Raw genomic sequence first — 67,820 nt, 5'->3', positions numbered from 1 at the left:
ACTGTGTGGTCATACATACTTCAGTTTATCATACCAAGGTGTGTTCGAAAAGGAGAAGTGTGTGGACAATTCTCTAGAAGTCATCTTGATGTGTGTAGACAAGCCCCTGGTTGATGCTGCCTCTTCTGATTGGAACAGCAGCTCTTCCTCTCCTGTCTGGCACTGGTCTTTTCCCAGAGAAAGGGTGACTGTATCTGTAATTTCAAAAAATTTGACTCCTATCTAGAACTTTGTGACTTTCAGATGCACTTGCTCTTCTGTTGACTGTAGTCTCATTTTGGATAGTGTGATAATAGAATCATGGAATCGTAGAGTTGGAAGAGACCATCCAGTCCAAATCCCTGCCATGTAGTAACTCTCAGTCAAAGCATACCTGACAGATGGCCATCCAGCATTTTGTTTAAAGACCTCCAAGGAAGGTGTTACTTTCTGGTATTGTGGGAGAAGATATAGTTGGGTGACCTCATAATGATATTTCCCTCAGTTATTGATTGGTCCCACCCAGATGGAGAAAAATGAAGAAAACAGCCAATATCAATCTTTTCAATATCACACAGTGACCAGACACTGGAAGCAGTTATCACTATTGCTGTGATCATTTTCTTTTCCACTTGGTTCATTGCATTTTTGATGTTCCTGCTGGGACCAAGTTAAAATATGACCATCGTAAGTGGACTATGAGCATCTCCTGCTGCTTAGCTCCCATAACTCTACTAGAAGTGGAATCGAGGGGATAGTGAAAACTATGTTTCACATCAAAACTTTTGCACTGGTTGTTCTCCAAGTATTATTGAACTCTAGTTCGCATCAGCCCTAGCCTATCTGGCTAATGGTGAGGCATGTTGGGAGCAGAGGTTCAACAATATATAGATGACTGAAGGTTCCTTAACCCTCTTTTAAATTTTATTTTAAATTTTAAAATTGCAAGGATTTGTGTATCAAAATTCAAATGCTGTTGCAATGATACAAATCCCTTTTAACTGAATAACTTTGCTGAAAAGCTTCATTGATATAATGGTTTTGTAAGCCACTTAACTAGCTAAGATTTTGCTCTTTAAGCCAGCTGTAACTTGCCCTGAGCATTGTATGAATTCTTCAGCAGAATAGATGCCTTTTTAAATGTGGGTGAAAGTGGTGTTTAGTAGTTTTATCAATGGAGAAAACATGTTACAACACAGTCATGACTGTACTCCTGTCTTCAAGGAAATAATCCTTCTGTTTTACCATATTAAGAAAGTAATACAGCTACATTGAACATTGCCAAACTCTGGTGCATTACAGACCGCCCGTTTCGGGCAGTCTGCCAGCACCGTCATTTGCGGCGCCGAGGAGCCCAAGCAGGCAAACCACATGGCTCCTCAGCACTGCAAAAAAGAAGCCTCAAAATGGCGCTTCTTCTTACGGTGCGCTAATAACGCCGCAAGGTGCCAATGGCACACTCGCAGCATCATTAGCGCCGCGCGATGTGCGGATTCTAGGCGTCCGCGATGTCAAAATGGCAGCACCCATGTAGAGCGGGTGCCACCATTTTGTACGTCCCCAGGATGTACTAGGGTTAGGGGCGTTCGTAAAGGACGCCCTTTCCTAACCCCAGTACGTCCTGGGGACGTACTTTACGCCCGTGTGGAACAGGCCTCTGTTTGGCAATTTGTAGCTCTCAAACCCACATTTAAATAGAACTCCAATAGCTTTTGACACTTCCTAAACAAGAAAGTTTCGAGATTGTGCCTCTGGATAGGACTTTTATGAACAGTGGAATATAAAGCCATCAGGGTAAGTGATATTTGGGCTGTGTGAAAGCCCACGGATGGGTTATAACTCTAGTTTCCTTTCAGTCTAGCTATATATTTAGATTTTAACAGAGGCTAGAGGTAGAACTAAATATTAAATATATAATAATAAGCTGCCACCAAAATGGAGATCCCCTTATCAGTTTCTCCTCTATGCTATGTGTGGTGAGGCTTATCACCCTATCTTGAAGGGATGTTCAGAACAATTGTTGTTAACTGCCCTCGAGTCAAATTCATGGCAAGTCCCTGAAAAAGACACCTCCAAGACACCCTATCTTCTACTGCTCTGGTCAAGTCCTGCATGTCCAGGGCCATGGCCTCCTTGATTGTGTCTATCCATCCAGTATGTAGTCTTCCTAATTTTTTTTAACTGTCCTCCACCTTTCCTAGTCTTTTCTAATGAGTCATGCCTTCTTATGATGTCGCCAAAGTATGATAGCTTCCATTCTTGGCTTCAGTTGAGAGTTCCAGCCTGATCAAAGACCCATTTGTTTGTCTTTTTGCCTGCCTCAGCACTCTTCTCCAGCACCCCATTTTAAATGAGCAGATTCTCCTTTTATCAGCCTTCTTCGCTGTCCATTTCTCACATCCATACATGGTGATGGGAAATACCATTGCTTGGACAACTCTAACTTTCGTGTTCAATTGTCTATCCTTGCACTTTAGGATCCTGTCTAGTTCCTTCATAGCTGCCCTTCAAAGTCCTGATCTTCTGATTTCTTGGCTGCAGTCTTTGTTGTGATCAGTGATTGATCCGAGGTATGGGAAATCTTAAACTATTTCAGTTTCTTTTTTGTCTAACTTGAATTTGTGTAAATGCTTTGTGGTCATTATTCCCCTCCCCCCAATGCTCAACAGTAAGCCTGCCTTTGTACTTTCTTCTTTAATTTTCTTTCATAATTGTTCCAAGTCTTTGCCATTTTCTACTAGTAGTATGGTGTCATCTGGCTATCATAGATGGTTGATATTCCTTCCTTCAATTTTTACATCATCCTCTGAGTCTAAATCTGTTCTATGTTTGGTATTTTCTACATAAACGTTGAATAAATAGGGTGATAGAATGCAGCCTTGCTTAACCCCTTTTCTGACTGGGAACCACAGTGCGTCCTCGCCTTACGCGGGGATCCGTTCCGGATCCCTCCGCGTAAGGTGAATTCCGCCTATGCTCGAGCCCCATTGGAAACAATGGGGCTTGTGCGCGGCGGCGCGGGGCGCACGCGCCCATTCAATTGAATGGGATGCGCCGCCCCTTCCGCCGCGCACGCGCGGCGGCTTAAGCGCATATGCTCAAGGCCGCGTATGGCGCGGGCGCACTGCATTATGTTTTTCCATATTCAGAACAATATCCCTCCATAATTTGCTAAGGCCTCAGTTGGAGGGGGATCACATATGCCAGCCTTACCACATTACCTCATGTGATATGGGGGGAAAGACAGCTGTCCACAAATGGCCAATCTGGACCCATCCCCTGTACAAAATAATTCTTAGCAAATACACTGATATATAACAGAGGGTCTTTTCACATGTATGCCAAATGAAGGGCTCCAATAGCATATGTAGCCACACCGCCTCTTTCTCTGTCCCTTGTTTGTTTAATGCATAGGGGTTGTTCACTGTTTTTGGTAGTTCAGTTTTTCTTGTATCACATTTCTGGCATACAAGGGAGATATTATGAAGGAGTAGAAGAAATGGATAAGGAAGTATGTATTTCAGGATTCCATGGGATATTACCACAGCAGTTAAAGTGGAATGATGATGTGGTTAATGTGAACGGACCCATGTTGTGTTCCACAGAACTACTATTGACCATCAGTTTTACAAAGGGAAAAGCAAAACAAAGCATGCTACTGAACACATTCTAGTTTAATAACAGAACTTTATTTTAAAGGCAGGGAAGCAGCCATAGAGCATGTGTTTGGCTGTGTGTGTATATGTGTGTATTAACTCTTTCCACGTGAATGTTTCTCAATACAGATTAGTTACCATGATCCTGGAACTGCTATAAACAATGAGGAAAGATACAATAACCAATTAATTTTGCAAGTGCAGATAGATCTTTGTTACATCAGCACTGTTCTTCTTATATTAACCTTAACAAACTGGTTTCCAAAATTATTTTTTATATTCCACTTTTCCTCAAAACAAGTCCATAGTGGCTGAAATTGTTATATAATAATCACCATGTTTCTATTGTGAAAGGGTTATTTTATATCATTTTATGCACTCCATATTGGAACAACAAAACTCTAACAAATAAAGCAGTATTTCAGATGGTTTAAGTATAAAATAGTGCAAAATTTTGTCCACAGACTACTTTGGGAAGTGCCTCCCCCAATATGTATGCACTGCAGGTGAAAGCAATTGTTTGCTAGATTAATCCTCTACAATTATATATTGGATTACCATGCTTTTTTAGTAGTAAAATGGCTGAACTACTGATAACCAATTCACATCCAGCTAAAGTAGTTTTCTGTTTTGTATTTTCTGCCTTGCTATAGAACTAATACATTGACTTCACCACAGTACAAGGAGAACATAGCTTTTTCTAATGCTATTGTTAGGGGTTCTTGTATAAATGGCATGATATTCATTAATGAGACCCTTTGAAGTTACCTCTAAAGGTGTCCTGGGGAGTCAATTTTCAAGGAATTCCTAATAGAAACTGCAGATATCTGAGAATGAGGCCCACATCACCTTAACAAGGCCTGCATGAATCATTTAGAGGAGGAGGTGACATGACACATTGCAGTGTTTTTCCTTGTTAAAGCTATTGGCACCATGCGACAGGCACCTACGTGGGGCAACAATAGAAGCAATCTGGTCTGCCACAGTCAGCCTGTGACATCAGATTTCTTAAGACATTCCCTGCTGATATTGGTTAGTTTAATCCCTAAAGATTTAGAGAAGTGTCTCAGAGACATAGAAAATGGGAGGTGACAGCAGGCTGAAGCAATCCATTTGCCTTGACATATGTCTGACAGCCAGCCCTTGGTTGCTAACCCATCTGCTAAACTTTTAAACATTTGCTGCTGTTGTTGCATGAAATCATAGTACAGTGGACCCTTGTTATACGCTGGGGTTTGGTTCCAAGATCCTCCATGGATAACAAAATCCATGGATGCTCAAGTTCCATCAAATATAATGACATAGAAAAATGGTGTCCCTTATAAAAATGGAAAATCAAGGTTTGATATTTGAAATGTATCCTTTTCTTTGTACATTTTCAAACCTTGGATGCTTGAATCCGTGTATAAAAAATCTGTATATAAGAAGGGCCGACTGTAGTCCAGGGCAGATTCCTCTCCACAACATACATACACTTAGCAAAACAATGCTTAAGCATACAGAGGTGAGCATGTGTGCCCAGAAAATGGTTTCAAAACCAACTTCCATAACATCAGTAACTACTGGTCTTTACAGAGCCAGACAAGAACTAGAAGGTACTCAAAGGGGCATGCCTTCTTCTCAAATGATCAAATGGCATCTCTTAAATGTCTGGTAGTTTCAAAGCCATTCGAGCATGGAAGAAAATTAGGAGCTCCTTGGTGAGTATTTCTACAGTGCTAGACTTGCTCCTTCTGTTCTTTTAGTAGATTGGAAAAGCAAATAAGACGAAGGAAAAAAAATCAGAAATCAGGAAAAGGAGGAAAGCTGAAACTTAATTTGGAGGGTTAAGAGGGAGGCTTTAGGGATTAAACTAACACTGAATAAGCTAAGAGAGAAAGCAAAAGTTATAGAGAAAATAAAAATGGAACCATAGAGATTAAGAAAAGGGGAAGTTTGATGGGGATGCAGCCATATATCCAAATGGAGTCTGCCATTCTACTTGTACCTATAGAAAACTACTTTCAAAAATATCCCATGAGTATTATTAATGTTTCGAACAGATTTGGGAGGGGGGAGGAATCAGACAGCTTGAACTACTGGAACAAGCATAAACCTGAGAAGGACATAGAAAGTAACAGCAAGATGTAAGATGTTTAAATCCAAATGTTATTCCCAACTAGAGTACATCCACTGAATGAATGGGGTTTATGTATGTACTACCCTAATGTACAACAGTTGGTTAAAGGATTTACTAAAGCTGGAGCTACCAAATGGATGTTGGGCAACTGTCCCACTGATTAAGGATGAGTAAATGTACGAATTTTAGTTTTGACCTCTATTTGTACCAATTTGAGAATGCAGCAAAACCCCCCTTTTAAACATGCATGAAAACTTGTATATATTTTTGTTATCTAGAGTGGGCACTTGTATACATTTTTGTTATCTTGAGTGGACACTTAAAAACTCTCCCAATACATTTTTGTATGTACAAATATAGGCATTTTTTTGTGTTCACTCTTCTTGATATTTATTTATTTATTCATTCATTCTATTTATTTGTATCCCACCCTTTTCCCAGGACTGGGACTCAGAGCAGCTTCACAGCATTAAAAACAGAACAATTGAAAACATTTTAAAAAGTACATTAAAAGGAATAAAATTATTACGGTATTAAAACAGATAGTTATTAAAATAATAAAACATATTTTAAATATATATATATATTATCATTTGTTAAAAATGATCCAATATCCCAGCCTGTCTTTATAGCAATTCCTTAAATGCCTGTGAGAACAGGTAGGTCTTCACCTGCCGGCGGAAGGCCATCAAGGAGGGAGCAATTCTGATCTCCCTGGGCAGGGAGTTCCAGAATCTATGGGCAGCCACCTAGAAGGCCCTCTCTCGTGTCCCCACCAACCATGTTTGTGATAGTGTTGGGATGGAGAGCAGGGCCTGTCTAGAGGATCTCAGAGACCAAGCCAGTTCATACGAGGAGAACTGGTCTGCCAAATAGTGTGGACCTGAGCCATGTAGGGCTTTATAGGTAATAACCAGTACCTTGAATTGTGCCCGGAAACAAACTGGCAGCTAATGAAGTTGTTTCAGGGACATTGTATGGTCTTTGTAATATGCCCCTGTTAATATGCCTGGCAGCAGGTCTTTGAACACTTTTCAAAGGCAGCCCCATGTAGAGCCCATTACAATAGTCCAAATGGCATGTAACCAAGGCATGTACCACTGTGGCCAGATCTGGCTTCTAAAGGAACAGGCACAGCTGGAGCACAAGTTTTAAATGTGCGGAAGCACTTCTGGTCACAGGAGAGACCTGGGCCTCCAGGTTCAAAGCTGAGTCCAAGAGTACCTCCAAACTGCGAACCTGCGTCTTCAGGAGGAGTGTGACCCTATCTAACACAGGCTGGATCCCTATTCCCATATCTCCCTTCCGACTGACCAGGAACACCTCTGTCTTATCTGGATTGAGTGTCAACTTGTTTGCCCTTATCCAGTCCATTACTGAAGACAGACATGGGTTTAGGACTAGGACAGCCTCCTTGGATTGAAGTGGGAAGGAGTAGTAGAGTTGAGTGTCATCTGCATATTAATGACACCGCACCTTAAAACTCCAGACAACCTCTCCCAGTGGTTTCATGTATATGCTAATATAAACTTTAATAAAACTTTAATTTATATCCCGCTTTTTGTTACCACAATCAAAGTGGCGTACAACCTTTTAAAAAAATACAATATATACTGCTAATATAACTGTGGTTTGATATTAGTCCCGTCAGTGCTTCTGAAGAAATGGATTAAAAACCAATTAAAGTCCATGCTAAAATACATAAGTTAATTTGAAAGGTGCTGCCAAATTCCTCCTCCCTCCCCTTTTTTCTTACTCTTGTTTTAAAGGATTCACATAATCAGTTACTATTCTCTTCACCATCAGCATATTTCTTACAAAATTACTGCCTATGAACATTTTTGCCAGCTTACAGCAGAGAAGACAAGTGCATATGTTATATCTAAAGATCCTGGATTGGTTATACCACCCAGTAATATGACGGTGGCTATTGCAAATGACCATATATATATTTTTTAACAGTACAATCAACATATATAAGAAACTCTGACATAATGTTTAAAATCTTGCTGTCTTTCTAAAAATATTAGAAATAAAAACCACATGGTTGAAATACACAGTGGCAATTTATTTGTGCTTGGCATGCAACAATTATTGGGGGGAAAATCTAAAATTAAGATTACAATTTTTGATCAAATAAAAAGTGTTTAAGCCTACAACTGATTATTCATGCATTTAATCATTCTACACAGACAAGTGTCACAAGTTGTGACTTTCAATTTTTTTCTTTAAAAAAAGTACAAATGAGTCATTGAACAAAAACAAATGGACCCTCTTTTGTCCAAGACATAGTATACAACACTATAATCCATAGCATTTTTATCATAACAAATATACATGATCTGGAACCATCTATATAGTATATACAGACAAAAATCTGAAAGATTAAATGAGGGCCAATAACAATTCAGGCACAGGTACCTCACTAAACATAAATTCATCAGAAAACCTTACAAAAAAGTCAATGAATTAAAGTGCTATAGCTGTTGCATACTAAATACTGCCAGCAAATTTACTTTAGAATCATTGGGGATGTATAAAAGGGAATTTAGGAGTGCAACCCATGCTACTGCACAACTTCCTTATGTTCAGTCCTTAGAACATTTAGATTTTAATTTTTGTAGCAGAACTTACAACAGACCGTTTGATCTGGCAGTGCTGTGATCCTTCTTCATTTGCTTTGAGAGCAAAGATTTGAAACAGATCAACATACTTCAAAATGTACGTACCTTTTCATTTACTTCTACAACTGTTTGGGGGAGAAAAAGAGTTCAGCCTATAGAGAGAGCCTTTGTTTACATTACATTTCTAAAAGATAGTTGTAAATTTAATTTCAGTACAGCCAAACATATATTTTAAGACATATGCATTCACTCTTCTAAGAATCTAATCAAGCTAAGAGTTTGAGGTGGAATACAACTCATCATTAAAATGCTTAATTGAACATATGATCTTATTGATAACACCTACAAATACAAGAAAATATTTTCATAGCTGGGATAATATAACTAATACTTGATTTAGAATCACCCACAGTAGACAAGTTAGGTAAAATCTATGGATAGTTAAGTATAATTTATGGATCATGCTACATTATTTCATAAGTGATAATCAAATTCAACATAATACTTTTTAAATTCAGCAGCAAAAATGAACACAGTATTAAGCATTCTTATGATAATCTAGACCCACTGAATCAATGGCATTTACCTGAATGTTGACTTACCATTCAATATATGATTCGGGTCTACTCTATTTGGAACTAGCCAACAGGACTGAGGCCACACATCTTTTACTAGAAATGAATTTTGCATGTTTTATACAAAGTATTACCCATTTTTTTCATGTTTGCTGGTGTTTTTTCCAAACGAAACAGAGTAACTATGACTGCCAATAAATCCTTCATGCTACTTTTCCAACAAGTAAGATAGACAAAAATGTGTGATGTATGTACATTCCCCATAATGTCCACCTAAGAAATGAGGAATACATGGATTGGGAGAATGGCTCTGAAGCACCTAAATTTTCATAGCCAAAACAATGTAGCAGGCTAATTACAGAATATTCTTGGAGAGAAAACAATGAATATTGTGTAAGGTTTCAAAAGAATCACAGAATCTGAAGATATACTAATCCTGGAATGTCATCTCACCACTAAGGAACTACAGACACAACTACCTTGCTATCAGTGATTCTGTACTATACTATGTCAAGAAGTATTTTAAGACACTGATCAGAGAATATAGAGAATTTATTTTGAGCAATCACTTTTATACCCAAATTATGAAGCTTTTTGTTATTTGTAAACATTGCATTATGCCTATTTTAGTTATGATACCTTTTCTGACATACCTATTTTCTTCTTTGCATTTAAATACTGGAAATGAAAGAGTGCTTAAATTCACTTGCAGATCAAATAGAACATAGGACCAGAAAGCACATGAAAGTGCTTTATAAAATGCTCAGCTAAAGTTCTTATTAACTCTGTGGCATATGTCAAAAGTTTTACAGCCAAGCATTTTGATCTTTCACATTAAGATTCTAAAAGACGTAATTCAAAAAGTGGTAGATATTAAAAGTTCATAACAATATGAGCTTAGAATTCTGTGGTTTATGCTCTTCTGTTGTACTTGAGGAACATTCGTTGAAGATGAACGATGAACTCGTATACAATGGAAGTTCAAATTAAACATCAATGGCCCAGTAGTTTCCAATATCATGTGTGGAAGTCATTAACTGTGGTACTATGAAACATCTGAAAGTTTTATACAGGCAATACTTTTCAAAAACACATTTTTGTATAAACTATGAAGGTAAACATCTACTTCAAATGCAGTAGTTAACCTTAAAACAAAAGGAATAGCGTTGACTGTAAGCTATTCAGTCAAATAGATTAGACTGTTATCATTTGGCACTCAGATATGACGGAATACAATGAAAGCATGGCGACTTGAAGTATGTGTGTGTGGGTGTCTGTGTGAGGGGCAGTCCTTCGTGTTCTGAGACACAGTACCAGTTCTTAAATTACTAACATTTATTCATGTAATAGGGTCCACCAAACTACAGAGAAAATTGATGGAAACCCAATGAAACAAAATGCATCTCGACATATGGCCTATTATCCTGTATAATATGGCTGAGGGTTTTTAAGAATATGGTCATTCCTGCCCCACTATTGTTTAAAAACAGTTCTGCCCTATTGTATTATAATTATAAGAATTTTAATTAAGAACAATGTTCTTGGCATATTAAAAAAAATTATTTAATACCCTTATAACTGGAAGAAAAGGGGGAAATTGGCCTAAAACAGATGGGCAGAAAGCACTGGCTTCAGGCCGTGTTGGGGTGTAGCGTGCAGACAACGCACAACTCTGGATTGGACAGACACTGCTCTGGGGGTCACCTAAGGCAGCCCAAAGCCAACCACAAAAGAAGAGGCAAAAGGCTGCTCCTTGTTTGAGGCCCACCTAAGGGGCAAAAGAGAACGCTCTGAAGGAGCGGCTCTGTGCTGCCCCTTTGCTCGCTGGATTGCGACTGCGGCAACCACACGCTGTGGCCCCAGTCCGGTGTTTTTCTGCCTCCCCAAAAGGGGCAAAATGCTGCTACTTTTAGGAATGGAAAAAAGCCACCCTTGCCATGGCAGTGGCACTTTTTGGCACTCCTTTTGGCATGCAGTGTATAATGGCTGCCCACTGGCTGGTCGGCAGGACGGTGGCTTGGGGGTGGAGTCGAGACATGTGGCGGGTGGCCGCCATGTCCACACTCCACCCCTCCAGCCCTTTTAGTTGGTCTGTACTGCACCTAGGACTGCACCAGTGGCCGGGTTTGGGACTGCATTGTCTGGTTGCTGAGGTACCAGGCCGATTGGGGACTGGAGCCAACTGTTCAGTTTTACTCTTCAGAAAAGTTTCAATGTGCAAGCTTGGAAAAAAATGGCCATTAAATAGGAGACAAATGTATGAAAATCTGAACCTGCCCATTCTAAAGTAAAAAGCCCTGTTTAGCACCCCATCTAGCATGTTGAAACCTACTTTGCACCAAACATCCTGCTTATAGTCTTACATAAAACAAATTAAAACAACATTTTGATCACTCTTATAGTAAACAATATTTTCTTTATGGCAGTGTTTTCCATTGCATTTTGCCACTTTGAAATAGATGCACAACACTATACACAAATATTACCTCATTACAGTCATGCATAATCAATTATATCTGCCACTCTCAAATGAATGACAATATTTGAATTTGACACAGAATATAGGATTGAAAACCCTCAACAGCTCCCTAATTTAATTAAAAACAACAACACTCAATCATCTAGATAGGTAAAAGCACATTCACATTTCCATTTCCTGACTCAAACTGGCAAAAGCCAAGGAAATATGTATATGCCTGACATGCTAATTCTTCAGAATATTATGTCTCCTTCTGCCTCATCATCTCCTAATTTATATAGACTTTAGGTAAATGAGGTATTAACTCATCATTTTCTTCTGTTTACTTAAAGTATACTTCTATGCTTAAGCAAGTAGTATGCTATAACCCTATACAGTATATCCAGATACTTTCATATCCGTAACAATGGATACCAGTTCAAAAACCCGCATTTCTTAAAGAGCATAAAGGTAACTGTTCAAACACACTCCATTCTAGAACCAATACTGCCAACATCTTTATGTAAGAATATCATATGATGCTTCCACTTAATATGTATCTATTGGTGATTCCTAGTTATGGAATCTCAACAATAAAATCCTACATTATCCCATTTTCCTTCATGTTCATAACTGCAAAACACATCCTGCTTGTGCGCATCCACTCTGACAGCATGCCATAACATCAAAGAGATTGACTGAAGTACAAAATAAATATTCAAGTAAGAGTATGGGACTGTAGCTCTATAGTGTACAAAGTAACTACAATATTTTTTTTTAAAAAAAATCAGAACACATTTGCACGTAAATGTTTAAGTTATAGGGAGTGTTTCAAAGCAACTGGAACTAATATTTTACTTTTATACAGTTCATGTACAGATTGGCAGTTCTGGTAATACCAATTGATATCTGGAGTAAAATTTTCAAGAAGGAAAGAGAGAAAAAGAGAAATTGTGTCGAAACGCTGCAATAGTTGCTCTAACGAAAGAAACAACATGGAATATTGACATTACTTTAGCTTTTTGCAAATTTGCCAGCTCTTCGAGAAGGTTCATATGGCACTCGGAGAATACTGGGTGTTTCTTCCATTACTCGTACAAGAAGATTGTCAATATAGTCTTCAAGTTCACGAATATGAGTGTCCTTCTTCTTAAGTTGTTCTTTGTGTTTCACTAATTCCTGTAAGATTTCTTCATATGTAAGATTACGGTATCCTGAGGCTGCATCAAAAGGATTTCCTTCCTAGAAAATATATATAAAAAGTTATAGACCATTAATGGTACAGTACCAAGAAAACCAAGTATGAATCAGAAACCTAAAATATCAATTTTTTTACTCCACATCAACAGGTCATAATTGTAACATCATATAGAAATAAAGAGGTACAAAAGGGAAAATACTTGTGGTACTGACCTTGGACAAGTTGTTTATCTGTTTCAGATATTTTGTACCTACATGAGTCATTTAGTTAAATGTCTGTATACACATTGGAAATGTGTTCTGATTGTGCTGAAGAGTCATTGCTGGCTTAAAGTTATGATTATTTGTGTAACCTACTTCCTGGTCCCATCCCCATCCCAGTCATAGGACATCAGACAGAAATGCATCAGGCATTGCTCCTCCAACTATTATGCTCATAGGGCTCAAGGGCAACATTCAAATGGTTCACAAACTTTATGAACTAGTGAGCAGCTTTAGCAAAATTCCCAGTTCTTATCTCTTACTGATACAAAGGAATACTAAACAAGCATCAGAATGTAGTTCTACTGGCTCTTTACAATACAGCTCCATTACTAGAAATATTTTCCCAATATTGAAAATGCTTTTCTAGAGTAGTAATCGTAACATTTGAGAACTGCTCCCTATGTGGCACTCCCAATGCATGAAGATTTTCCATACAAGCTATGTGTAGTCCTTGTAACTAGCACTAGCATGTAAGGTACTTCCAAGTGTTTACCCAGTACAAACATACATGGTTTAAACAGACTGGACTGTGTTAAGCAGACAGCCTTGGACTAAACATCAGTTGTTTAAGCCACATGAAAACTTGGTTGAACCACTGGTAAAGATCTTTCCTTTTTCTAAAAACAACTTTACTATTTAACAAAGTCAACTATAAACAAAGATATTTCTATTATACATGGACCAATTGGCTCATAATGCAAGACAGAATTGTCTAGTATTAGAGAGCAGAAAGAACTTTGGCTTCTGCCCTCAGAGCCACCAAGAACCAACTGACTATAATTGAAATTAAGGTGAAAGGGCTCTGTGGCCTAATGAGAGCCACAAATTGCTACTCAAACAAAAGCATCAGCAAGTGAAATCAATGTGAGCTAAGCTAGATATAAATACTCACTTATAGCTCACCACTTCATTCTGACACTCAAGAATTAACCTCTCTCCTCTTCCTTTTCTTTTCACCTCCTGTGTTCTGTCTGTTTTTTAGATTGTATGCCTGATGTTAAGGGGCTCTCTTTGCTGTATAACCCTTTGGGAGACAATAATTGTCTGAAAGGTGGGATAAAAACATAGTAAGGTAATAAATTCATAAAGCAGTCATGGTCACAGGAGAATACTGCAACGATAAGGATGATTTTGCTGATTAATTCTGGCATAACTTCAGTAAGAAAGAAAAGAGAAGTTGCAACAAAATATAAATACTGAGGAATTTACAGTACACCAACTTTTCAAGCTCTCACTGTTGGTCTGCTGCAAAAGCAGGAGCAGATTGTAATTGAGATCTAAGGAAACAGGCCTCCATCTGGGACACACAGTGCAGTGTTATTAAGTGAACATTTCTCTGGAATACTTCCCACTTTCCTGGCAGAAGATGCTGCAAGGGAGCCAGTCTATATTTGAAAAGAATCCAAAACGATTAAAATGGATAATAGATGTGGTTCAAAAACATTTCTTGGTTGCTTCCCAAGAGTGAGATAATTCTTCTACACTCTTTTTTTTAAATGAATTTAGGTTCTATTTTGAGATTTGTCTGCTTCTATATTTAAATAGCATGTTGGGGCTAATTCATATAAGCACATACCACTCATTCATATCATTCAATAACCTGCAGATGTAGGAGTGAACTGGTTCTTCTGATAAGTATTATATTTGAGGTGAAATCTGGCAATATCGAAGCTCTGTTGGACTGTTCTATGATGCCCATTTCACACATCCAAGTGGTTTTATTTTGCAAGTCACTGAATGAATATACACTAGCAAGCTTTTGAAATTGTCATACTTGTAAAAATAATAACAAAAACTGTATGACATTAAAAATAAAAATAACCAGACTCATCAAGTGACTGGAAAACAAAACTGGACATTAGTTTTATAAGCATTTTCTGGAATTACTAGTTCCATCCCAAGTATTATGGCTACAGAATAATGAATGAACAACTGACAATCTGAAAAATCCTTGTGCAATTTGAAAAGATTGCAGGCTGTTCTGGCCCAAACCCCAATCCCAAACCAGTCTCTCTCTTTTTCAATCTTTTTAAATCTGACCCCCTCTCCCCCTGCCCTAAGCATATTCCTGGAGGGGAAAGGGAAAGAGAAAGAATGAGAATCCACATTTTTATTTCTGCATTATTTTGATAGCTCATCTCTACCACTTTAAATGCCAAGCTTTGTCTACCATGGGAATGTGGAGAGTGGAATTGTATAACCAAGGCATATCCAAAAACTACTGTTTGAACTCCTTCTCTTTCACAATTTAACCTTTAGGAATGCAGCCAAGGATTTATGTAGCTTCTAAAGCCTTGTTTGTCTAATTACCCATTCTAGTCCTCCCGTGGCTGTGATACAAAAATCAGAGCACTTGGATTTAAGCAGATTTCAATGGGACTAAATAGTCTATGGATCAGGATGCTTATGTTTTTTTTCCAGACGGCCTAATGTGCACTGCAACATCTAGAGTTTAAGCACAGTAAAAAATATGCTGTATTTGTAATGCACCACTTAGATGGTAATAAAGACTGACTTCTGGGGCTGCTGATATTGCATACAGAATTTTAAGCCAGTTCAAAAAGAGGGGGAAAATATCCTTTGAGGGATCACTGAGCAGTGATAGGTGAATTTAACTGATGCACAGTACGATCCTATATGTGCCTACTTAAACGTAAGTCCCACCAGGCTCAAGAGAATTTTCCCCTAGATAAATACACATAGGGTTTCAGCCAGGATTTAAATAAATAAATAAATAAATAAATAATGAGACTGGAAAAAAGTTTAGAATGAAAATAAATAAAATAAGTAAAAATATGTATAAAATGGTAGACATTTTTGTTATGTGTGAATAACAATCAGTTTGCTCTAATGTAGCAAGAACCAAATCAAGCCCCATCTCCCATGGCCAAACCTCCCAAACAACAATCCTCAAACTGAGGCACTGGCAGAAACAGGGAAACAGCCTATGCCAGAAGACCCATTAAAAATAAAACAACAGCCCCGCAAAAAAACCTTGGATCTTGAGGCAGTTAAGATATGAAATATTTGTCTACTTATCATCCAGCCTGTAAGTCAAACTTTAAACTGGGGTTAGGTGGCATACTGATGCTTTCTGTTTACATCTGAAGCCTATCATTAAGGAAGATAAACACTGATAATTTCAGAAGCATACCACATCAAATATGCAGTGATTCAGCTTCACTCCCTTTCACTTCAGCTATCTCTGTCTATACTTTGGCACCTATCACATCATTAAAATATGCAGGTGGCAAATTTGGAATAAGGCTAATTAGAAAGGGTGAGCTAGCAAGCCAGAATAAATGGTGCAAGTCAATCAACTGTTTAATTTTTTGAGCTCTTTAAACTAATTGTAAGCTGAAATATTTTTATCTAGTTTATTTTTCAGTTAACCTCTTTTTATCAATTACCTCCACTAAAAATGCCCATACCTGTTCACAGATGTATCTGATTAGGAATAATTTATAATACGATAGATTTCTGTATATAGAAATAGAATTCAGAACCAATTCAATTTTCTGTTCATTCAGATATAATTAATTTCCCCTTGCATTACAGAAGAAACCATTCTGATAACTAAAAATGATGTGTTTTCATATATACACAAGCTCTGCAAATAATAATAATAATAACAATAACAATAATAATAATAATTCTGTATTTGAGAAGTAAAAGAACTTGTCATATTTTTCAGCCTATTCAAGATTAGCTTGCAGAAGTTACAACATTTTAATTATATATTATACTCTGGTTGGTTCAGTGATATAGATTTTTAAGATGTTAATTTATAATCAAACCATATGCATAATTTCAAGTAAAATGGCCATGTTTAAGTAAATGTTGCAGTCTATTGAAAATAGTCTGCTTTTAGTGCTTAAAATAATTGGAAGGATTTGTCCCAACAACTGTAGACAAATCTAAGTTTAAAACAAATATTGTACTTCAACTTTCTTATGACTATAATACCCCAGGAATGAGCAACAAAAAAGGTAACTTTATGTAAGCATATACAGAAAATCTTTAAACTAAGTATTATTTGGGTACTGTACAAACTGATAGTCACAACTACGGGATGAAGGGAAAGATAAATGGCAACCTGGCATTCTTTGATCATCTGTTTATTGTTCTAATGAGGATCTTTGCTTTGAGAATACCATCCAAGCCACTTTCACATCTCTTGTTCGTCCTTTATCTCCTTTTCCGTTCTTAATTAGGCTTTAAAGAGTTCTTGCTGCTCTTTCAAACTGGCTACTGCTCCTCCTTAAGCACTGTTCATTCAGAGACAGGTGTTGGCACTACCAGAGCATAAGGCATGTAAACTTAATTACCAAACACTACTTCCAAGGGAATAAAAGAAATAATTTATTGGAGGTACATAATTTAAATTACTTCACTACTTATAGATAATCCAGTAACATTCCAATTTGTACAATTGTTTTATTTCAAGTTTACTATATAAAATTAATGCCTTTGACACTACAGTTGTATTTTAGATTAAATGAACTTCAAATTTCCAACTACAGTAACATAACAGGACAGTTTGTTCCAATTAAATACAACAGGACAGTTTATTCCAAGAGGAAAATAAAGGCAAAAATTGATTATTTTATCAATTTTAATTTCTACAACAAATGAGTACATTTAAAATCTAGCCTAACTTTTACTACCAAATGTTATATAATTCTGGATATTATTTAATTTTAAAATTCATAGGGGCCAATTAAATGTATATCAAACAAACTTCAGAAACTAGTGAAAGACATGATCAAAGAAGGAACAGTAAATACACATTTACTGGGAATGGACACTACTGGCCACAACAGCAGATGATTCCAAATAAATGTACATAGCACTAGACTGCATTACCAATTACACTTAATGTACTACATGTACAGCTAAATGTCAGATCTGAACTTAGGTCATGACTAAATTTCATCAGAACACACCCTAAATCAGGCAAAGCATTTTCAAATATATTAATTATTTTCTGAAAGCGGGGGTGGAGGTTGAATCTATTTGTTGAATTTCTTTATTAATAAAATTGTGAATTAAGTAAAAAAAAAACACACACACACACACACACAATCCTGCTCACTTTTCCAATTAGTTTGGGAGCAATCCTGCAGTAAAACTCGTCAAATCTTTATGCCAGTGGGAAGAATAATGTGGGTTTACACATAAGTAGCATGACTAAGTGCAATAGGATTTACTCAAAAGTTAATTGTCAGCAGGACTGCAGCCTATGCACAGATCTGGAGCAAAAATATATTTTAAAATGAATGGTTATATATTTAAATGCCTATTATTATAGAACAGGCTCCAACACCACCATATTTCTAATTGAATGAGGATTTGGAAAGGAATGTTTTTAAAGTTCTCATCACAAAGGTTATTCGTCTGTCCTTGGAGAGGCATCAGATGAATATTCCAAAAGAAAATAGATCCAGCATTTGAAAGTAGTTTCAGTCTTCGTGAGAGTTCATTTGCTTTTTGTATTACCAACTGGAGTATATTTACTCATCATCTTAGCACTCTTACTTTGGTAAAACCACCTAAAACACCTTATAAGATTCATGGGACTTAGAATTGGTCCCGATCCTGTGCTAAACAGCCTTTACCCCTGATCAATTTGACCCCTGGTTTGCCACGGAGTTTCCTGGAAAATTCTGCAACAAACCCGGGCTGTTATATATGTTCCTCCCCTTGCTCCTTACTTTGCCACGTCACTGCTGGTACTGAGAAGCCTCCTGTTGCCATATCTGATACAGAAATGGGGCACCTGACCTGGCACCCTGTTTCTCATATCAGATGTGGTGATAGGGGGCTTCTCAGTACCAATGGTGTGGCAAGGTAAGGACTTTGTGCTGGTAGTGGGTTCCAGGTTGTTATGACAAAGAGTATGTAAACATCTGTCATCCCCAGGTTGACCCAGGGACCGACCTGAGTGACCATTGGACCTAGAACAGCACAGCCTCAGCGCATGTTACCCTGGCCCATTAGCTCAGCCCCATAGCAAGACAGTACCACACCTTTTCTTTAAACTATGAATGAACTGAAAAGATGAGTTTATTATACCTCCATGTAAGTCAGGGCAGCAGGACAACTGCATAGCAGCCAATTTTTACTCTAGTGCCACAATATGTGGGCTGTGCCAGAGGATTTGGGTGTTACCATTATTATTGGCTGGGGGGGGGGGGGTGCTGATATATGGTTTTAGAAATAGATTTTGGTGGGAAGGCTTCAGAAGACTGGGAGGGGATTTGGGGCTCACTGAAGTGGGGCCCACAGATGTGGGACCACACATTTTCCACTTCTGATACAAGGGCCAGAGATGAATAATAATGCGATGAATCATAAAGCCCCACATAACCATGTCTGCCATGCCATCCACCCCACCATCTGCATGTTCAGCAAGCATGAAAAGTGGCCGCATGTGCTTATCAACATACATTCATAGAGTTCTTCTATATGTGAACATATGTGAACATATCTTGGGCCAATCAGATTCTACCATCATTGTGGAGACCATTCCCAAAATACACACAAACCCTCCTCATGCTAAGAAAAGAGCTACTTTATACCCCCTCATGCATGCTTTGAACACACTCTAGTAAGGGTTCACTAGAGATTTTCTATACAGTGGTGCCTCGGGATACGAAATGATCGGGTTACGAAATTTCCGGGATACGAAAAAGTTGGATTGGCAAAAACTGTTTCGGGTTACGAAATATTTTTTGGGTTACGAAATTCATTTCGGTGCGAAATTCAAATGCTGCAAAGTGCAGCTATAGGCTTTCCAGTGCTAACGGAAAAGTGTTTCGGGTTACGAAATTTTCGGGTTACGAAAGGAATGGCGGAACGAATTAATTTCGTAACCCGAGGCACCACTGTAATTACAGCTCCCAAAATTAAATTGAACAATTGCAGTCATTGAACAGAAAGAGAAATATTTCAGGCAATGTAGGTACCTCACTAAAAGTGATGCTAAAATAAATCTAGTAGTCTCTAAGCTGTAAGAAGGTCTCTCTTTTGACAGTGAAACAGACTAACATGGTTACATCTTTGAAAATCACTACTATACTACCATAAATGTTTTTTTTTTTTAAAAAACTAGTCATTCCCAAATTTGGTCCTCTAAATTTTTTTGGCCTTCAAGTCCCAGAAACCCTGCCCAATGTCAAGAATTTCAAAACGTTTGGAAAACCAAAGTTTGGGAACTACTGGATTAGACTCTGGAAGATAAGTCTATTGAGCAACTAATCAGCGCCTATTTATTCAGACGCATTAGATCTCTGAACACCAGGTGCTGGGAACAAGCAAAAAGGGCAGAGTGGGCCCTGTTTCTGGGCTCCTCAGTAGCAAGCTACTGTTACATAAAAGGCCCCTGAAAAATGCAAAATGGCCAGTGGCAATACTTCGCCCAGGCTTTGGGGTTGTTATCTGCCATTTTAGGAGTGAAATGAAAACAAACCTGACACCTCAAATTATAGAAACGGATTAGGAAATAAAAATGAGAGGTGACACTCCAGGATCCCATGTGGAGGATGGAGCCTTTCCCAGCTTCTGGAAATTGCATATCCCTGGACTAGAGTGACCTTGGTCTTAAGCCAACAAGGTCATTCTTTTATTTTTAATGCATATGATACAATGAGATATTTCCAACTTTTTAAAAATTGTATCAGTTATCTAAAAATATCAAGGCTTTTTAAAAGGAGTAAAATAAATTTGATATGAAATGGAATAAATATTGCTTACCATTGCTTTCTGGTTGTCTTCAGCATTTGCAGGATTCACATTAAAACTAGGGAAATAACAAAAAATATATTACATAATAAATATGTTCTAGTGCACAAAATTTTAAAATGTTGCATGCTGTCTTATTGTATCCCATATATAGGCAAAACAGTGACACACATACACATTCAAAAACATGCTCATAATTCACTTTTCAAATGAAAGAAAATATGTAAATATTAACATATACCCAGGCAATACCCAAAGTCTTTTGATACACAAGAGCTGAAATGCTTTCAGGCCAGATCCAAATAGCCTCTCCCCACAAAACAGAAATGTATAATATAACAATAAAGTTTTCTTTGTCCTTATTACTGGGGGAACCTATTCTCTATAAACATATTGAATCTGTGGAGCAGCTGGAATATAGACGTGAGAAGCATAAGTCTAGAAATATTAAGCTTTAAACATAGTTTAGGAAATGTAGGTACAAAAAGAGAGGTGCCATAATTAAACCTCTTTTCTGTGAATTGTTTGTCTCTCTGCACAGCTGGTTTTATACCAGTGAAAAAGCTAGACACTTTATTAACCCAACACTGCTGTGGGTGGGTGGGTGGGGGGGGAGAACAACAGGACATTTAAAAATGAAAAACAAAAAGGCAAATGCTATAGGCTCTGTATTTAGCAACTTTCTCTGTTGTCCAGTCCTGAGGGAATATTCAGCAGAAGTTGAATATTTGATATCTTGATGTATTTGATCTCTGAAGGACAGCATCTAAAAGAAATGGTACTGCTCTCAAAAACACTTTTTTTATGCTCCATCCCCATATGGCCTACCTGATACCCAAGGTGCAGTTGTGATGGAAGCAGATAGCTCACTAGAATGCTGTATATACTCCAACCCATGTAGAGACCCAAGTTTCTTGCTCAGATATGTCAGAGAGGGAAGGAAGGAGAAAAAAGAAGAGAAGGAGAAATAATCCTGTGGTGAACTCTACAGATCTCCAGTAAGACTCTGTGTCCCAGCACAAGGAAGCACTGGTTTCAGAAATCCTTGGGATGAATCAATTAGCAAGTTGGCCTTTTCTTGTAAGAAAGCAGAAACTGCGTAGACGCACCATTCCTGAAGGATGAAAATGAAACATCTCTCTGTGTCTAGGGAAAACTTATATAATAATCTTCACCGAGTCCACAAAAGGGTATCATTTCCAAAGTCTTGGAATTCAAGGCCTCATCAATTCTAAGTTGCAAGACAGTTTCTTAAGAGCTAACAAAACAGGAACTATAGATCATTTTTCCTACTTCTCTCAGAATGACTATGGGATAATTCACAGGTACAACTCTAAATATAAAAGCCTTAAGATATGTTTTGGCACTTCAGATACACTTCTTGGTATAATTACCACTATCTCTATATTGCAATTAATTGTGCAACTCCAATAATTACAAGATAATTTAAATGCCTTTTTGAATCTCAAAAATATAGATGTCCTTGTAAAATGTAATTTTCTATAACAGTTTATGCAAGAAACCAACTTCTGCCCTTACTGAAGACAAGAGTCTAATTGTAGCTTTTAATGGGAGATACTAGGATCAAAAGATAAGTAAACTTCATTGCAGACTACTGAAAATCACTATCATTAAGACTGTGTTAGAGCTTGCCTTTATAAAATCTACCCTATATGCTCTACCTCATGTATATGTTTGGGGGCCAAAATTATGGATTTTGATATGACCCATGGATAAGCTGAGGATCAAAAGGATGAAGCGATAGAAAACAATGCCAAAAAGCTTGAAAAATTCCATCAGACATAACTGTTTGTGCTCACATTGAAGGATGGATGGATGGATGAGAGAATAGAGGAGAGTGAGTGCTTCCATGTCAGATTATGCTCTTGCCTTTCAACAGGATATGGTCCCTTTTAAAATAAGAGTTAAAATACAGTACTTACATTTGACCTGTGTATAAGCTGACTCAGGTTTGGGTAAATTTCTAAAATTTCTAGACTTATACATGAGTATATACAGTATATAGTTTATGTTCATGTCATGAGTTTACTATGTACATGCAAATTGAAAAACAATATTAATTCCTTCACACTTCTTTAAAACAATCCATTTTAGCCTTTTGCTAAATGGAAACCCGATCACTACTGTTCTAGTTTTAAATTAATTGTAGCCCCACATTTATACAAAAATCTGTGTCACTGAAATCTGTGGTATGTGCTTCCAAATGACCGTGCTCAGATGTTACTTCTGTTGTCAGTCTAGACAAATAAACAAGAATATGATGTCATGGTACCTCACACCAACAGAGCAGGAAACAACATTATTTGCTGCTGCTAGTGGATTTGAAATTTTATTGGCCATCTTTTACTGCTTTTTGTCTAGATCACTCTAGACTGACAATAGACGTAACATCTGAGGCAAAATGAAGACATGTGACTCTAACACTGTCACTTTCTACTCCTGCACAATTTATAACATTTTTATTTGATGAAGAAGACAGTAAAACTTTGATAGCTTGCATTGTATGTTGTGCCTTTCAGTTGGCCCACTAAAGGTATCACTGTTTTATAGATTTTGAATTTTGTATTGTGCACTATTGTTGTAACACAAGTGTACCTTCTCAGAGGTTCTGTAAGCACAATCCCTAGTACTTTACAGCCAAAGATTCTGCAAGCACACAAACAATCCTACTTTATTTTTGACCTGGTGAGTGGGGAGCTACTATACATTGCACAGTGCATTGTAGAAGGAGCCAAGAAAGATCCTGATCTACTTATAGGAGGACTGGTTAGGAAGTAATAATCAGTCCAAGTGCTGGCTAGAACCAAAGTTATCAAGGAAGAACCAAAGAGGAGACAAGACTTGAGCTACATTCTCTAAATGGAACTAAACATTCTACAGAGGGTCATGGCATGGCACACAAGGAGAAAACACAAAAGTCCACGTTTCTTTCTATAACCACATTATTTTGCCACTTACAGTGCCAGTACTTAGAGTAGTGGTTTAAGGTGGGAGAGCCTATTCCTTTGCACCTGGCAGTGAAATGCTTGACAATGGTGACATGAGGCTACCTTGTAGCCTTGTCCCAGCCAAGGAGACATAATATTTTTGGCATAACTCTAGAAAGTCATCCCTTGAAGCCACTGGAGACCAAGTCAATGTGTTCTGTAAAGAAAACTGAAGGGACTGCACACAAGTAAAAAACAAAACAAAACCCAAACCCAAACCCAACTTTCTTAGCTGCTATTTAAGCATTTTTGCCTTGGATTTGTATAATAGAAATGTCTCCTAGCTGATCAAAACAACAGACTCCATACTAAATTCCTTTATCTAAAGGTAGATAATGATCACCTCTACAAGCATTACTGTTAGTCTTGTTATTGTACTAAAGTCTCTATTAATTTGGAATCAAGTCATTCTACATATAGCCCACCATATGTCTATGATAGGGATAAAAAGATTATTTTGCCTAATTTGTTTCTTGGATGAAAAATAGGCTTCCTGGCACTTGGGAAATCTAGTTGGGAAGATTAATAAAGTGACAAAAGTTTTCACCCAGTGTTTATACATCCTGAAGTGCTTCAGGAAAGTATTATTTGCAGGACTATGCACACACACACACACACACACAAACTATGAAGTTTTACACACAAAAATTCCCCCCAAGAATGTCCAAGTGGGGTTTTTTTTGTGCAAGATTATTGCCTTCTATGCAAAAATAAATAAATAAGATAAAAAGAAAAAAGAAAAAAAACCTCCAAAAACAAAACCATGTGTCTATATTTTTGTGCAAGTTCGCTGAGTTTTGTACATTATTTTTTATGTGTGCAAGGTATTTGTTGCACAATATAATATTTTCTTCATAGAAAACAACAATCCTGCATAAAAACCCATATAGACATCTGGAAACAATGTTCTTTTTTAATTTTTTTAAAAAAACCCATCATTCTCAGGGGGGAAAAACCCACATGTATTATTGCAAAAAATAATTTCCCAAAACATTTCAAGGTATTGACTACCGGGTGAAAACAGCACAGAGATCTTTCTTTTCTCTCAAGAAAAATGTGGTAATTTTCATCCTCACAGGAACAAAACAACCAAATAATAGCATCCCTAGTCCTGAACCCTTCTGGAGGATATACTGGATATATTTTAATCCATAAGAGAACATCCATATACATGTAAGAAATCATATGGAAATTCCTATACATGTCTAAGACCACAGATGAAAGAGAATGTGTGTGTGCATGCAAACACACAGATACACACAGTATAATTCACTGACAAATTTAAAATTAACAAATTAAAACTGTCTTGCTAATTATTCACTTCCATACATATTTTTAGATATAACAGATAGTCTCACAGAACATGCCACAATGATACAATGAGAGATTGTTCCCCCAAATTTAAAAAGCTTACAACCAAATTTTAAAAAATATTTTAGGAGTGGACTACCTATATATACTAAGTCGCTCCCACTTTCCTTTAACCTAATTAATTTGTTTGCTTCTCTGCTTCTAATGTTAATGCAAGTGGGAAACAAAGGTTATCACCCACATTAAGACATAAATGTGAAGAAAATAAACTGTTGAGACATATATGACAATTAAACTGAATGTATGGGCTTTTTACCATCTTTTAAAATGACTGTCAGAGATATATGATATTTGTAAACTTTTACTTCATGTGTGATATAGACCTACACTGCAAAACCAGCAACATGCATTTTGTCATTGCCTAAATGAAGCAAAATAATAGTTTTTCTGCCATAATCCTGCAATCCATACATGGTATGAGAAACAGGAAAAATATATTTTGCTCAACAGATCCTTTTCCATGTTTTGGTTGATTATTACATAATGTTCCCTTCCTAATTTTGTAGTGTGCATCTAGCACTCTTCCTATTAGTGACATTGGACACTGGAAAAATGGTGAAAAACAGTTTGCAAAAAGCGGGAATAACTATGCTTTGCAAATATGGAAAAACAAGTCCCAAGACAGAAAACAATGCACATATTAATGTTGTTTGAAACTTTACAAATACCTACGTTGTTGTCAACAGGTATTCCAAGTTACTGTCTGACACCCTAAAGCAGCCAAGCCTGAACATTAAATCTCATCAGCGTGCAGAAGCATGGAAATTCACAGATGAGGCAAATAATGTTGCAGCTGAGACTGCCAGACAACAAGGAAGCAGAAAGATAAACAAAACAGATGGAGATTACTTAAGACATTTAATTTTTCTTTAAGCTGTGCTTTTTAAATTGTTTGAAGTAACAAAGGAACATTTCAGAACATAAGCTGTCAATATAGATTACAAGATACAAGTCAAACTTGGTTTGCTTCTATCTACCATGATATAACACATTGGAAAATATTTCAGTATGGCAAAAATAACCTATTTTTATATCTTCATTATTTACAAAACTTCTGATGTTGCTACGATTAACATTTTGCCTCTATCTAGTTTCTTCTTTTTTTAAGAGTTAGGATCTTTAAATTAATTGGAGTGTTTCCTCAGAATAATAAGGCAACTTATTATAAAACAAAAGCTGAATAATACAATCCCTTTCTAATAAGGTATAGATGTTCCAAAAGATATGTTAAAAATAAAAACACCTGACAGTTGTGAGAATATGTACATCTCTAGTTGATTTCAAATTGGCAAATTTATCAAATACTACTGTGCTAATTTAAGAATTGTTTATACTGTTAAAGTAAGAGGCTGTCAGAAGAAAGCAGCAGAGAAAAAGAAATCATCCGTGCATATTTTATGAACTGTTGTTAATATTCCACCTATTGATAAACACAATGAATGAATAAGGCATGTCTGAGGAAACTGTTGCCCTTCAGATGTTCTTGGATTCTACCACTCCCAGACTGCCTGGCCAATAGGGAATATGAATGGGACAAGTAGTTCTTTGACATTTGGAGGGCCACAGGTCCCCTACTCCTGCAAAATCTACCCTTCTAAATAATATATATATATATATATATATATATATATATATATATATATATATATATATATATATAGTATACCTTTTGACCTTATCGTATAAATTATTCCACTTTTTTGCTTCATTGCTACCAATTTTCAAAACATCCCAGATGACTCCCACTTTAACTGGGGCACTCTTTCAAAACCATCTTGAAATATTCAATGGGATCCATTACCTGCTAACACATTGTACATGACGCTGCTTTTGAAAACCTTTGTTTGATTTTGTTTATATGCCATCTTTTCCCAGTGTAGGACCCAAAGCAATTTACAGTACAAGATTAACACAAAATACAATCAAAACAATATATGGTACAGAAGTTTTAAAAACCATTGAATATACAATCATATTAAAATAATTTAAACAGCTTAAAATAATTATAACACACAAAGTCAAGATATACCACACCCACTAAAAGACCTTCTCCCATATCTAGTTAAAGATCTAAGGTCTATTTTAAGTAAAACGGTCTTTGCTGTTTTACATAAAGAAGGTCACAGAAGAGGCCAGCCTAGCATCTCATGGGTATGTTTAACAGTGTGGGATCAATCACTGAGAAGGGTCTTTCCTGTGGCTTCACCAATTCTACATGTGATGGTGGTGGAAAAAGTTCTCCAGGAGGCCAACATCCAGTAAACTTAATAGAGACTTGCCTACAGCAAACACATCTCAACCAGTATATAAATAGACACAATTCAGCATATATGTTGTAACCAATAAAGCCCTGAAAAGCTTATGGGGCAGCTATTTAGTGGAGAGGTGTGATGGCCGAGGGCAGTAGTGGGTTAGAGGGAAAGAAAAAAAACAGTTCTGGTGGGGAAATTGCTAACTTTCAAAAAATTGTTAGCAGTAAAATTTGGGGAAAACATTGTCCTCTTTGTAATAAGTGAAGTGCTTTTTAATTCAAAAGTTTACCTGATTGAAAATGAGTAATCATACTAGATAGTGGGATTTCAATAAAACACAGTACTACAGAGTTAAAGAATGATAATTCCTGTACATAATGTAGACATATAGTGTTATATATCTGATATCCAAGGTGCATTTCTGTACCTAAAAGGCACTGCCATCTTCAAGAAGGAAGCATATAGGGGGGCTTTAATTGTCTACTACTTGCCTTCTTCTGGTGACCTTCATTCTAGTTTGGTGGAGAGTACTGTGCATCTCCTGCCCATAATTAATACACCATAAGTGTATGATGATAATTTTACATTGCATTATTATTACATATATAATTGCACTCATTGTTGAGAAGTTCACTATTTCCAATAAAGAGTTAAATTTTATATCCAAATATGGTACCAACTGCTCAAATATACTTTATTACAAAATTTGTGTTTTCCATTTTCATATTTCCCTAACTCTCAGAAATCAAAAACTAAGATACAAGTGCTCTGATACCATAGTACCATAGTACAGTTCTCTATTCAGTATAGGATATATTCACAATTTTGCATGTATAAAGCCAAAGCTTTTATAGTTTTAAGTTTCATTAATATGTCAAGTCATACAATTTTGTATTCGAATAATTATATGAATAAAGTATTTTATCATGCAAAACCAGTACAAGTTGAGTATCCCTTATTCAAAATGGTTGGGACCAGAGGTTTTTGGGAGCTTTGGGGGGGGGGGTTGGGGGGATTTTGGAATATTTGAATATACTTAATGCACATCTAAACACAAAATTCATTTATGTTTCATATACACCTTATAGACATAACCTGAAGGCAATTGTATACATTTTTAATAATTTTGTGAATGAAACAGTTTGTGAAACAGAAAGCAAAAGTGTCACTAAAGGTGCCACTATCTCAGCCAGCCATTTCAGATTATGGAGCATTTTGGATTTCACATTTTCAGATAAGGAATACTCAACCTGTACAATAATTTTAAATTTGACAATGACATGTATTTTAAATTTTCCCATATTTCCATTTTCAGGGCATAAAAATTTCCAAACACTTTACACATCTACTTGAAGGATTATTTTCTTCTACATGAGCCCTGCCAAATTCTTCATTCTTCATGACACACTGCTCCTGGCACCTGAGGTTTCAGACAATGTAAACATTTTGGGTAGTGAAAACAAGTTTTTTTAAAAAAAACTTCCTGACCCATCAATTGTTGGGGGTGGTTTCTGATTAGGAACTACAAAGGAATTGGTATACAGGCTTTTAAATGCTATGCAAGTTAACTCTAGAGCAGTGATTCCCAAAGTGGGTGGTATGGAAAGATCCAGGGGGGCAGTGAAGGAAAAAAGGTGCAGCAGATGAGGGTTCAGTCAAAGTGTTGTGCACCAGAAAGACAAGGGGAACCAGCAGACTTTAGGCTATGGTAGGAATGGTTGCATGAAACTTCTTTCCATGGACCTTTAAAACCACAATGCAAATTCACTGATCACTTTGTGTGGTGGTGTCTCATACTCTACCTGCCCAGGGAGCTCATTCCCTTAGCTGCATCTTTTGCTAGTCGTGGTAGTAGTAGTGGTACTTGGAAAACTCTCATAGGCATTGGGTACAGGGCATTTTTTCTGCGGCTCAGGTTGGCTCCATTTTGGGATGGATTAAATGAGGGGAGAAAGGATTTAGAACATGTGGTGGGGGAATAACCGGTAGCAAAAAGGAGCTTTCAAATTTGGGACCCTGCTTAAAGTTTGTAAGCTTTGCCAGAACCTGGCTGGCAGGGTGGCCATGCTGCTGCTCTTGCTTTCTTTTGTCTGACAGGCTGGGAGAAGAGGTAACAGAAGAAACAATGTTTGGGGGGAGGATACTTGAAGCTGGGAGGGGAAGAAGGGGGAAGAGTATCCACGATCGATTCTTGGAAAGAGTCCTTCACCTTGGAACGGCTCCTGTAGTTACATCTCTCCCTTTCCTCATCTACACAAGTTTCCAGTCCAGAGCATATGGCCTCTATAAACCCCCAACATACACATCATTTATTCTTTTCTCTGCCCCCATGAAAGGATTGAGAGTCTTTCATTGCCAGGGAGAAGCTTCTCCCTTTGCTCTTCAGGAGCAGCAACTAAGCAACTGGCCGAGTACTGACAGAGAGGCCTCTTGCTTGCTTTGGCCTTTCCCACAAGGCAGCATGGGTGAGAGGCTTCTTGGTCACTGCTCATTTAGCTGCTTGGTTGCTGGTCCCAAGGCAACCAGGTGCAAAAGGAGCAGTGACCAAGAAGGCTCTCATCTGTGCCAGCCTTTGCCTCAAGGCTAGCATAGGTGAGAGGCTTCTTGGTCACTGCTCAGCCAGCTCCTCTGCTGTTGCTTCCAAGGTTATTGGGTACAAAGGGAACATAGACCAAGTTTGGTTGTTTTGAATTTGCAGTAGAACAGTAGACCAAATGTCATGAAACAGGTGCTGGGGCCCACTAGCATTGTTGCCCAAGAGAAAAAAAGGCTGTAGCCTGAAAATGTTTAGGAACCACTGTTCTAGAGTGTAAAGAAAACCTTAACAAATTTGCTTCTTTTGTTTCCCTGCAGTTGTGTGGCAAAATTAGCAAAAGAAAGTGACAACACTAGTAAAAGAAAGTGATTACATTCTCAAGGAAAAGTGACACTAAGTGACAGAAATTCAAACAATGGAGGCAATATAAGGAATGCAACAGTCCACATGATGTGTGTGATTAGAGTGGGAAATTCCAATGGACAATTGACTTGTAAATGTAGGTCATGTGGAGCAACATTTTGCTTATCACATTTTAAAAATGAATCTATGATGAAATCTATTATAAAATCTAGTGAGACTGCAAATTTAGACAATTTTAAGGTTATGAACAAACTGTTGAGAACATTTAATGATCTCATATTATGTGTTGTGGAAAGTGGAAGAAAAAGGAAGAATCTCAATTCTGATTGCCACCTTGCTTGTAAGGCCAATCTGAAGACTGTGTAGATGAAATCTGTTTAACCCTTTTGATGTGTTCTGCCCAACAATCAGCACATCAGTTACAAATGCACAGCTGATGACTAGATATGTCAGCTTTGGTTAGCAACAGATGGCTGGCATTCCCTGGAATGGCTTCTCCTTGGAATGGTTATAGATGATGCAATCAATGTTATCCCTTCCCACAAAAAAACTTATGTGCAAATGAGGGCCTATATATACATTCTACCTACTCTGTTTCAACAGCACTAATTCCTGATCTTGTTCTCAAACACTACTGACAAGTGCACCGAGGATGAAAGACAGAGAACATACTGGTTCTAGCCTTCACAGCTAAGCCAACGTTTTCTGCCTGGATGTCCAAGTACAGAGAGAGCACCGCTGTTCAGTTAAGATAGGGCAGGAAAACAGGGTACAATAACCTAGATGTAATAAGCAGGATAGCAAAGTGTAGCAAGGCTGTACAGACAGCACTACGTAGTATGATACTGCAAGCACTAAATAGCACTTCCCTCTACCAGTGGGAACTTTTCCATGCTAATGGAGTTAACTATCTATGGTGCTGATGAAAAGTGACATCTGACACTTCCATATTTCTGCCAACCCATGTCTTCCATACTGGCCTCCTTAAGACACTTCTTAAGATGGAGAAAGGAAGGCTAACAGGAGGTCACTATGTACTCTGTCTGTCCAGTTGCAATGCATGGCTTATTTCCTGCCAGTAAGAAATCCTGAGACTGCCTTCTCAAGTGCAGTAGCAAACTAAATATGCTATTATGCTATAAGTCCCAGGTTTCTTCCCTCTATTCATTTCTTTCCTGCAGTGCAGACAGGCAGCATAGCTTTTCTGTATTGTAATCATTGTAAACACAGACATTTACTGCCGATTCTGAAATACAATTTTAATCTTACAAGGGATATCAAAGGGAGAGGTGTTGCTATTACTCTGAGTGCTACATTACAAAAACGGAATCTAAAGGAAATGTGTGTGCGCACGCACGCACGCACACACATACACTAATTAGACATCTAACTGAGACACCTATCTATTCATATTCTCAAATCTAGCATTTGATCATGGTAATAACAACCTGTCGCCTTTAACTACTGGACTATTTGTTACCCTGTGTCCAGTGCCTAAGAGCTTGTTAATTACCCAAACTCTCTTTCTGTAGGTCTTGTTAATTACCCGTCTCCTGTCTCAGAGGACCTTGTTAATAACTTGCACAGTCCCCCTAAAGAGGGCCTAACAACACATTAAAATTAAAGATGCTTTTCTTTTAGCACCTGTCAAGTGCTGTAAATTGAGAAATTTTCACATCACTGTATTAGCCTACTAATGTAGTATGGCTTGGAAAAAAAACAAACATTTTTTTACCAGAAAAGCCAAGCGTACAACTAGTTATTTCATGGAATACTTTTATATTTAACTTTATGTTTGTTCTGAAGTATGCACAGTGTATAGGAGTGCCATGGCAGAGAGGTACAGATTAACTCCTTTGAGAGTCCTTGCAATTAATGAATGCCATTAAGAATTTTGGTAGCAGTCAGAAGAGTTTATTTAAAAAAACATTCTAAAATACAGAGTAGGATTAAAAGGCACAATATAACTCTGCTAACAGAACAACTGGTGCTACTGGGGCCTAGCCCAGGTTTGTTATTAACACCACTGTGATTAGATACTATTCCAGCTGACTAGGGAATACCTCAAAGCCTGACTTGTCCCATGGTTCCCCAGCAGCATGCAAATAAATAACTAAATCCAGCATTCATCAATTACCTTGGGGTGATTTCTATGAATCACCTTGGGGCCATTTCTAATGACCAACATGGCCAGATTCTTTGTTAGCTCTGTTATTCTTTAGTTGAAACAGTGTTACGTTGTATCTTTTCATCCTAATCCACATCTTTTAAAGTTCTTCTAAAACAAAATTGTTTAAGATCTGAGTAAGAGGCTTCCTGCTCTGCATTCTGCAAAGAGCTTCACTCTTTGAATCTTTCTTGTGCCCTATCAAGACCCAATAAATTAAGACAGAGGCTCGGTCAGTGGATTATCCGCGCTCTGATAATATGGTCTGTCTTTATTTACCTTTTCTTGCCCTGAGGCTGAATCAGGAAGAAAGATGTGAACTGAATACTAATTAAGTATTTGCATTTGCAAAGCCTGCAGCTGCTTGAAGGCTAATTTTCAATGGATCTCAGGGTTGTGCAAGACTACTTATGGTTGCTCAGAAAACAAGAGGAATTTTTCTAATGTTTAGAGGCATCTATTTTGTTGTTGTTGTTGTTGTGTGCCTTCAAGTTGTTTCTAATTTGTGATGACTCTAAGGGGTTTTCTGGGGCTGATAGTGTGAGATTTGTCCAAAGTCACCAAGTAGGTTTCCATGGCTGAGTGGGGAATCAAACCCTGGTTTCCAGAGTCATAATTCAACGCTCAAATCATTACACCATGCTGGCTCTTGTGAAATGCTTTTTATGACTGGCTTTTACTTACTCAAAATGCCAAGTACTGTTCAGTATGCACAGCAGACAAAATTAAAGAACAGTAATTCTGTATGTAATGAAGATACAGAAAAAAAGTAAAATACAAGATTCAGAAGAGGGCCTTCATTGCTTAGCTTACAGTTAGTAAACCGCTTACAGTTGTAAACTGCTTAGACACCGCTTAGACAGTATGAAGCGGTATATAAATGAAGCTTGTTTGTTTTGTTTTACTGACAATATCGCTATTTATATATCAAAAACAGACTTTTAGCCTAGTGTCTGTTTTAATTTCTCCCCCACTTCTCAGAAGGCAAAATGATATAGATACATAGCACAAGGTGCAGAAGGTGGCACTTTTCTCTGAGATATAGGGCATATTCACAATTATCAGGTTCTCATTCTTAAAAAAATTAGTATATAGATGCAATCTCACAAAATTTGCAGTAAAATAAGCTTATATTTGACATGAAAAGGCTAAACATATCCTCATTTTACAACAGCGATGGGAAGCCTATGCTAATACAATGCCCAGATTCAAAACAATCCATTTCGTATCACATTTTAGTCCTTTCAGTAGCTTCCAAAGACTAAGTTGGTTCAAATCTAATACCAAAATCATTTTATTTTAACACGTGTACAGGCCTTTTGCTCAAATACTTCCTTGCCTCCTCTGCTGATGTACTCCAATTTATTCTCACTTCCAATTTAATTTATAATCTAATTGTAAAAGATGGTTCAACAATTAAAGAATGGTACAAACAAGAAAAGTTACCTTGATTCTAATATTTGATATAAGAGGTACAATATTTAGTGGAACTTGAGCATCCATGGATTTTGGTATCCATGGGGGGGTGGGGGGTCTTGGAACCAAACCCCAGCAGATACCAAGGGCCCAATGTACATCTGAAGTTAAGTACTGTAATATTTTTTGCAATGTTTTAAAAACAAAACTACAAACTATAGTATCAATGAAATAAAGCACAATAAATAAATAAAGATTTCATATAAATAAATAAATAAATAATTTTATTTATTCATTTAAACTGAGTCCAAGATACTATATCTAAATTCAGAACTTACCTATAAGAAGGCAGCATACTGGTTGGCTTGAAGTTTGTCATAAACGGATTAGTTGAATCAAAATCAAAACTGTCCTGATGATTTTCTCCCAAACAACTGGGTGATTTCAAATCAGTGGGGCCGTCTGATCCTCCGTTGCTAAGTCTATCTGACCGCTTACTATCTTTTTTCCCAGTCACTCTTTCAAAGAGACTAACCTTTTCTTTTTTTTCTCTTTTAATGTCTTTTTTTAATTCTGTAGGTTTCAAAAACAGACCTATGTTTTGGTCCCATGATACAGGGCTTTCTTCAAATGGATTCTTCTGCCTTGGCAATGTGGCAAACTTTTGAGGCAATGTAGCACTCACATTTGTAAAAGGATCATTTTGTGCTCCAAAGGCTGAGTCACTATCATCAACTGTACTGTTGAGCTGATTCACTTTACTTGTATCTGCACTTAATGTCCGTCTGTGTGGAGATTTTAGATTTCCTGCAAACAATTTTGTTATCAGTATACAACCAGGGAGATATTATCAAATTTGGTGATACAAGAAGAAACAGCTTTTACGTATAACTTTCAGATGAACTGTTGTTATATTATTTTTAAAACATCAGTATGATCCAGCCATAGCTAAACATTTTCAATTTTCTTTGATTCTAATGCAAAGATATCAAGACACATTTAAGATTTCCACTGAAATGCCAGTCTGGGCGAAGGATTTCTTGTAAATTTGTATATGCCCTGAAGTAGTCTCTGGCATGCTGTCAGAAACTAATTTCAGACCAAAGTGGATACTGACCTGAGCTTTAATAAAATGGCAAAAAACATAGTTATTAAGTAGTCCTGACAATTCTTGATTTCATTTATATACCATAATTCATCCAAGGAGCATTAGATAGATAGATAGATAGATAGATAGATAGATAGATAGATAGACAGGTAGATAGAGCTCTGTTCTCACAATAGCCTTCCCTCAGTTGGAGGTCAAGCTCAAAACAGATGGACCAAAATCACTCAGGACTACACTGTCAAATGGTAATTTATATTTGGGACTTATCAATAGCTTGGAACCACTACAATGGAGTGGGCAAATGTAATGGGGTCAGTTTTACCAGAGGTGAGTGCCACCACCCCATTTTCAGGTATAAATAAGACAAAATTCACAACTGGAAGTGATGAAAGGTGTAGAGGGGTTTCAAGGTGTTTCAAGCGAATCAGCCACTACCGGAAATCTCCAGGAGCAACAACTGACCTTTTCCAGACTTTCTTTACTAATAAAACATTTTGGAATACAAGTGTTTGTAGAGTCACAAAATGACTTTGGGGACTCCATGCAGGCTGCAGCTTGCCCATCTCTACTTTGTACTATATCATGGTTCCCATCTTTGGGTGACATCTTCAGGATCACTATGAAACTACAAAAGTAGGTGCTTCTTTTGGTCTCATTATTCAGCATGTCTGGTGGGAATGCAAGATTAGTTGATACTCATTCTTACTGGATGCTCCTTGACTCTCTGAACATCCTTTCTTAACTAGACAGGAGGTGCAAATATGGTACTAGTCCCTGTTGTTATGTGTCTTTAAATCATTTCCCACTTATTATGATCCTTTGGCAAACCTATTATGGGGTTTTCTTGGCAGGGAGTAGTTCAGAAGGGGGTTTTGTTTGTCTTCCTCTGAGGCTGAAAAATTTCCCAGGCCCAGGATTTTCAAGGCAGTACAAAAATTGAAACCCTGGTCTCCCAGAGTCCTAGTCCATATCACTACACCCCAGTGGTTCTCACCAGTCCCTGGCAAACTGGGGGAGGGGGAACCAACTGGTTCACCACATCAGATAACTTAAGAAGCACTGATCTAAACAGCTGCATTTTGTTTTTGTTTAGAGTAAGCAAGGGGAGCTGATCTGGATGCTGACCCTAACAGGGGAATAGGCTTCTTTGCCCTACACTGAGGTTTTCCCCACCTGTAATTTACAATGCCAACAAATGATCTAACACAAGAAAATAATACCCTTTTGAAAACATAAATTACAGGTATGTGGGTTCCCACAGTATAAATATTGGGTGTAAGCTCTCAAACCCCTAAAAAGGGATTCCAGATTAAAACAGCTCTCCTGAATTTACTTTACAATGGCCTGTTACAGACAGCCAAAATAAAGCTGCTTCGAGTCACAGTGGAGGTATGGTGTTTCAATGATGCTGTGTTCTAAGAGTCCAGAAGCCACACCAAAGCCACGCTCCAGTCCTTAGGGCTGGGCATGGTTTGGCGCGACTTCTGGACTCTTAGGGCGCATGCATCATTGAAACACCATACCTCCACTGTGACTCGAAGCAGCTTTATTTTGGCTGTCTGTAACAGGCCAATAAAAAATGAAAAAAGGACTTAACTCCAACTATGGTCTCTAAAAGAATACGTGGTTTAACCCAGAAAGAGGAATCATAGAGATCGTAGAGCTGGAAGAGACACAAGGGCCATCCAGTCTAATCCCCTACCATGCAGGAAATCACCGGTAAATCAAACCCTCCAACAGATGGCCATCTAGCCTCTGCTTAAAGACCTCCAAAAAAGAAGACTCCACTACACCCAAGGGAGTGTATTCTACTGTCGAACAGCCCTTACTGTCAGGAAGTACCTCCTATGTTGAGGTGGAATCTCTTTCCTCGTAGCTTGCATCTATTGTTCCAGGTCCTGTTCTCTGGAGCAGCAGAAACAAGCTTGTTCCCTCCTCAATATGACATCGCTTCAATATTGAAACAGGGCTATCACCACCTCTTAACTTTCTCTTCTCCCGGCTAAACATCCCCAGCTCCCTAAGTCGTTCCTCATAGGATATGGTTTCCCGATCCTTTACATTTTGGACAGGTTCTAGTTTCTCAATGTCCTTTTTGAATTGTGGTGCCGAAACGGGACACAATATTCCAGGTTGGGCCTGACCAAAGCAGAAATACAGTGGCACTATTACTTCTCTTGATCTAGACACTACACTTTTATTGATGCAGCCCAAAATTGCACTGGCCTTTTTAGCTGCCGCATCACACTGTTGACTCATGTTCAACTTGTGGTCTACTTGGACTCCCAGCACCTTTCACACATAGTCTCGTTCAGCCAGGTGTCCCCCACCTATATCTGTGCATTTCATTTTTCCACCCTAAGTGCAGTACCTTACATTTCTCCATGTTGAATTTTATTTTATTAGCTTTGGCCCAGCTTTCTAGTCTATTCAGGTCATTTTGAATTTTGATCCTATCCTCTGGAGTATTAGCTATTCCTCCTAATTTGGTGTCATCTGCAAATTTGAATGAGTATGCCCCAATTCTGTCATCCAAGTCATTGATAAAGATGTTGAACAGCACTGGGCCCAGGACAGAGCTCTGTGGGACCCCACTGGTCACTTCCCTCCAGGATTTGATGATAGGGAATCATCAAATTAGTATGCAGGCTGAGACAAAGTGATCGGATCCATACCATAATGTACTCTGTTGTACAGGCATCACAAACTAACCTATATCATATTATCAATGGAAAATCACTTCACTGAAAACATCTAGATATAACAGATACACCATTATACAGCAGCAGTTCTAAGGACTTTTGGCTTTGCAAGGCCTTTAACAGCTAGTTCCTTGTTTCATCAAGAGTAAGCTCTTGAATCTAATTTATGTAAATGTTGACTTACCACTCAGCAATTGTTTCAATGGGTCTGCCCTAGACTTTGTAGAAAATTCACAAATAGATTTAGGCCTTTGGGTTCTACTAACTATTTTAAAATTTGTAATATGGTTAATAATTATTGCTTTACTCATGGCTGTTTTACTTTTACTGTATTTTAATAGCATTTCGTGAAGTACTGTAATCTGAACGTATAAATAAATAAATAAATAAATGGGAAGCAAAACTGAGCATAAACATCATGTGGCATATCCAGAGTTTGGAAATAATTACAGTTGGCCCCCCACATTTGCAGCTTTTACTTCCTTGCGGATTTGATTTCAGTAATATTTTCTCTCTGAGAATATCTAGGTCCACCAGGGTGACTCTTTGGTCAAAATCCACCAGAGGTTGCACTGGAGGACCTAGAAGGGATACTTTTCTAGGCATTTGTAGGTCCTACAGCAAAATTCTATGGTCAAGCTCTGACAGATGTTGACCACAGACTTGCTCTGAAGAACCTAGAGATTCCTAGAGGAGATTCCAATAGTGTTTTGTTTTTGGCTATCTTTTTCATTAGTTTCTAGATTCCCCAATTAACACTGATGTTAAACATATGCTTTAGTGAACTTCGTTATTAGAATTCATTAAAGTGGGTGCCTCTCACTTTGTCAGATTCAATAAAAAAGGAAGACATGCTGCCTCAGGAAAAAATGGTATTAGAACTGGAGAAAGCATATCCAATGGCCTTGCTGATAGACAGGCTGGAGGATGGAAAGAGAGAGAGAGAGAGAGAGAGAGAGAGAGAGAGAGAACTTTTCGGGAGCACAGACCAGAGCAGCAGAAGAAAGACCAATAAGATATTGCATGTACTTGACTGTAAGTTGACCTCATATATAAGCTGAGGGCAGAATATCTTGAAAACTCTGGGATGACAGTCAGCACACCATGACAGTCAACACCCCACTTACCTGCCACCACTGACACATCTCCTCTGAAGGCCCTGACATGGCCTCTGACATCAGATGGAGGTGTCTGATCCTTACCAGTAACAATAGGGACCTTCAGAGAAGTGCCAACTGTGGTAGGAGATAAGTGGCATTTAGCCGCGTCTCCAAGACAAAGTGGCGGGCAGGTGCATAAACACCCACCCATTGCCACACCAGCCCGGGAATGATTCGAGGCTGGAACCAGGGGCATTGCCTTATCACAGGCATTGCCTTATGCCAGTATACTCTAATCTGTAGTTTCCTAAACACACATTTCTTTGTAGAGTAAGTATTTAGTCTCACAAAGTTTCTTAAGGAATTGCCAGTAATTTTCATTGCTTACAAAAGACATCTATACTTACCACTCTCATCCACAGAACCAACAGACTCCAGCTGATGCCTGAAGAGGTATGTATTGCCAACTGTGCCTGACTTAATTTTTTCTAAAGTCACCTGAGGACCAATTAAATCAGACATTGAATGAGCTGAAGATAGCCGTTGAGGTCCCAAAAGAAAAGGCTTTTTTGGTTTTGATTTTAACTGTATTTCACTGAGGGAAGTTACAGTGCTAGTTTCTGGCATATGAGTACTTGGAATGATAGCAGAGGATGTATCCAAAAATGTCCCTTCAGTCTTGCGACCCTTCATTTTGTCCTTTAGCTTGGCAAAAGGAGATTTAGTCTTGTCCTTCATTGAAAGATCAAACATACTTGCTGTCATGTTGTTCCTCATAAATTGGATATTTACCTTTATCTCTCCTCTATCTTTAGTTCTTTTTCCTTGTTTGGATTCTAGATTAAACCACCTGAAAGAGAAAATAGCACACTTAAACTGCATAGAATTGCATCAACAATCTTAAGTTCTGATTTTAGTTCTCACTACAGTGGATTTGTTACTTACGTAAGTTTTGATCTCCCATGCTCCTACTGGTTCAACAGATCTGCTCTAGTTAGAACTAACAACTGGATTTAAGCCATTATATTTACACCTTACTTTAACATAATTCAGTCCTACTCAAAAAGTGTAGAACTACAATCAAGATACAAAATGTGTAAGTGTCAGTGGTTTTTAAAATAAAATTTAATTTTATAATCTTAACCCTTAATATTAAATGGCCCAATCTTCCTGCAATCCAAAGAGGTAAATTAAAATTGATGAAAGCTAAGATACTTTAGCGTTAGCAAATATAATTTAGCATGTATATAGCAGAGTATTCAGGGAACAATGCATACAAGATAAAGAAATAATAATTAAAAGAAACTGAAGCTACTAGACAGCATACATCTTAATTATAAATACTACATTTTACTGATACTGCTGTGTAAAATGTCTATATGCTAACTCCTATCTTCCTTCGATGTTCATTGTTAATTAAAAAAAATATAACTTAACATATTTCAATGGAACAAAATAAAGTTTACAGACTGTCAGCTTCCTTAACAAAACACATAATAAATGTGCATGCGCCCGCGCGCACACACACACACACACACACACTTCTTTTAGTAGTCTTCAAGTTAAGATGTCATTCCAAAACCAATATGACAACCAGGTGTATCTAGATTACCTATTTCTATTTATAAAAGAAATAAATGAAAAACAATCTATAACAAGTATGTAAAGGGATCTTACAGCACCTTTGAAACTAACTGAAAAATAGAAGTTAGTAGCATGAACTTTTGTAGACTTGAGCCTACATCCTCAGATGAGGATCTAAAGAATTTTCACTGTAATGATGCAGGCCTTAGAGTGCAATCAGAGTATTTGATTAAATCTCTTCTTCAGAATGATGAGGGCTACTGTGATTTCATTATTAGAATCTGGAAAAGCAGTGCAAACATAAAATCATAGGAAATGTGACTTAATAAAGAAATAAGTTTCCCAAATATAGGACACAAACAGTACAACATGAAAGCTTTTCAAAAAGAAAATATAGTACAGAAACAATCTTTTAGAACTACAATAAAGCACATACTACTACTTTTCATATTCAAATTTTATTTTTATATATTCTTTGTCAATTTTAAGTGTACTGTATACAACCCAACCCTACATATCTAGTAATAGTGCATTCCACCCCAGGACCTTGAGCAGCTACACTTAGCACCCCACTATAACCTAGAAAGGAAGCCTTCTTCCTCTAGGGGTGCAGGGAGCAATTTCCAATTTAAGAAAAACTTACAGGGGAGTTATGAAATTGATTGCATACCCCTAGAGAGCAATAGAGGTCTTTTTAAGATAAAAGGAAGCACATTCATGTGCCAGTTGACAAATGTCTCTTTGGCCAAAAGGGAGTAGGAATAACATGAACGATACCACCTTTTTGAGTATAGTATCCAATCACCATTAAAACAAACCTCATTTACTTCTTATAAGAGACATACTATAATCCACAGTTGTACACCCACATACCTGGAAGTAAGCTTAATTGAATTCAGTGGGATTTATTTCTTAGCAGACATGTATATGAATGAACTGTTAATGTGGTATATCTGGTTCACTGTATAATCTGGTTCACTTTTTAACTTCCCCTATACTGAGTAGAAAAATGAGTAGAGCCAGATTTACAGCAGGTTGAGATTTCTCATGACAGCCAGAGTGATGCAGTGGTTTGAGCACTGGACTACAACTCTGGAAGACCAAAGTTCAAATCACCACTCAGTCATATAAACCCAGTGTGTGATCTTGGGCAAGCCACACTCTCTCGGCCTCAGAGAGAAGCAAAAGCAAACCCCTTCTGAACAAATCTTGCCAAGAAAACCCCATGATAGGTTTGCCATAAGTTGGCAGCAACCCAAAGACATACAGCAGCAACTTATTCCATAACATGTTGCCACACTCAACAATATCTAATCAAGAAGGAGACAATTATAAATAGGTTGGATGTTTTTGATGGTACAAGAACACAAGGACCATAAATAAAGCCTTGGAGACAACCACCTGCTCCAGATCTGAACTAACAATTTCAATAACCCTTTTTTCTTTCTTTCAACATCTAATTATTTTTCATGCTCATGAAAAGGGAAAAAGTTCTGAAATAAAAATATTTATGTGCCAAGCTATATTAGCTATTGTTTTCATTTCTTAAATCTTGTGCCAAAATGAAGATATTAAAATACATGATGGAGGAGCCCAGTACATAATACCACTGCCGCAAGAAACTTCAGTGCTACAAGAAACATCAGGTGATTTTTTTTAAAAGACATATGCTTTTTAAGCAAGAACCAACTGCAACTTAAAAGTGTTAACGTTCAAGAGGCTATTAGTCTGGGGCCTAATACATCATTAAAGCCACAATGGACTGGCAAACACATTTCCTCGATAAAAAAAGCCTGCATGTTGCATGCTCTGAAGTCTTCCTAGGAATTCTAGATCAGCAGGTATCCTTCATTTTTTGTACAAGAAAAAACACACACAGGGGAATTGCTGACAAGGTTCAGCATTGTGCAGAATATTAAATATCTTTTTTGTAATACTCTAGTGACTCTGAAGTCTGTCTCTTAGAGAACCATATGTACAGCTGTGTTGGAAGGAGGAAGCTATTAAATATATTAAAAACAAGAAATATTACCAATAAAGACACTTCATCAAATACTTGGATCTCATTTATCCCCAAGCTAAGCAACATTAAAGTTATATCAATGTTAGAAAGTCACTTTGGATATAATACCCCAGGTCTGTTAAATGCATTTGAAAGCAAGAAAACACTATTTAATAAAAATATATATTTATTAGCAGCTTTGAAAGAAATCAAGATTATATTATAAGGCATCAACTTTAGTTTTATACAATGTGCTTATAATTCAGAACCATCATAGATTCCTGATTTCCACTTAAAGAAGTGAGACATTGGACTGCATGTTTCCAAATCTGTTGTGTTTGTTCAGATAACATACATACAGCACACATGTATAGTAGAAGCATCTGCAAACAATGTTTTACCTGCCTCTCAGATGTCTTGTCAAATTTATAATTAGCACAGTAATGAAATTTCCCTATTTTTTCCATCCATCAAGACAATTCATTTCTTGTACCAAAGACAGGTTGAGTCTCCCTTTTCCAAAATGCTTGGGACCAGAAGTGTTTTGAATTTTAAAATTTTTATTATTTGTGTATGTATTTATTTTTGGATTTCAGAATGCCTGTATTTGCATATATGTGAGATATTTTAGAGATAGGACCCAAGTATAAAGACAAAATTCATTTACGTTTCATATACATCTTATGCACATAGACTACTGGTAATTTTATGCAACACTTAAAATAATTTTGTGCATGAAACAAAGTTCATGTACACTGAACTGTCAGAAAGCAAAGGTATCACTACCTCCGCCACCCATGAAAAAATCTTTGGTTTTTGAAATGTTTCGGATTTCAGAATGCCAGATAAGGGAGACTTGACCTGTACAACTGTTATATTTTCCTTTATCAATATTATGAAATCATTCTGCACAGGTTGGGGTCTATTACCCAAAGTCAGAGTAAAACTGCATAAGTATATAAGTGGACATCCATAGCCACAGCCGCTTCCACATTTCAAGAGTTAGGTATGGAGCTTTCTAGACAGCAAGTTAAAAGAAAGGACAAATGAACAAAAGAAAAAAGATGTGATTTACCCACGACTAGTTGGTGCTATAGCAGCACTGTGTCAAACCTTGTGACAGTAGCAGTGAATTCTTGGGCTAACATTTTTAAAGTACATGTAGCATGGGGATCAGGATGATACAGCCCTAGTACAACACATTGGATTTAAACACATAGTGTCTAACACAGACAGAACATAACTGTACAATCTGTACACCGCAAACAGAAGTTTAAATAATGGGCACCACATATGAAGGCCTACAGACTAATGCAAAATTCATTATGCAAACAGCAGGTTATACTGGAAAGGCCAATACAATACATGAAAAGAGATACCACTGCAACATTAGGAAGAACTTCCTGACATTAAGAGCTGTTTAAGAGTGAAACACACTTTCTCAGAGAGTGGTGGAGTTTCCTTTTTGGAGTTTTTAAAACAGAGGTTGGATGGCCATCTGTCAGGAGTGCTTTGTGAGTTTCTCCATGACAAGAGGTTGTACCGGATGGTCCTTGCAGTCTCTTCCAACTGTGATTCTATCTCAATGTCCATGTTTGTATATTCCAATATCTGCACAGGTTTAGCATCTTGTCCCAATACAGCTGACAAAATAGATAACTTTGCTCAAAACAGCTAGGCTTATTATTTTGTTATTATTATATTCCTCTACCTTTGGGTGTGTATTTTATTTAATATCTGGATGCTCCAGCACAGGGGTCGGCAACCCCCGGCCTCCGGGCCGGATGCGGCCCGTGGAGGCGGCAGGACCGGCCCCAGCCCGGTCCTGTTGCTGCTGCTGCCGCCGCCAAGGCCGCCACCTCCTCCTCCTCCTGGGCCGCACGAAAGGGCCAGTGGAAGCGGCCTGCCACCTCCGCAGGCTCTCCCGGGGCCCTTGCGGCCCCAGGCCTCTCCCTCCGGAGGGAGGCCTGGGGCCGCACGGGCCGAGAAGGGGCCTACGGAAGCGGCCTGCCGCCTCTGCGGGCTCCCCCTTGGAGCCTTTTTGGCCGAAGGGAAGGGCCTGGGACGGGTGCCCAAGCCCTTCCCTTCGGCTTCCCTCCCCTTTGGCCGGGGGCGGAGCTTCCACTGAAGCCCCACAGGCACAAGCCTCCTCCTCCCTGCGGGGCTTCGGTGGAAACTCCGTCCTGGCACGTGGCCCTGGCCCCCGGCTCAAAAAGGTTGTCTACCCCTGCTCCAGCATGACAGAGGGGAAGGGAACACTAAGAACTAACTCCTTTGTAATGCAGGAAATAATTACAAAGTGGATGGATACTGCACAAAAAGGGAGGTAACAAGTTATGTTGATGTTCGTCAGGACAGAGTAGGGGAGGAAGAACTGCTTAAATAAGAGCACAGAAATGAATGGAGTGGCCCTGTTCAGAGCACAGATTCGGACATGTCAAAACAATTTTACAATACTTTTTACAAGTTTTCAACACTGTGCACATATTATAGTTGACCCTCCAAAAATATATATAGACTTCCAAATATATAGATTCTTAAAGCATATAGATGTCCCAAAGGGACACAGTTTTACTATGTCATTGTATTTAATGGGATTTGTGCATCCATGGATTTTGGTATGCATGGGGGGGGGGTATCCTGGAACCAAATCCCAGTGGATATCAAGCACCCACTATAGTGGCAGAAACAGGAATACAGCAGCTTTCAGCATATGCAGAAAGCTGTGCGGGCAGAAGGGGCGGTGCATCCCATAGGGACGAATGGGTTGTGCGCCATGGCGTGCGCGCGCTGCCACAGTGCTGTGCCGCCGCATGCACCAGTCCCATTCATTTAAATGGGGCTTGAGCATAGGCGGTATTTGCTTTACGGGGGGGGGGGGGGGTCCGGAATGGATCCCCGCGTAAACAAGGGTGCACTGTACAAGGCAAGAGATGCTTTTATTACACTTGTACAATCATAAAACAAATAAAAATAAAACAGCAACAGATATACTAGGTATGGAGTACCTTTTCCTCACAACAAAATGTTGTGATTTAGCAAATACAGTATCTTTTTGACAGATGTATTACTTGCAGTGAAACACATTTGATTCCCTATAGACTATTAGTAACACTGTACATTACACACATATGAAAAAAACCTTGTGCCTGAAGCACCCAGGTTATTTTCAGGTTGTAATCTAATACTGTATTATGTATATGGGAGTAAATCCCCCTGAAACTAAGGCCCTGTCCAGATGGGCCTTTTAGCACGTGCTGAGTACGTGCTAGGCTTGCCACGGAGTGTCCTTTACAGACGCTCCCTAACCTTAGCATGTACTCCATACGTCAAAATGGCGGTGCCCTGTACAGATGGGCAATGCCATTTTGAAGTGACGGCCGCACCGCGTCCAAACGGCATGGTGCGGCCATTACATGATGGCCCCTTTCTCTCTCTCCCTGTCGCTGTCGGGATGTCCTTGGGGCATGAAGCCCCAAAGACACCCTTTTCCAGGCTGTGGGGAAGCGGTATTTTGTTGCTTCCCCGAAGCCTGGAAAACCGGCAGATCGGGGCTTCTAGGGCTGCTGCTGTGGCCGCTGAGGCCCCAATCCATCAGGGAAAGGGGTGGGTGCATGCTGCCCCAAAGGGGTGGTCTGTATCCCGCCTTAAACATGCAAAAGTTGCACAGTTGAGGTTCCCCAGTCTGATACCATCTAATCTACAATACAGAACATGCTGCTAGCCATAAATATATACATCAGACACAACAGTGACTTCCTGTACATTATTTTCAAAGCATACAAATATTAGATATTGGTAGTAAACAATGTCTTGGGAGAAAAACCAATCATGGAAATATACATTTTCTAACTTAAAGCTTTATACATTGCCTCAGAGCCCTACTGACTGAGAGCTAATAGACACATCCTTTGAATAATAGATATTTTTGCACAGATTTATCTAATGAGGAACCCATATGTTCTGCCACAATCTGTATAGTAGAAAGTACAACTCTCAACACACCAAGATGTTTGATTTCACCACCATCCTATGTGAATGAATATAACACAACAAAACACTTTCCTATGGCTGCACACAGCAGAAGATAATTGGTAGTAGTGGAAAGCTCTCCTTCAGGAAACCTTGTTTAGTTTTCGCAAGGCTAAAGAACGGCAGTATCCCCATTTGAAATTAGGTGATATAGCCAATTGGCTCTCTTTTTCAGTTGTATGTCTGCAACATGACGACATTCATACTACATTACACCTTGTTGTGGTGACCTGCAATATGAAGAAACCCTTTCCCTGTGTACAGAGCCCTTTGCACAATCCATGATTGATCCCTTCTACTTGAGCTGCTGTTTTAGCCAATGATTATAAATTTTGGAATAAGCCAAGATCTGAGGATGACTTATGATCTTGGATTATTTCAAAATTGGCAACCACCTGTTTCTGCCACTACAGTGAGCCCTTGATATCTACTGAGGTCTGGTTCCAGGACACACCATGGATACTAAAATTCATGGATGTACAAACTCCATTAAATACACTGACATAGTAAAACAGTGCCACTTATATAAAATAGCAAACTGCCTTTGAGACAAACTGAAAGATAGATGTTGGTAGAATGAGCTTTCATAGGCTTCAGTCTACTTCCTCAGATGCTTTTGGTGGAGTGAAGCCAGGGACTTCCACTCCACCAAAAGCATCTGAGGAAGTAGAGTGAAGCCCAAGAAAGCTCATGCTGCCAACATCTTTCTTTCAGTTTGTCTCAAAGGTACTACAAGATCCCTCTACATACTGATTCTACAGACTAACATGGCTATATCTTTGAATTCTACCACCATAAAATGGCAAAATCAAGGTTTGCTTTGGGAATCGATATAATTTTTGAATATTTTAAAGCTGTGAATGCTTGAATCCATGAATAAAGAATCGGGGATATGGAGGGCTGACTGTACTATGTACACAGTGCTGAAAACTTGTAAAACGTATTGTAAAATCATTTTGAGATGTCTGAATCAGTGCTCTTTACTGAGCCACTCCGCTCATTTCAGTGCTCTTATTTAAACAGTGCTTCCTCTCCCACTCCACCCTAAGTACAAAATGGAAGTTATCACCAATTAGACAAATGTACTATGGAAGAGCAAAGGGGTGCCTGTTCATTATTATTAAGTTGATATATAATATAGTGCGCCTGCTGGAAACCGCACTGGAAGAACTTGCGCTGTGCACCGGAAACACTAATGGTGCACATGTGCAGCCGCATCACTGTGCCGCTGCAAGCACAAACCCCATTGGCTTTAATGGGGCTTCAGCTTACGTGCAATTTCTCTTACGCAGGGGGGCAGGCGTCCAGAACAGATCCCCGGCGTAAGGGATGGGACTACTGTACTCAAATAGAACCATTTGAATAGGGAGATGTTGCATGTACAATTCTGCATTTGAATTTTAAAAATTGTTAGTCTTCTCATTCATCAAAGGGACAAAAAAGGAAGTAATGTAGTACAGTGGGCCCTCCCCTTATGTTCCAGATCCCCCACGTAAGGGTAAATCCGTGTATGCTCATGTCCCATTGGAAATAACGAGGTGCATGCACACACCATTATTTTTATCGCCACATAAGCTGGAAGCCATGTATAGTGCACCCACGTATGGCGCGAGTGCACTGTATTAGCCTTGAACATACCAAATGAATACACTTGTCCCTCCATATTCGCTAGGGTTAGGGGCACAAGACCCCCGTGAATATGGGAAAACCGCAAATAACAAAAACACCATGTTTTTACCTGAGAGGACACCTGTCTAGGAATCTCTAGGCCCTCCAGTGCAACTCTGTGGTGAACATCCAACAGACACTGACCATAGAACTGCTCTAGAGGAGCTACAAAGGCCTAGTGGAGTATTCTCTCTAGGAATCTCTCGGTCTTTCAGTGCAACATTTAGTTAAAGTTGACTATTGAGTTGCACTGGAGGACCTAGATATTCCTAGAGAGAACATATTAATCAAATCTGTGAATAAGCAAAGCCTCAAATATCAAAGTCGTACATATGGAGGGATGAGTGTACATGTATGATTTAATACTCCACTTGAAGTTGTGTGATCTGCTTCCTAGTTTCACAGACTAGAACAGGATATAAAAAAACAACTACTGCAAAGCAGTGCCGCACACACCATGCTTTTGTCAATTCGTTTCCACAATATATATAATGGTTTTGAAAATGACTAATCACTTATCTCTAATAAAATGATTTTGATTTCATTATACCAATTTGCCCTACTGTGCATGAATATGTAGACATGTGCCTACAAGTCGTCTGTTGACTTATAGTGACCCATGAATTTCATAGGGTTTTCTTAGACAAGAAATACTCAGAGGTAGTTTTGCCAGTTCCTTCCTCTGAAATATAGCTATAGCATCTGGTATTCCTTGGCAGTCTCCCATCCAAATACTAACCAAAACTCACCCTGCTTAGCTTGCAATATCAGGGAGAATCTGGTATCACTACAGTATTTGGGTCCATTGCACTGTATGCTTTCTTGAGTAAGTAATTCTGGAGGTATCCAGACCGGCACTTTGCACCGGCCTGGATACATGCTAGGGTTGCCTCGGGGCGTCCTTTCCAGATGCCCCGCAACCCTAGCACGTAACGGCAGCGTTGTAATGGCGGTGCCCTGTCTACATGGGCGCTGCCATTATGACGTTACAGCCGCGCTGCCTCCAAATGGAGCGGCGCGGGCACCGCCGCAGGGCGCTTGTGGCACCCTTTTAGCAGCGCTGGAAGGAGCTCCATTTTGGAGCTCCTTTCGTTGTTTGTGTCGCTGGCACAGCCTTTACACGGCTGGGCCAGAGACACAAAAGAGAAAGGGGCCAAGCGGCCCCTTTCTTTGCCTCCCCGCCGCTGTTGGGGTGTGAGCATCTGCGGACGACATTGTCCCCAATGGCAGCATGTGCACATAGCTGAGCTGCCATTAAGGACTGCCCCATTCTCCCCAGTGGCAGCGCGTGCATGCAGCCACCATTAGGAACAACAGGGGCTTACTTGAAGTCCTGTTGTCCCTAATGGTGGCATGGCTGCATGCACATGCAATCACTGGGACAGTGGGGTTGAGCATCCACACATTTTGGGATCCGCGGAGTGGTGGTGGTGGTCCAGAACAGGTCCTCCACGGATACTGAGGTCCCACTGTATAGGAACAAGTTTATCATGTTGAAAGCTAGAATGCTGCTGATGTATGGATGAATGAGAAATAGGGTTACCCAATAAAAATGCATAGAATTTTTTATTATAGTAATACAGTATGCCCTTGCTATCTGCAGGGGATCTGTTCTGGACCCTGCTCCCCCCTCTTCCCCAGATAGCAAAAAATGTGGGTCCTTAAGTCCTATTCTTTTCAATAGATGAACGCTCTTGCTTGCACTGCCACGTGCGCATGTGTCCATTGAAAAAGCCAGGGCTTGTCTTCGGCAGAAGCTGAAACTGCAAATGGCAAGCCTATGGTTGGAGCAGGCACGATGTACTTCTGAAAATAGCTTGGCATAGGACCTATAGGAACCTACGAAAAATCATATGCAGGTATACCAAGATGTTATCACCATATTTATTTATTTATTTTACTTCATTTTTATGCCACCTTTCTTCCAAAGGAACCCAAGGCGGCTCACAAAAGAAATGTTTACATTTTTCAAATAACCATAGCAATAAAGTAGTAGCTATATAGCATTTGCAACTGGTTTCCACATCCACTCAGGTGTACACTACTAAGAGCTTCATGAGTTAATTTCATTTTTTTGTTTAGTGACTGGATTTATAAGTTACACTTGTCTTCTCAAAATGGAACAACAGTTAATATGATGAAATGAACAAAATTCATTCCTTCAACTGGAATCAATTCCATTCAATGGAATGCTATGTAATGAATAGACTTATAGAATACTGATGCATGCAATCATTCATATATGAAAAGGTGCTACATTGTAACAAAACACAACTTGTGACTTTAAAAACAGGAGGTATAAAGAGGCTACGCAGCAAAAATCCATAATTCTTTGGTGGCCTCTACCTAACATTTGCAAATAATTCCATGTGGCCACATATTTGTATGCATTCATTTAAAATCCAAACTAGAAGCCCACAGATAAGCACAAGAAAAAGTGTATGCATGCACCTATTAATTTTCTACAGGTTATCGGTTTGGAGAATTTCCTGTCTGCTCATGGAGGTGTAAAAGTAAACCTTTCATGTAAGGTTATCATCTATAAATATATGTATAAAATAAAACTTACTCCGTTTTCCTTCTAAGTTTGTCCTCAAAGATTTCATTCAAGTTTATTGCCACTTGTCCCAGAAACTTATCAAGCCCAACAAGAGACCTGTGCATGACAATCAGGTAGAGGATGTATTTCTCAGAATTGCCTTCCATCAGCAATCCAGGAAGCTCAAAGGAGGCCTCTTCTTTCCACACAGGATCCAGCGTCTTCTCAGCCACCGAGGTGGAGTACTTTTCCTTTCCCAACTGGATGATAGTATAGGTATCATTAGTGCCACTTTTGCCCTTCGGCTTCAGATCTTTGGCTTGAAGGACAGTAACTTGCACGTGAGTTGGGAACCACTTCTGGGTCTGCTCTGCCAACATAGTAATGGGTTTGATGTTGGCGTTTACAAAGCTGAAAAATACACCTGAGGGTGGTGTGGAGACTCACCTAAGCCTTACAAAATACATGTGTAGGTCCCAACTGGCTCCTTGGCCAGGGGCCAAACAGCAGGTGGACAGGTGAATCTTCCTACAAGATCCCTTCAACTTCCATTCCTCCCCTGCAATTTTATACCACCTGCTAAGGAGAGAGATTCATTTTAAACCTGGTTATGTCTACACTTTCCATCCTTCCTTCCACCACCATCACCCCCAAACTTTTTGAAAGCTCGGTTAGGAAAAGTAGAGAAAATGGGCTTTCAATAGCCAAAGAAAAAGTGGGATTTCTCAATGGGACATAGGGCTTCCTCAGGTATCCTTCAAAATAAATTCATTCCAAGCCTGGTTGTCTCTCCACTTTTCATTCTTCCTTCTTCCACCAGCATCCCCAACCTTTAGGAAAGCCAACCTAGGAAAACTAGGGATAACTGGATTTCAATAACCAAAGAAAAGTGGGATTTCTCACTGGGATTTAGGGCTTCCTCGGATATCTTCTGAGATAAGCCAAGCTAGGAAAAGTAGGGACAACAAGCTTTCAATAACGAAAGTAAAAGTGAGATTTCTCACTGGGACTTAGGGCTTCCTCAGGTATCCTCTGAAATAAATTCATTTTACACCTGATTGTGTCTACATGCTCCATCCTCCCTCCTTCCACCTCCACCAACATTTCTGAAAGCCAAGCTAGGAAAACTAGGGATAACAGGCTTTCAATAACCTAATAATAATAATAATAATAATAATAATAAGGTAGTAGTGGAGGGGTTTCTCTCTGGGATTCAGGGCTTCCTCAGTTATCCTCTGACGTTAAATTCATATTAAGCCTGGTTGTGTCTACACTTTCCATCCTTCCTTCTTCCACCACCAAAAGCCCCTCACCTCAAGAAAACAAGGAATAATAGGCTTTCAATAACCAAATTATTATTATTATTATTATTATTATTATTATTAATAATAATAAAAGGGATAATAGTATTTCAATAACCAAATAATAATAATAGGGATAATAAGCTTTAAATAATCAAATAATGATAGGGATAATAGAGATAATAGTCTTTCAATAACCTAATAATAATAGGGATAATAGGCTTTCAGTAACATAATAATAATAAGGATAAAAGTCTTTCAATAACCAAATAATACTAATAGGGATTATAGTATTTCAATAACCAAATAATGATAGGGATAATAGTCTTTCAATAAGCTAATAGTAATACTAATAGGGATAATAGTCCTTCAATAACCAAATAATGATAAGGATAATAGGCTTTCAAATAATAATAATAATAATAATAATAATAATAACCAGGGCTTCCTCAGTTATCCTATAGGCTTTCAATAACCAAATGGTAATAGTAACTAACAACAACAATAATGTATTGTTATTGTTGTTGTTACAGTTGGGGCTTCCCTCTGGGCTTCCAGGGCTTCCTCAGGTAAGAGGCAGAGAGCATCCAGAGTTGGGGCGAGGAAGAAGGAGGAGGAGGAGGAGGAGGAGAGCCGGTGTCTAGTGAAAATGGAGGGCAGGAGGAGGAGTTCCTCCTGAGAGGGAAACCAACCTCACACAACACACAACACACACACACAGCAGGCGTCCCGCTTTGCAAATGGGGCCACCGCCAGTCCTCCCTGCACTCTTTCCAAATCTGAGCGGGGCCAATGGGTCTTTAGGGAAGAAGGAGAGGCCGCAAAGACTGAGGCCGCCGTGGCCCCTTTGCGCGGAGGGAGCGCTGCGGGCCACCTCCTTCCCTTCGCTCCTTCCTCGGAGGCTCAGGCCTCCTTCCTCGCCGGGCAAAGTCTCTCCAAGTCCCTCAGCCGGCGCTGCGGCGCTGTGAGGAGGAAGGAGGAGGAGGAGGACGGCGGCGGTGATAATGGCGGCGCCGCCTCCTCTTTCTTTCCTGAGGCGGTCAGAGGGCGGAGGGCAGGGTTCAGGCGGGCGGGCCTCAGTCCTCCTCCTCCTCCTCGTCTCCCTTTTCCCTCTCAGAGTAGGCCTCGCTCGCTGCTTCCCTAGTCACGAACGCCAGGGGAAATATGGAGGCCGCGACGACGACTGCTCTGAGGAGCAAGACGACCAAAGTCACCGTCGCCCAGGATGCAAAACCAGAGACTTATTTCATATTTCATACTATTATTTCATTTATTTTAAATGAGCCACAGTGGCTCCGTGGCTTTTGGAAAATTTGGACTCTGGAGCCCTGGGTTCGAATCCATGTTGAGTGGCCTTGAGCCAGTCAGTCACACTCTCTCAGCCTCATGGAAGGAAGGCCTTGGGAAAACCCTTCTTTATTTATTCTATTTTTATTTTATTTAATATGATGTATAATATATTATGATAATATATAATACACACACACATATATATATAATTTATTTTATTTGGAGCTTGGGCCAGTCACGCTCTCTCAGCCTCATGGGAAGGCCATGGCAAAGCCCTTATTTATTTTATTTTTATTTTATTTTAATAGTATAATACATATATATATATATTTAACATAACATATCATCATAATATATAATATAATATTTTATTTAGAGAATTTATACCCCGCTCTTCAGAGATCTCTTCAGAGATCTCAGAGCGGATTACAAATGGTTAATGAGACATTTTCCCCTGCCCTCAGGCCCCTTTTGGGAGGAAGGCGGCATAGAAATAAAATAAAATAATATAAATAATAATAGAGATATAAGTAAAATAATAGAGATAATAATATATAGAAATACATATTATTATATAGAAATAAAATAAATAAAGTTTGTGAAGAAACCTTGACAAAACAAAACAAAACAAAAAAGCCCCACAATAAAGTCACCATTAAGTCTGATGGGACATAATAAGTTTATTCCCAGTGCCATTTTCAGTCTCTCCTCTGCATTAGAAGGAAAGAAAGAAATAAACAGCCATAATTTATTATTATTATTAAGCTTTATTTATAAAGCACTATAAGTTTACACAGTGCTGTACATACAGTCAATTAAAATATTATTATTATTATTAAGCTTTATATAACACTAAATTTACACCGTGCTGTACATACAATTAAAATAGGTAAAATAAACCTGCCTATGGCATATGTTCTGCAAAAATAATTAAATATAATACATATTAGTACATGCTAACATTCAATAAAATAGGGCAGACAACAAATTAAAATAACATCAGATAACAATCATGCAATTAATAGATAAAATAAAAATAGATAAAATTAAACCTACCTACAGTGTACGTTCTGTGAAAATAATTAAACAGAATACATATTAATACATCTTAACATTAATTTACTTAAAAAGTAAAATATAGCACACTACAAATTAAAATAACATTGGATAACAATCATGTAACGTCTGGAAATGCTACCCTGAACAGTATTGTCTTTAACTCAGTTAAATAATGTTAATATTAGTTTAACATAAGTGAAAAACAGCATAGTTAAAACCAATTTGTTGGATTCATGTCCCATCTTTCTCTGAGAATGGGACTCAACAACCAAATACATGCTGAAGTGCCTTGTGGGAGTTTTTGCCCTGGTAGTTTAGGTTTTAAACAGCTACAACAAGATACATAACACAAAAAGATACGTATTGCTTGAGTGAACAATAGATCATCTGCAAATGCTCAGAATTTTCTTTTCTTTTATTCAGATGTATGACTGAGGTCCAAAACACACTGCAGAAATAATGCAATCTGAAACCACTTTAAGAGCCCTGGCCCAGTGTCAGGGAATCCTGAGAACTGTAGTTTATTGTGGCACCAGAGTTCTGTGATAGAGAAGGCTAAATGGCTCACAAAACTACAGTTCCCAGAATTCCCTAGCATGAGCCAGGACACTTTAAGCGGTCTCAGACTAGATTATTTCTGCAGTGTGTTTTGAACCTCAGTGGTGAAAATCTCCAACACAGCAGTAGTTTCAGTGGGGAAATCGTATGGATTCAGAAGGCTCCATTTCTGGTTTCATGGGATCCGACTTTAACTTTCTTCTAAAAATTGGCTTGTGGGCTTGATGTTGATGAGCTCTGGCTCCAGTTAGACCTCTGATGACTGATCTCCATGAGTCTTAATGCATTTATTTTTAAGATAAATATAATTATATCATGATTAGTTAAAATAATTATGCCATATCTTTCTACCTCACAAGAGTTTAAGCACAAAAGGAACCAGAATTTAATAGGCCATGGGAACAGTCAAGATGGCCAGAGAAATTACTGGGAGAAAGAAAGCCAAACCTGGATTTAAAAGCAAGAAAGGATTTAAAAGGGGAATAGATATAATGACATGGCAGTAGTGAAATAACCAAAATAGAAATGAAATTAAAAGTCTATGGTCAGAATACCATGTAAACTAAAATCTTGTTCTCAGGATACAGTGAACAAGAATGATAGAGTGAACTTATACTCCTATATCTCAAGCATGTTTATGGTGGAACAAAAACAGTTTGCAGTGAACAGTAGTATTTACAAAGTGAAAATCCAAATAGATTATGATTTCCTGAACTGAAATGTGACCACACTATGAAAATCCATAAAGCTTAATGGTAGTTTACACTTTTCTTTTTTTGACACGTGTATGAAAAACTGAGTACCAAGTTGAGTTTAAAAGATGCTGAAAGGTTGTGGTGGTGTATTTTTGTGTATACTTCACTGCTAAGACTGAAAAACTGGTTTCTTATTTAGTAGGATCTCCATTGAGGGCGGACGTCTCATACCTCTATGGTGGAGGAAGGCATGTTCTTAATACAAGGCAGTGTCATAGCCTGAAGTCGAAATTAGACTGGAACTATTTCTTTTAAATATGGTGAATTTTAGTAAGGAATTAGAGAATGAACATAGTATATTAATTTGTTATATGGTTACAGCAGCAAGAATATTGTATCCTAAATACTGGAGACAGAAGGATATCCTGAGTATTAAGGAGTGGATAGAAAAATTATGGGACCTGAACATCACAGTTGACCAGTCTGTTGAATGGGACATCTAATACAGACATACTTGAAAACATGGCAACCTTTTGTGAGTTACTGTATATGAAAAAAGTGTGATAGTGTGATTGTAGAATCATAGAATTGTAGAGTTGGACGAGAGCCAAAGGGCCATGCAGTCCAACTCCCTGCCATGCAGGAACTCTCAATCAAAGCATCCCCGACAGATGGCCATCCAGCCTCTGTTTAAAGACTCCACTACACTCTGTGGGAGTTTGTTCCACTGTCGAACAGCCCTCACTGTCAGGACGTTCCTCCTAATGATGAGGTGGAATCTCTTTTCCTGGAGCTTGCATCCATTGCTCCGGGTCCTGTTCCCTGGAGCAGCAGAAAACAAGCTTGCTCCCTCCTCAATATGACATCCCTTCAAGTATTTAAATAGGGCTATCATATCACCTCTTAACCTTCACTTCCCCAGGTTAAACATCCCCACTACCTAAGGTGTTCCTCACAGGGCATGGTTTCCAGACCCTTCACCTTTTTAGTCACCCTCTTTTGGGCATCCTCCAGTTTCTCAACATCCTTTTTGAATTATGGTGTCCAGAACTGGACACATTGTAAATTGTAGACTTTGATGACTAGATAGGAAAGCTTTTCTGAAAGAATATTGGTTATATAATTACTGTGATAGTTATTTAATTTAGAAAGATTTAGAAAAATTGGTTTATAAAAGATGGATTAGCTATAGAGGCGTAAGTGGGTTTCATAGTTGGAGATCATAAGAGTAGTGTAGGAAGTCAGTGGGAAAGGGGTTATGGATAATGGTTTCATGTATGTATGTACGTATGTATGTATGTGTTTTTGTTATATTTGTTGTTAACTTCTTTTTGTTTGACTTTTTTCTAAATTGATTTGTTAATAATGTTTATTTTATTTTTATTTTTTTAAAAAGCTAGACACTGTAATGGAATTTTGTTTTGTGAAGCCGCTTTACCATAGTATGGCACTCCATAGATCAGAAGTATTAAAATATATTAGTATGGGTCAGAGTGTAGAGACACCAATATGACATTGTACTGAGAATATGAATATCATCTGATTAAATTGTTTTGTAAACAATATCATCCAGTTGAAAGACCATAATTTTTCATGTTTTCCTGCCAAAGCCTGGAGCTCATTAAGGTTTTTAAAGGCACTCCGGTTTGTATGAGAGGGCAGTTCTTGGCACATAATCACCAAGAGCTGATCCAGCTGACATTGAAACCTCTCCACTGGAGATATCCAATAACCTCAGTGTGAATTGGTTCCCCTCCCCCAATGTGGGCATAATCAAAAAACATCAGGTTATATTCAAGCCATCTGTTAATCTCTTTAAGCCAGCAAGGGATCAATTTAGTTTACAGTACATAAAATAAGTATATTTCCAAACTTTGTATAAATTTCATATCTGGCTCAATATAGATTTTGTTTATACAGTTTAGTGTAATTCAGATCAATGTTTCTACAATTAAATTGTTGGAACTGGGGGAAAAATTCTATATGACTGATCTTGAATTTATGGTTTGAGGATTACTGATTTTCTTTCTTGGAATTAAAAAGGCAAACTGTATGCAAGGACAGCCACAGTTGTATCCTGTGCACACTTCAGTGGAGTAATGAGGTTTAACTATCCTCATTCTGTGCAAAACCATAGCTGTAACGTGCTGAGCTGCTAAGCGAGTGCAGAACTAGATCAAGGCCTATGGGTTTAAATCTAACTAAATGAGTGGAAAGATACTCCTTTATAACTTAACCAGACCTGAACCCCTTCAAAGGTCAGACTATAAATAAAATAAAAATAAATTAAATTCCTACACTGCTTCAAGAAGAGGGGGAATATATTAGTTTACCTCAACACAGAATCTGTTATATGATTCATGCTTAGCAGCATAATATAGACTGACCAACCAAATTGACATTCTACCAAATGCTTTCATATTTGGAAATGCTCATCTCATAAAGTTTCATAATACATGGTGACAGTGATGTATTTCTGTTGGATAAAATAATAGGCCTAAATCCAGTGGTTAGCATATCAATGGTTAGTAGACCATTGAATCAATGAAAGCTTGCTAATCAACGCTTATATAACTTCTCTTGATTCACTGGATATGCTTTAGGTGGGACAAACCACTGGATTTAGGTATTACATATTTGCTCTTAATAAGTAAACAGCATTAAACTGCAGATAACAGTTTGATGTCTTGCTCTTCAAGAAAAGGCTCTTTCTGCTGGAGTAAGGGAGCCTTTGGATAAAACCAAGCTAGATTTCATGAATAACAGTGTCTCCCTTTTACAGAGTTGGAAAGTAAAACGTTCGTGAGAAGTATAATGTACTGTCAGGTTCGTCTCTTTAGCACTTGCACAGCTTGCATCTGCACTGTAGAAATAATCCAGTTTGACACCACATTAACTGTCATGACTCAGTGCTATGGAATCCTGGGATTTGTAGTTCGTTGTGACACCAGAGCTTTCTGGCATAATTTTATATATGAGTTAAATAGCTCATAAAACTACAAACCCCAAAATTTCATAGCATCGATCCATGGCAGTTAAAGTGGTGTCTGACTGGATTATTTGTGCCCTGTGGATGCAGCCACAGGCTATGCGGTTCAAATCAGCCATTGAGGTCCTCTGGGGTTTACAAAGTGAGGTTTGTAAACAAAATCAGCCAGTGAGGTTTACAAAATGGCCCCGCAACAGCTGTTCAGGCTGCCATAGCTCATCTAATGCAACAGTTTTCAGTGTATGGTCCCCAGCTGGTTTGGACTTCCGCTCCAGTCAGAATGATCAATGGTCAGAGATTCTGAGAATCTAAAAATTTGGACAGACAGCAAAAGGTTGAGAATAACTGGCTTAAGCAGTTTCAGAAACTGAGAGAGAGAGACAGACAGACAGACAGACTGATAGACACACACATACACACACTGTTTATCCCAAAACGAGACCCAAGGTGGATTGCAACAAATAAAAATAAATTACAGCTAACATTTTATTATACAAAAGTTTTTTTTAATGCTATTACAAGGACAAAGTAAAAAACTTTTAGTTGCTATATGCATAGATTAAATTTGGAGCTAAATTTGTAGCAACTGTTCAGTTCAGCTACAGATATTGGGAATTGTTGTGAGGTCATGTGTGTAGAAACCATTGCCATTGTTCAGTATTTGAAGGTGAAAAAATACTTCCCCTGTATGGGAAATTTTGAAATATTATTAACATTACAAATAGCATTTAGAGGAATGTTTGTTGCTGTTGTTGTGTGCCTTCAAAGTGTTTCTGATGTATGGTGGGCCTAAAGTGAAACTTACAGAGAAAATTATTTTTCTTCAAGATTTGTTCAGAGGTGTTTTGCCATTACATTCCTCTGTCTGACTTGCCCAAGGTCACTCAGCGGGTTTCCATAGCTGACTAGGGATTCATACCTTGGTCTGTGTCTGCACTGCAGAAATAAGGCAGTTTGACTGCCATGACTCAATGTTATGGAATTCTGGATTTTTTAGTTTTCTGACATACTCAGACAATTCAATAGCATTGAGCCATGACAGGTAAAGTTGTGTCAAACTGAATTATTTTTGCAGTGCAGATGCAGCCTTAGGCCCGGTAAAGACTGGCGCTATATGCCAGCCTGGGGCTGATTTTAGCGCTCGGGAGAATGGAGGGTCTGCACGCTCCCGAGCCCTACTGCATGCCGCCGTCGCCATGTTGACTCGCCCCCATCCACACGGAGGCGCTATGATGCCGTACACATGGCACAGTGTCCAAACGTAGCCACACCATGTGTACATCATCGGTGTGCACAAGTGTGGCAATGGTGCCCCGTGCGATCCCTAAAAAGAACCTACCGGGGGTGGGGTTTTTTTTAGGGCTCCTGGAGGCCGCGCTGTTTGGTTGCTGCGGCCCCCATCAGAGGCAGAAAGGGGCAATGTCTTGCCGCCCCTTTCTCCCCATCTGTCCAGCCCCTTAGTTTCCAGAGTCATAATCCAACATTCAAACCACTACACTACATACACTTTCTTGGAGTAACATACATATCACTTCAATATTATCACACATTAACAGTAACTGAAGGTAAGGGCCAATACAGATGGGCAGCTGAATGCCACCCCTATTTGCCCCAGATGGAGGCCGCAGCAATCACACGCCACGGCCTCTGGAAGGAGCAAAACGAAGCCCCGAAAAGGGGCTTCTTTTTGCATCCCAAAAAGGGCAACATAGGTGCACTGGCACATCATGATGATGCCCCTTCTGTTCAGCGCCATTTGAGTGCTGCACCTGGCATGCATCATCATGGTGCATGCCGTGTAGAAAGGTGTATGCCAAGATGGCGCCCGGGCAGCGCGGTGAGGGCTCAGAGAATGCAGACGTTCAGCCCTCACCGCATGTACAGGCTGGCACAAAGTGCCAGCCTGTACAGCCCCTGAGTTACTAAGGCATCTTGGTGTCTTTATCTTTGCTTGGGGATTTTGTACCTGAGTATAAACTGAGAAAGCAAAACAATATAGTGCAACAAGATGAAGTTGGAGGAGCAGGAAATACTTGCAAACAAATTTATATCTGCTGGTGGGGGTGGGGTGAATATTAGGCCCAGTGCTATGTGCCCCTTTCACACACCCAACAAAGCTAAGCACAGAGGTAAAGAGCATTTTGCCATCTAGATCTTTCAAATCACAAAGCCCATCTTCCCATATTATTGACTATATACTTTGATGGTTCAGGGAGATGATGTGTAAAAGAGTCCAAGTTTCCCCTTTAATAAGCATTTGAACAAGGAATTACTGAGCCAGTTGGTAATTTATTTGCTACTATTTGATTAGCAAATAGTAGAATTATTACCCTTTGTATTATTTGCAATTATATATAATCTAGTAATGTGTTTGCTCAGAAATTGATTTCCTGACATCCCATCACATATAAATGCCTTTCCAGATAGTAAATTCTATTGAATTGTATCTTGAACATTTGAGTTCCTATCAGTTTAAACACTTTGACGTAGATATGTTTCTGGGTGTTATTTCTTTAACAAAAAATTTGGTACAATGGCAAAAAATAAAAAATAAAAATGGAAAGAATAGGGTTAAGTTCCTACATCACAAAAACATTTGATCTGTTTCTTCAGCCTTTTTTATTCTAGGAGCTTTATTTACACAGCTTTTAAACCACAATTGCATCAGGAAACAAGCGGCATTGGCGATACTTATTGCGCACAGCTGCCTGTTCCCAACCCGGAGCTTCTGCTTCTCTTTTTATTGATGGGGAAAACCTGTCAATGATCTCCCAGTCTTGCAGGTGTGAAATATTGGCCCTTTCCAGTACGTACAAAATGGTGGCACCCATTCTACATGGGCGCTGCCATTAGGACATCACGACTGCGCTGCCTACAAATGGGGTGGCGTAGACGTGACATCCTGGCACTGCAAAAGGGTGCCTGTGGCGCCCTTTCCACGGCGCAGGAAGGAGCTCCGAAACAGCTCCTTCCTGGGTTTGTGGTGCTGGCGCGGCCTTTACATGGCTGCGCCAGCGTCACAAAAAAGAAAGGGGCCAAGCTTTCCAGGCCGCAGGAAGTGGCCTTTTGCTGCTTCCCGCAGCCTGGAAAAGCGGCGGATCGGGGCCTCAGGGCTGCCGCTGTGGCAGCTGAGGCCCTGATCCGTCGGGAAAAGGCGGGTACAGTATACTGAAAGTATATGTTTATTAAGTCTTCCTTCACCATCTGCTGATGCTGAAATAATAATAATAATAAAAACTTTCCAGCTAGACCAGTGGGTTGGGCAGGCATAAAGGCAACTTTGCAAAAAGGAGCTTCTTTGTTAACTGAAGCAGTGGCATCACTAGGGTTGGCATCATCCAGTATGGTAACACCACGTCCCATTCCCTTTGACTTTTTCCCATACCACACCATACAGAATGCTTCATAATGTTTTTTGTACTAATGTTACACATAAATCAAGTAACTTGTAATTCCCATATGCCACTGAATGTAAGGGCAATAGTTGTGACATAAACAAATAACAAAATTTAAATTATAGCTTTAAAATATATCATAAGCACAGCCTAAATATATTTACATTTATATAGTTTCATGTGATTAAAGTGAAAATTTGGTAAGATATAATGTTTTTAAAGGAACTTTTAGGAAATAAATAAAAAAACAAGGCCTGTACTTACTCCACCCACTGAGCCTTGCCCACACTCATGCCTTTTCTTCCACAGAGCTCTAGGGTTTGAAAGGGATGCAGGTGAATGTCGTAGCCCATTTCTACCAAAGCGCAGACATTTGGGGAGCAGTGGTGGCACCCAGAGTGATCTGCACTCCCCCAAACCCTGTGATGCTTAGTGATGCCTCTGAACTGAGGTGTGTGTGCATATTAAAATTGACCAACTCTGATTTAAGTTATGAACAATTAAAGGGAATAATAACAGGTTCATGTAAATGTAGAAGAATCACAAAACAAAGGGCAATGATGAAGATTCAATTTAATTGGAGGCAGGGTGCAAAAACAATTTTTTTTATGCCAGCTTGATCTCAGACTATGCCAAGGAATTCATGTAATTCTGTTACATGCACCTAATGTTTAGAACAGGACAGTTGCAATTTAATATGTGGATGTATTATGAGGAAGATTCTTAAAGCCGAACATAAATTGGGGGCTGTAGTTCGACTATAAGCATGTAGTATCCCATTGTTTGCCAAGATAAGAATGATTCAGTGCTTCATCATTCCAAATAGATTGTTGGAACATCTTTCTGACCCCAAAATCAAAAATGATTGCAAGGGCCATGGGAATTGTCTGGATTTACTTTGGCACTCACAAGTGTTACAAGAATATTGGAAACTACTCTTGGATATGTTGTCATTGTATGAATATAAATTAGCTCTAGGCAGATTAGGTGGAGATTGAACTGGGAAATTCTAATTGAGGCCTTAGGCCAATAAATTTCTACAGTAGGGCCAAATCCTCTTGTCATTCACATCATAAATCTCAAGATTTTCACTGAAAGCCAGTGATGGAGTTACTATGGATTTAGGCCAGGAAGACAGAGGAAAAAAATCTGGCCTTTGATTAGTATATGTAGTTTTTAAAACATAATTTAATATTAAACATCTATTAATCCTTACTAACTCAGTCTGAGACAATATAATAGGGCGAAGTCCAACTCATGCATTGTTGGCATGATTCCCTGGTATGACTAACATATGGGAATGAAAGGGATGTTGCTACACACAAATAACTAAGCATGTGAAGAAATGCCTTCTAGCTAAAGTTCCTAATCAGCCACTCCATTCTGATACCATTTAAAGTAGATTTTAGAATTGTGCTTAAGAGAATTATAGGCTCAGTTTAGGGTCTTTTTGCATCTTAAAGCCAAAGAGCTATTAAATCACATTATGGGGCTCTACAGACTGCCCCTAAAGGGCGGCGGGAGGCTGCCCCTTTCCTGGCTGGATCAGGGACACAGCAACCTCACACCACGGCCCCAACCCAGCCTTTGGAGGGTGCAAAAAGGCGCTGCAAAAAGCAGCTCCTTTTGGGCACCATAACCATGGCGGCATGGCTGTATGGCACTCTGGCACTGCATCATCTGGACGCAGCGCTGAAGGCACGCCATGATGCCGCACGTCATCTGGAGTGGTGTGTGCTGCCCTGGGGATAGAGTCAGGCCATATGTAATCAGGACACTGCACCCTGAGTCTGCCCACAGGCCGGCCTTTCGAACCTTATTCATCCAAAAGGTCCTCCAATTTTGTTACATAAATAACAACCACCATATTTTGCACAACAGAGGACCTAGTGTCACAATCTTAAGTATGTTTGCTGTTCTAGATGGTTAGTCAGTGTTGTGAAAAGGGAGTCAGATACACAACACACAACACAAACTTTATTGGGAGCAAAGAGGCCACAACTTCAGTTTGACAGCTGTATAGAGTTGGGTTGGCATGAGAGCTGGATACTACATCGAGCAGCTCAACTGTTACCTGAATTATTCTACGTTGGGCCCAACTGCCAGAGGAAACAATCAAAGTGATGAGTATGGAATCCACATGGTAGCATAGCTACAGCATGGCTCCCTGTCACCTTGTGATGAGGCATGCCCTTCTGCCCCTCAAGCCATCCCAAGGCCCCCATTCACCCTCCACCTGGATCTAGCCCTAATGCCACACCATCACTAGAGGGTATATAGGAGCCAACCTATACAAGTTGAGTCTCCCTTACCCAAAATGCTTGGGAGCAGAAGTGTTATGGAGTTTTTCTGATTTTTGAATATTTGCATATGCATAGTGATATAGCTTTTAGATGGAATCCAAGTTTAAAAATGAAATTCATTTATGCTTTGTATACACCTTACACACATAGTCTAAAGATAATTTTATACACAATATTTTTAATGATTTTGTGCAAGAAACAAAATTTGCATACATCATACCATCAGAACACAAAGGTGTCACTGTCATCAGCCACCCATGTGGACAATTTTGGGTTTTGTAATATCTCAGATTTCAGAATTCTGGATAAGGGATATTCAGTCTGTACCAGTGGTAGCCAACTCATCAGACCAAACCAGATCCCATAAAGCCACTCATTCTGTTCACAGTATGAGAGATGTACAGTGGACCCTTGTTATACGCTGGGGTTTGGTTCCAAGATCCCCCGTGTATAACAAAATCCGTGTATGCTCAAGTCCCATTAAATATAATGACATAGCAAAATGGTGTCCCTAATAAAAAATGGAACATCAAGGTAAATTTATACTTTTTTGGAACATTTTCAAACCGTGTATGCTTGAATCCATGTATAAAAAATCTGTGTATAAGAAGGGCCGACTGTATTACATTACATTAAGTCCCATTAAAAGCAAATTTCCATTTCATGAATAACCAGCCAGCTTCTCTCTTCCACAAAGTCTCTTATAGCTTGAATGTGTGTGTACCTGAATGTTTGTGTGCACACACATGTGTGTTCATTTGTTTGTTTTTGCTTTGTCCTATCACTGTTACCTGGGTCCTCAATTCTTCTCAGAATGGAATGAAGGACATATGGCAAAGAAGGAAAATGGTGGCTTCTTCTCACCCCACACTTCCAACGGAGCTTTAAACCTGCCGCCCAGTAAATCAATTGCTTACTCTAGGTCACACTATACTAAGCTGAATTTACTACCTATTAAATGATCTTACAAGTACAACCTTTGAAACTGAACTGGAAACCAAAATATATATTTCTACCATAATTTCAAAAGCCTGTCCTACCCAAATCCAATTTGTGGGTTACAGACTCACCAACCTTGTTGTATTATCTAATAGCATAAAAACAAAGACTGCCGGGGGGGGGGGGGGTCATGTTTGTGAACACTCACTTTGCATTTCTGTATTTTTTATTCTAGAATGCATATTTATGAACCAGTATTCACCAAACTTGATACTTTGAGACTACAGGCTTTTTCATATAACATCTGTTTTTGGCCCATTTTGCACTGAACTTGCTGAGAAACAAATTTAATGACTATGGGTGCTACCCGTTAGATGTTTGCTTTATTTAACTCGTAAGTAAATTCACCAGTACAAATGTCAGGTAATTTCCAACTTCATAAAATATTTATGAATGCTCTTTCTACCCACAATGTTGCATTTTAAATACTCATCCAAAGCCAGCCTAGTCAAAATATCCTTTACAGCCCACTTAAAGCTTGGCAAATAGGATGGCAATTTGACTTCTTGTGCAGGGAGACCTGTATTGCCCTACCCCAAAGATCAATCTTCCTAATTCAGTTGTGTGAGTTCTTGCAATGTTGCTCCTTTAGGTCATTGTATTCTCTGTATACATTTGTTCCATTCCTTTGCAGGGATATTGGCACAGTGGACCCTTGTTATATGCTGGGGTTTGGTTCCAAGATCCCCCGTTTATTACAAAACCCGTGGATGTTCAAGTTCCATTAAATATAATGACATAGTGATATGGTGTCCCTTATAAAAAATGGAAAATCAAGATTGATATTTGAAATTTATACGTTTTTTGAACATTTTCAAACCGTGTATGCTTGAATCCGTGTATAAAAAATCTGGGTATAAGAAGGGCCGACTGTAGTCCACCACCCTGGCCCAATTTAGGAAGGACCTCAAAACCTTCCTATTCCAACAGGCATTCCCCGAGTAAATATCCTGTGGGCCTCCCTCCTCTCTTTCGTGGCCAAGAGGTTGGGCTTTGGGGCTTTACTGTTGGTTTATTTTTAAATATGTTTTTATTGGAATTGTTTGTATTTTAATTATGTTGTGAGCCGCCCTGATTGGAGGAAGGGCGGCATATAAATAAAAATTTTATTATTTTATTATTATTATTATTATTTCTTGGATCTGCACTAGCGCTCTTGCCAAGTTTTCTTTTAAAAGAAGAACTACAGCCATGATTTGGTGAGGTGAGCCTATGGTTTGAAGGACAAATTGTATCCTTTTAAAAACAATTTTTCTTAAGAGTTATAGGAAACTTTGTAGCAAATTGCAGGTCATTTTGACCCATGTTAATCCCCATTTACCCTGGAATCAGGCCAGATCCATGACTGATCTGCCAAGATAGACCTGGCCTAGTTCTGGTCCTCAGGGATTGGCCTGCATCATCCAAATACGACGACACAAGGCTGGAGAGAACATGGGCCTTAGGCCCGTGCAGAAGCTCCAAAGAGATTCTTCTGTCCTTGTCAGTTGCCATCTCTCTTCTACATCTTGCTCCTCATACACATGTAAATACAAGGTCAAGCGACCTGTCTTGTTCCTACTTTGTTTCATGTACAAAATTATTTAAAAATATTGTATAAAATTACCTTTCGACTACATGTGTAAGATATATATGAAACATAAATGAATTTCTTATTTAGACTTGGGTTACATCTCCAAGATGTTTCATTATGTAGGTTTCCCCTTTGACATGATTGTCTAATCAGGTTTGACTATAGGGGGCAGTGCTCATCTCCATTACTAAGCTGAAGAACAAGCATTGTCAAAGACAGCTCCGTGGTCATGTTGCCAGCATGACTGCAAAGAACAACGTTAATCTTCCTACCTATTTATCTACTTGCACTTTTACATGCTTTCAAACTGCTAGGTTGGCAGAAGCTAGGACTAGTGATGGGAGCTCACTCCGTCACGTGGAACATGGCTCTCAAACTGCCAATCTGCCAACCTTGCAGTCGTCACAGTTAGTGTCTCAACTGCTGAGCCACTGCATCCTATCAAAACACCTCTCATCTCAAGCGTTCCAGATAAGGGAGACTCAACCTGTATTTGTGGTTCTGTACTGTTACTAGATGCTGAATTACACCATAACTTATGTAGGTGATGTAGCTGTTGAGGTGGTATTGGATTTTCTGTTTGATTTCCATTGTACTTTCTGCAAGGGAATTCTTCATACTACATCCAGTCTTGGCACACAATGCATGACAGTGGTTTTTGAGGCCTAAATGTGTTCCTTTCTGCCTCCCTATCACACCCACAGCCCTACCCTACTTTAGCTATCATTTATAGCTAATTATAGTTAGTTAAAAATGAAGAAATAGTTAATAACTATTTAACTATTTAATTAGTTATTTGGGCATAATCATAAGTATTCTTCTGGCATATTTTTCATGCCAGAGGTGTACCTCAAAATCTATAGGTACAGCAGGCTTAAGAGCTGGCTCTACTATTAGGCAAGGGAAGGTGATTGCCTCAGGCAGCAGATTGTGGGTGTCATGAAAGAGCAGAAAATCCTTAGTTATTTACTTTGGTGTTACTGTCAGGGAGCAAAGAGGTACTTGTGGAATTTTCAGCCTCAAGAACTAAAATAACTTGTCTAGCTTTGGGCACTATGTATCTTGAAGTGGATCCCCAAAGGCACCATTTGCTGCTTTGTCTCAGATAGCAATCTAGCAAGGCTTCCACTAAATCCTGTAACACTTGGCTGGCACCTGAAGTATAAGATTGCTCTGATAGATACAGAGAAAG

The 67,820-nt window shown here is 38.8% G+C and overlaps 1 protein-coding gene across 8 annotated transcripts; it reads right to left on the bottom strand.

Moving 5' to 3' along the window:
- Positions 1-7,801: 7,801 nt before the first annotated feature.
- On the bottom strand, positions 7,802-51,813 carry RAB11FIP2 (RAB11 family interacting protein 2). 8 transcript variants are annotated; one of them, XR_006102854.1, is made up of 7 exons: positions 50,497-51,813; positions 39,049-39,491; positions 34,070-34,538; positions 25,670-25,796; positions 21,447-21,732; positions 20,631-20,676; positions 12,558-12,653 (listed from the first exon to the last, which is right to left on the bottom strand). XR_006102854.1 is itself a non-coding variant. In XM_042457296.1 (6 exons), exons 1-6 carry the CDS (start codon positions 50,844-50,846, stop codon positions 12,426-12,428), a joined length of 1,242 nt encoding a protein of 413 aa, XP_042313230.1. In that variant the 5' UTR covers positions 50,847-51,813; the 3' UTR covers positions 7,802-12,425. The 8 variants fall into 8 exon arrangements, 2 of the variants coding, with proteins under 2 accessions (XP_042313230.1, XP_042313229.1); XM_042457296.1 differs by lacking the exons at positions 21,447-21,732; positions 25,670-25,796 and having other exon boundaries at positions 7,802-12,653; positions 39,049-39,139; positions 39,434-39,491; XR_006102853.1 differs by lacking the exons at positions 21,447-21,732; positions 25,670-25,796 and adding an exon at positions 13,768-13,919 and having other exon boundaries at positions 12,518-12,653.
- Between the last annotated feature and the right edge of the window lie 16,007 nt (positions 51,814-67,820).

The sequence above is a fragment of the Sceloporus undulatus genome, chromosome 3 (assembly GCF_019175285.1).
Source record: "Sceloporus undulatus isolate JIND9_A2432 ecotype Alabama chromosome 3, SceUnd_v1.1, whole genome shotgun sequence".
NCBI classification, from domain to species: Eukaryota; Metazoa; Chordata; class Lepidosauria; order Squamata; family Phrynosomatidae; genus Sceloporus; species Sceloporus undulatus.
The sequence above is the reverse complement of the archived record's forward strand: the minus strand, read 5'-3'. Positions and strand labels throughout refer to the sequence as shown.

Excerpts from the sequence above, each read along its gene's own strand:
- RAB11FIP2 (XM_042457295.1), bottom strand. The coding sequence starts at position 50,846 with ATGTTGGCAGAGCAGACCCAGAAGTGGTTCCCAACTCACGTGCAAGTT. Across the intron at positions 34,539-39,048 it reads TGGTTCTGTGGATGAGAGTG|GAAATCTAAAATCTCCACAC; the intron begins GTAAGTATAGAT and ends AATTGTTTGCAG. Across the intron at positions 20,677-34,069 it reads AGTATGCTGCCTTCTTATAG|TTTTAATGTGAATCCTGCAA; the intron begins GTAAGTTCTGAA and ends TTATTTCCCTAG.